The sequence below is a fragment of the Rosa chinensis genome, chromosome 7 (genome assembly GCF_002994745.2).
Source record: "Rosa chinensis cultivar Old Blush chromosome 7, RchiOBHm-V2, whole genome shotgun sequence".
NCBI lineage: Eukaryota > Viridiplantae > Streptophyta > Magnoliopsida > Rosales > Rosaceae > Rosa > Rosa chinensis.
In genome coordinates this window covers 26,522,971-26,593,828 of record NC_037094.1, presented here as the reverse complement: position 1 = coordinate 26,593,828, position 70,858 = coordinate 26,522,971, and the positions used below count along the sequence as shown (strand labels likewise).

Sequence of the window (70,858 nt, the reverse complement as noted above, 5' to 3'; positions counted from 1 at the left end):
ATCTTACAAATTCACAACTATGAATGATGCACATTGGCAACTACCACTATCCATGAAAAGTTAGAGTTAAACTATGTCCCATCAGCGGTCCACTGCTTGCAGATGCATTACTTCACATAAGTTTTCAAATAAACTTTCCCTGCATTTAATGGACATAATTCTTAACACTTCACTTATAAGAATGCTAAATCTCAACAATTATTATACTATATTAAATACTAATGAAGTAAGACGGATAGTCATGAAATCCAGAACAAATAGGGAAATAACTGTGACCTTCTTGGATGTAAGAGTTCTTCCATCTAAGTTACATGAAAAGTAGGCGTGCAAAGAAGGGACATGAAAGATATGTTGCAAGACACTACCTCTATGTTCTGCTTGCTGCAATATCCAGGTTGATAATGGGAAAGATTAAGGTTTTTGGAGGAGAGAAAACAGCTCTGTCATTCTTTTCCATGGCTTTATCTCACTGACATAATTTTTCAATTTCCCGGGTGTGTTGGCTCCTCTATTTTCTGTTAAGCTCACTTTTTTGGTATATAGGAATTTGAATGACAGAACTCCCCGAAATATTGTCCTTATTATCCCAGATAGTGTCGTGCTGATTTCTTCTATCTGCCGCTGTGATTCTCTGCCGTAGAGATGGCGAGTGAAGACATGACTGAAGATGTAGAGCCTAAATTCAAATTTGCTTGTAAATTCACTCTTGACAATTATTGGACAACCAGTTTCTCTGAGTTTTATCCCCCTCCTCTTTAATTTGGAAGTCTAAAGCACGTCTTAAGGTACACGTATTATTACTCATGGTAAGGTGAATACTGCTGACATGGTTTAGAGGAGAAAAAGTTCTATTTTTCTTTTGCCTAATTGCTCTTATGTCTGAGGCCAGAGCAGAGAGTGTGTATCCCCCTGTTTCTACATTGACCCATTGCTTTGGAGGAAAAGATGTTCTGTTTTTCTTTTGCCTCATTGGGTGTATGCCATGATGTGTACAGCCAGACCTGAACATGCAAATCATCTGTTTCTAAATTGCTTCATTGCTTTGGATCTATTGACAAGGCTGTTTCAGAGGGCTATGTTGCGCTGGAACACTCCAGTGCCATGTGCGGCTTTATGGATGGTGTTATGTGGAGTGTCTACAGAGTGGGAGAGAAGCTCTATCACTCATGGGCGAGTGTCTAGACATTTTGGGGACAATCCCATTTTTAGCAATTTCCTTCAAGTGAAATGCAGCTGTTATGTATTCTTAGCATTCATTTTTTCCTGGCTTGTTCAGTTTTAGCTTGTTAAGCTTAGTGGAAACCTTGTCCACTGTTCTGTATTCTGTCTTCTTCTAATGAAACAGTGTTCCATATAGATAAAATAAAATGAAACAGTGAAAGTCTAAATGATAAACCAGTCATTCTTTAGCCATTTAACTTTCAAAATGTTCTAACAAAGTAGCAAACGATGTATGAAGCAAGTATACTTTGAGACTCCTACTTTTGTTATTAAAAGGAATGCAAGGAATACACATGACAAAGCATAACCAGGCCCAATTAGCCTCAGTATAATCAAATTATATGCCAACAACAATAAGTAAACATGAAAGTGGCAAGGATGACTAACCATTTTCATGAGCTATCATATTGTCAAGTCGAAAGAGCAAGCATTTGACAAGGCTGGGGATCAATGATCCAGATGTCACTAAAACATGAATACGCTTTGTAGCAGAAGAGTCATTTATCCCATCAGCAGCCACAATGGATGTGCTTCCATTCCCGACAGAACACTCTTCTAAGAAGACGCGTGCTATATTAGCATAGGAAGAAATTCATTAGTCAGTAACTACTGAAAACTGTGTAAGCATGAAAAACAAAAGCTCAAGGCAAAATGTACAGCCTTAAAAAAAAATTATTATTTTTTAAAGAAACAGATTTTATTGCAAAGAAGATGAATACAAACACAGTGGACAAAGAGTCCAGCAAAACAGAGATGCAGCAAAAACTCAAAAAGAAAGCAACATCCAAAGACCCCTGACAAAACTCCCAAAAGAGAAAACAGAATGTACTCGTATAAACTACTGCTCTCCAACCCCTTAAAATACAAGAGAAGGTATAAACTTTATAAGCCTCAGAAATCAAAGCACCAAGAGCCACCCAAAATCTTACCCTCTCCCAGAGATCCTCAACCCCTACCCCTTTATAGACTTCAAAAATTCTTCTATTTCTTTCCATCCACAACACCCAAAAAACTGCAAGGACACAACAACCCCACAGTACAGCCTTGGAATTATCACAAGGGGTTAAGAGTTGCATATAAAATCTAGCATCATAAAGGTGAAGGAATACAAGCTAATATAAATGGTTGAGTATTTCATCATGGAGATGATGCCTTGGAAAAGATGGAGGCATCTCCATTATTGTCTGGCAAATGTATGGGCAATAGCTATGGGTAGAAACATGCTATTTTACACAGTACATAGCGGGCACCACCGATGTCTTCCGTGCCCTCAACCCATCATCAGACTGCCTTCTTCTTTTGGCGGTCAAAAATAGCTACCTTAAAATAATGTATCGTAAGCAATCTAATAGTCCCAGCTCGCATATCCTGCTTTCCTGAAAACAGGTGACATCCTCTTGACTTTCCTAGGCCATCCAGTTATAGGCATTATTCTTTCAGATGCTTGCCATTGACATGTATATGGGAAATCAAGTGTTGGACAGACATATTGAACCTGTTAACCAGCACCATTACATTCCTTAGGGGTCTCTTATCCCACTAATGATCTCATGAAAGACCATAAAATCAATTTATTTGAATGCTCAGTTCTGTAAGAACAAGTGTTCTACCATCATTTTCATAAGTTTTTCATGTGTTTTTGGATGTCACCTCATGAAAACAATTTTTTCTTTAATCTGACCTATTCTATCCTAATGTCTCCTCATGAAAACATTTTTTAGGTTCCCACAACAAAAAATTTCTAATCAGAAAACATAATTCCACATAAAGCAGAAAAGGTACACTAACAGAGGAAATTCATTTTTCATGTTGATCCATTGCAATGATGCAATCACTGTGGCCTTAAGTGGAATAATCCCAAAGAGTGCTTATATGAAAACTAAATAGGTTGTACACTATTAGTATGACTTTAACTGGACTTGTAAGCAATTGTGTTCAGAATTTTCAATTGTAAAAGTATTTCCAAATCTTCTGCATTTTGTTTTGTTTTTTTTTTTTTTTTTTGTATGCGCTTAGTAAAACAAAAGTGGCAAAATAAGACCCACCCGCCAAACACTAATGTCAGCTTGCTCAAAGGAAGATAGGACAGTATCAATGGTTATACAAGATCTACTGATGTAAGTCATGTAACAAAGATGCACTTGCTATAGAATCAGATTGCTCTGTCTTCAAATCTTAATGGTATTTATTCATATTTGCAATCTAGAAGACTGGAAAGGAGGAGGAACTCAAAGCACTAAACTGAATCTTACAGGCTGGATGAGCAGTGATAACCAAAAGAAGCAAAGAGAACAAACACTAGAAGCTGCACTGTCATGAAAAAAATACCTGACGTGAGCCATCTATCTGTATATTTATCAGTAATATCATACAATTCATCCAAGTCTTTTGTCGTCTCTTGATTAAGAAGACTCTGCAAACCCTGACATAATATAGAAAGTTTGAGGTTTTGTTCAGATAGCTCTAACATCAAAACATCCAAAAAGCTTTGGAGAAACCTATTCTTAAGCAGAAAACAACAGCATACTACTTCTATATACAATATATTACACACAGATGTCAAAATGTAAGTTCAAGCTAAGTTTACCCACATCTAAAGGAACTGATAGTTGTTTTGTAAGTGCAAGGTAGCTAATCCATGAGGAGCCTACCCTGCAGAGCCAATTTCTTTTAGACAGGGATTAGGCTTATTTGCATGAAAAACAATCCTGTTCTTAAATCCCAACGTATTAAGGATCCCAAAATGAGAATATGAGTGGAATGTGGAGCACTTCTATCAAACATTAATTTCCCTGAGAACTTAGAATATAGAAAGGGGAATAAAATAAATAAAAAAAGGATTACGCTACTCTATGTTATTTCTTCATTCCTTGAGTATCTGAAAGAGAATGACATGGATACCATCCATAAGAACCATACTAATCACAAACAAGCTTAATTACTTTGCAGAGATGATAGAAAATCCATCATGATTAATGCAAACGCACATGCAATTTTCTTATCTCCAATGAATTGTTTAGGAAGAGGAAAGTTGGAGCTTAAGACCCTATATTGAATACTCCTTTTGTTGTTTTATAACAACTTTAGGGGAGTTCCTTCCTCTTTTGCATAAATAGATGACACCAATTGTATTTCATAACATAACAAAATAATATGCATTGCACATTGCATGTCTATCATGGTCAGAGCAGTGCAAAGGTGAATATACTCAACCATCCTTTGCTGAAACAAAAATAGTTTCATTTCTATTCTTCAAAAACATACCATGAATATAAGAACAGTCATAAGACTTCAAGACAGTAGCCAATGCATACACCAACTTCTAGGTAATAGCAGGACAGAAATCAGAACAAAATTTCTTCTCCAAATAGTGAAATAGGACACATTTCGATACCTGTTTGTATCTATGGGCTATGACTCTGTGCCTATATGCCAGTTTTCTTTTGTCATCATCATCATAAGAAGGACCAAATTCATCTTTGCTGAAATCATATTCAGAAAGATTCCGCCCATCATCATATTGGCGCAAGACATCAAGATAGGGTTTATTGTGGTTCTCAATCTGCACCAGCCATACCAAAATTCAAAATCTAAACTACCATCGAGCACATTTTTGAGATACGTATAACCATATCCTTGTAAGTGAAGGTCTACACACACCTGCTCATAGAAGAAATGATCATCACAGAGAGATAGAATTTGCTTCTCCCATTTCTTTCCAATTTCTACACCCTCTTGTACATTCTTCACCCCATTAAAACCCTCTGCGTACGTTCCGGTCAACAGAGACTTGAGCAGTATCAGAGTCTCATCCATGTCCCATATATAAACATCTAGTTTCTGATCCCTGCTGCTTTCAGCAACCCCTTTTGCATTCTCACCCATTATCCTGCCCGATTTCGGTGTCAACTCAAAGCCGCTGACCTGGAGAGTTCAAACACTCATACACTTTGTAACTCTGAACCACATTACTCAACACAATAACATCAATTATCAAAAGCCTTACTTCATCTGCTACAAAGCTACTTGCTTTTCAAACAAACTACAGAACATGAATTGATTTCATTGAGCAAAAACATCAAGGACTGAAAATGGGAATTGAGCAATCAAAATGGGGAACAGAAATAGCAACCCAGTTGTAAATTTGATTGCTTTATATATTCAGAATCAGCCTACAGTGTATCAAACAGCTTCAAATTAATGGTGAAATGCACAAAAGATTCAACCTTTAGATGATTCTTACCTTGGGGGATTGTAGAAGAGATTGACGACGAAGTACTATTCACAGTGAAGACGCAGGCTCTGCTTCTAGGAGCCCAGATTTAACCTTGACGACGAGACTATATATGAGTCTGACCCACGAGGTTTTAAATATTCAAAAGGTTTTTTTATTTTATTTTATTAATTATTTCCCATTTTTACTTCTTTTGTTTTTGTTTTTTGACAATACATTTTTACTTTTATTTTATTTTTGTTGAAAATGAGAATTTAATTTTATTTTTGTTGAAAATGAGAATTTAAGAGCTTACTGGTGGAGGATCTTTTGGTGTGGCGGCGGTTTGGGTGTTTTGATCAGAGTACGAAACTACAAATGTTGAGGAGATTTAAAATGTTGCAGTTGTCATATTTGGATCTTCGGGCATGATTTTGGTTGGTTGCCTAGGTTGTTCGTAGTTTGTATTAAATGTAATTGATCTGTACGACGACAGTCAGTTTTGGATGTTAGCGGTGTTGAAGGCAAAAAAGATTCAGAGTTAGGTATCATCACTAGTGTGAGTCGCACATAACCAAAATTGATTTTTAACCAAATAGTAAACATTGACTTTGAGCTAAGAATAATGACTATCTTTGGTGGTCATTGTCTTTGAGATCGAGTAAATTACCAATTCACCAGCTTCCTCCTTGGATAGATAGTGTCATGGTACGGCCCCAAAAAAGATTAAACTGAATGAAAAGGAGGAAGGTGTCATGAGAGCCCTAGTTTGACTAGAATTTTCCTACACATAAAGCCGGGCTAGACAACCTCTTATGTGGGGGATTTTTTATTGGCAAAGTTTTTTTTCGAGAAAAATTGGCGACAACCCCTAGTCCTAGGCTCGTAGTAGTTTTTTTTTTTTTTTTTTTTGATGAAGAGAAATTTATTAAACAACAAAGCCTCTAGGGCGATCAGAGTTTACAAGGTCAAACAGTAAGGCTTTCGTAGCCTAAGGTGAAACTCTGTCATTCTAAGAGGTATACAAATTGGTAACTTGACCTAGGTTGGCTAAAGCATCAACAACAAAATTAGCTCCCCTCAAAACATGTTTGAAAGCAATGGAACTAAAATTGGCAGCAATACTTCTAATGTCTTGGACAATTTTAATCAGCCTCCACGATGGACTAATAACCCCATTAACTACGTCAATAACAAGTTTGGAGTCACCTTCTACTTCCACCTTCTGAATACCTTTCTTTTTTGCATGGATGAGACTGTTGCGGAGCGCAATCGCCTCAGCAATAGGGACAATAGTATTTCCAGTAGGAATGGAGGCTGCGTAAAGAGGCTTACTGAAATGGTTTCTAATGATAAAGCCCCCAGCAGCCGAATCTCAATGGACAGAGCCATCAAAGTTTATTTTAACATGATCATGTTTTGGTGGTTCCCATCTAATCGTAGTTGGTGCGACAACCCTCTTGCTTTTGCTAGATTGCACATTAGCATCTATGAAACTTTTAATGGTGACCGCGGAGGCTGCGACAACAGAAGAGGGATGTTAAGCAATCCCTCTGAAGATATGATCATTTCTTGCTTTCTAGACCTGCCAACAAATGGTAATCAATTTTGCAAACAGATCAGAATGATAAGGTTTTTTGATAAAGAGATCCCAGAAAACTGAGATGTAACCTTAGGGAAGAGAACACCTAACAGCAAAGTTTTAACAGCTCTTCCTTCATCACATGTATAGTACATGTTTGGATACTTGTACACGGATTATACTTGAAATAGAAAGGCTCTTAAGTAATCAGAGATCCAATTGAACTTCATTGCAGGAGAAGATTTCATAACCACTATGGCAAAGAATCCCAAGTTATCTTTGTAGTTATTTTGATTCGTTCTTTTGAAGGGTAGAAACATACCGTATCTGAAGGCATTGATTCACTTTCAAGTAACCTTATTTCAGCGGGGGCAAGATCTACTATTGTGTCATGCACTTAGGTCTAGTTTGACACAACTTATGTTGCGCAAAAAAACTACTTAACTTATGAGTTAAGTAGCAAAGGTGTTTGGTGAAATATAACAAAAGCAACTTATTTCAAAAGTTGCACCATTAAGGCCCAATTTGGCCCAGCTAGGATTATGGATTATCAGCTTTTTTTTATTAAGTTAAGTTGGTTGATGCGTTTGGTGAAGTAAGAAACTGTAGCTTATTTCTCAAGTTCATAACTTCCAATGCAGATTATAGAAGTTGGTTAGAAGCAGCTGCCAATAGAAGCAGCAAGTGGAATTTTAAAATACCGAAAGAGTCCTCATCTGCTCATAATCTCATATGTTGTGCCTTTCCCAGTTCCTCTATTCCCTCTATCTCACCAAACACTCAACAACTTAAGTTCACAGCTGATTATTCTAAAACCATATCAGAAGTCACTTTTTTTATAATCACAGCTACACAAAACTTGACCTAAGTTATTGCTTATTGAAATTAGTAAACAATAGTTTTCATAAGCTAAAAGCTACAACTGCTTTTGAATTATCTCCGCTCTCCCAAACTGGGCTTTAGGTGAAGGATTAGTTGCGCTTCACGGTGGAGATGACAAAAACAACTAATGTGTAAAAGTTTAGAAAGTATGCTAGAGTCTCAAAAGATGGATAGACGAAGAATATTCATGGACAAGGAGGAAGTCATAAGATTTGGGTCATAAACTTGTTAATGTATGGACAAAGAAAACTCGACGCATATGGAAAGCAAATCGGAACCCCAGATGACTAACATGATGACAAAATGTGGAGATGCGCTTACAATATAAAGGTATATTAGTGATTAAGTCAATTTATCATTTACTAAAGACTCCATTTAAAATTTTCCTGCCCCAACCAAGTATATACCTTTTTTGGTTTTTTTTGTCTTTTTTTAATTTTTAATTTTTTATTCAAGTAAATCTCTATTTGTGTGTCTGGCCCAAACTCTAGGTTACTTGACCTAGTGGTAATAGGGTTTTAATTAGAGAGAATCTCGGAGAATATCTTAGAGATATCCATTCATTGTATGATTACCTTTCCTTGTACAATTCAAACTCTATGCCTTGTAATTCTCTATATAAAGAGGCTCATATTATCGATGAGAACACACAACAATTTTCTCTCAATCTCTGATTTCCTAAAACACGTTATCAACACGAAGCCCTAACCCTGAAACAAATAGCCAAACCCTGATTCAAGAAGCTAAAAACCTTGAATCCGAATACAAAACCTTGAAGCCTTTTCTGCCTCCACCTCACACGTTGAAGCACTCGATCCCAGGATTCCAGAACCGGCGGCACCACCCGAAGAACTGGCTAGAAACCTACCGAACCGGCCACCGGAAGCTCCATACAACTCGCAGCAAATATTCCACTGTTTCACCATCTTCCGGACCTCCAATTTCCACAAAATTTTGGTAGCAGAAGGCTTTTGATCTAAATATTCAGGAACCAGAATAAAAAGTCCAAAAACCTGCCTAAAATTTGTTGAACCGGTCGCCTGATCATCCAGCATAAAAGAAAAGAAAAAGAAAAGAAGAAGAAAGAAGCAGCCTAGCCCAAAAGGAAGAAGTCAAAGCCCAGCCCACTGACATCAGCCTGCCAAGTCAGCAGCCGCCACGTCAGCATCTACACCCACTGTCACTTCATCAGCCAGACCCCATCGCCACATCAGCAACCGGACCCCACTGCCACATAAGCATCCAGTCAACCACTTTTCCGACGACTTTTCCGGCCAATTTCAGGCGACTTTTCCGGCTAATTCCGACCACTTTTCATACCATTTTATGGCTATTTTTTTCGGCGACTTATTTCGAGGTTTTTTTTTTTCTAAAAGTTCCCGTTTTTTAGAGTTTTTACATTTAATTTCTCTTCTTTTTCAGCGACTTGCAATCTCCCTTCTTCGCGACTTGCAATCTCCCTTCTTCTACCCCCCTTTCTTCATCATAGAGGAGACCAAATTAAGCCGAACTGTGGGGCTTCGTGCTCACTCCAAGCTTAGAGCTTGTTGAGATCTCCAAACTTAGAGTTTGTAGATAATTTATGATCGACCACTTACGTCATTGTTTCGATCTAATCCAATATCCCTTGGAATCGAATTTCTTGGAAGCGACTACGCTCGGAAATTCCTAATTTCTTAGAAGCGATTACGCTCAGAAATTTTATATGTTTTCATGGTAGCCTATTTCGCTCCGAAACTAACCCTAATTTCTTGTTCTCTTTCAGGATGAGTAACCTGAACAAATTGGACTTTGCTCTATTGGGAACAACTGGCTCTGGATATCACAGGTGGGTTCGTGATGTCTGCCAGCATCTCAAGGCCGATAGAATTCTGGATATGATTCTCGAGCCTAGCCAAGACATGCTAACTGTTGAGCAAACTCAAGCTTTGGAAACAAATAGAGCAGCCTTAGAGGCAAATAAGGCGAAATCCATCATCTTAATGACTCGTCATATGGATGATTCGCTCCAGTATGAGTGTATGAATGAAGAAGACCCCAGAAGGATGTGGGTCTCACTCGTAGAAAGATTTGGCAACGTCTGTGACTCCATGCTTCCTGACCTAGACGTGAGATGGCATAGCCTCCGCTTCTGTGATTTCAAGTCAGTTCTTGACTACAACTCGGAAGCACTTCGCATTAAATCCTTAATGGAATTCTGTGGTAAAGAAATCACAAATGTGTTGTTGATTGAGAAGACTCTCTCTACCTTCCCCGTCTCTACATTGATGGTTGTTAAGAACTATCGAATCAATGTTACTACAAGACGGATCACAAGGTTTCATGAGCTCATTGGAGCTATGAATGTCGCTGAAAAGCATGACAACATCCTTGTGAAGAACTATAATTCGAGATCCGTGGGAACAAAGCATATTTCGGAATCCAATTATAGTCACGCCCCAAAGAGAGGGCACCAAGAGCGAAACCATAATCTTAGGGATACATTTGGACGTTCTGGTCCATATAATTGCTCTACTTGGGAAGGTAACCGCCAAAATAGGTGAACACGGAACCGAAGAGGTCAACTTGGAAAGAGATAGGGAGGCAACGCCTCTGGCCACGTTGGTTGCACCACCAACACTAAGAGCCATCTAAATGACGCTTTCAAATCGCCTCAATCAATGGAGTTTGAGCAAAGAGATGTATGTTCTTGATGTGGAGTGTCTGATCGTTGGACACACATTTGTAGAGCTCGTGAAGAAATTGTCACCGCCTACAAAGCATATTGTGAAGCAAGAGAAGCTCACTATGTGGAACAAGAAAATCAAGAAGATGATCTAGAGTGAAAGGTTGAAGATCACAAATTTGGCTAGGATCAGTAGATCACCAATTCTGTTTAAGTCTTTATTTTTCCAAGAGATGTAATAGGCAATTGCCATATATTTTTTGTAGTAAATGCCAATGGTTTAGTTTTTCTTCAAAGTAGGCTCACCCAGTAAGTGTGATGTCTAGGAATGTTCTGAGATTAGTGATACTTAAGCGAGCATTGCTCCACCAACATCTCTCTACTCACCTGGTCACATTTATTTTGGAATTACCGAATGAAGTTAGACGACTACCATTGTTTTGCATTAGCTAGCATTTTGGATTAGATTTTCTTTGGTCAAAGAGACAATGATGTAACTCCGTTGGCTTATGAATAAAATTTCGAGTTCTTCTCATCATGACTCAATTTTGATTATAAGCATATTACTTTTGTGACTACAATGGTTGGGTCATCAATATTAATTCAAGGACATGGAATAGCCCAAGTTCCCCCTGCCAAATGGCACCTTGATTACTGTAGCAAAAACTCTCTACGCTCTTAGGGAAAATAGCACCTATGAATTGCCAACGGATTCCATGCGAAAACGCATGTAGAGAACGGAAATGAGTTCCTTTGCAATACCTTTAATGATTGCGAACAAATGCGCATCTTAGAGAAGTTTATGTGTCTTTCTAGTGGACTTTATGTCACTATTCGAGCTATTAAATCCAATAAAGTTATGAGAGAAGATCTCTTGGATTTAGACACATATTGGCTTTGTCACGACATGATAGGTCATCCTGGTAATGATATGATGATCCGTTTACTAAAGACTTCACATAGACATCTTTTTTATCGAGCGAAATGAAGCATGAATCAAAAGTTGATCTCTGGACTAAGTGTGACCGACGCTGCTGCCTAGGGCACCGCCTCCGTTTACCACCAGCCTAAGGCTGGCACAGTCCCTATTCATGACACCATGGATAGCATCCATCATGGTGATGGCGCCCCATGTGATGTTGCAATCACCAACTTGCTTCAAAAGCCTCTCGCTCGTTTTACAAAAGCCGTTCATTAGGAAAATTAGGACTGAGACAGTCCTATGCAAAGGATATGAAAATACTCATTTTGTTCTTATATAGAATCAATGGGGATTCTGTGGACTGATTCAACCAACTTGCGGACGTTTAAATATCTCATGATGTTGGTTATCACATTCCCATGAACACACCCAAATGGTCTCGCGGAAACGACTACAATGGTAGCCTGGACATTGGTAATGCGCACCAATATCCTTATATCCGCTTGGGGTGATGTAATATCGCATGCAACTATGCTAATTCGTCTACGACCTACCGCCACTCAATGTATATTTGCGTTACAGCTAGTGATTGGGTACAAGTATTTTGCACTTACGCTCATTTGAGTGAGCCCTTTATGTGCCCATTGTGCCGCCGCAGAGCTCTATGATGGGTCTTTACAGACGAATGGGCAACTCAGTTGGATTTAAGACTTCAACAATCATCCGCCACTTCATGCCCTTGCTAGGCGATCTCCTTACTGCTAGATTTGCATATGCCACTTTGATGAGACAGTCTTCCCATCGTTAGGGGGAGATAAGAACACAGATGTTCAGCAGGAACGACATGAATTGTCGAGGTCTGTCCCCACTATGTCTCATTCAGATCCCTACCAAAGTGACGAGATCACACAAATATGCTGCAAACATGCCTGTAAGGAAGGACGTCCCTACGAGAGGACGTAGCGCCACCCTACACGGAGGTAGGCATGACGCCAATGCCAAAGAGAGTGGCTCTCTGGCGTTACAGGCCATGGTCCCAGCTAGGATGCGTGGGAGGCCCATGAGTTATTAGGATACTTTGGCACATTTCAATTCTTTGATCATCAAGACTCAAAATCTGTCTCATGAGAATCTTCCGAGTTAGGGTTATCGTTGGGGGACGCCTCAACGTTAGAACATATTCCTGAGAATATAGAGCTTTATGAAAATTACACTAGTGTACATGAGATGTGGGATAGAAAGTCCATCATAATTGTTGATGTAGTTGCGCATTTCGCTGTGCATGAGTTTGATGAGTCTGATGATATCGAACCACGCTTTGTTGATGAATAAATGCCAACGTAGAGAGATTTGGCCTAAATGGAAAGATGCGATCCATGTTAAGATGTATTCTCTAACGAAGAGGAAGGTTTTCGAGCTAGTGATGTCAACACCTCCTAACATGAAACTTGTTGACTAATGGGACTTCGTTAGAAAGCGTAGTGAGAAAAAGAGATGGTAATCTCTCCTTATGGCGCAAAGCTTCTTATAAAACGCCCTGGAATCGACTACGATGAGACATATTCTCTCGTAATAGATGTTATTGCACTCCACTACCCTGTCAGTTTAGTAGTTTCCGAATAACTGAACATGTAGCTTACAAATGTGGTCACTACGTATCTCTATAGGGATCTAGATACGGAATATACATGAAGGTTCGTGGTAAACTTCATTTACCCAAGTCAAGTTGCACTAGACCACGGAGTGCGTTTACAAAGAGGTTGAAATGCTCACTAAAGTGACTACTTGATTGGGAAGGGATATGCCCGCATGTTTCCATAACAAGTTTCAGATTCTATCGCGGTTCATGTTTGACATGATCTTCATTGGAAGCCCTTAAAGAGTTAAGGGAAATCGCTGAACACTTAAAATCCGAGTTTGAGATGAAGAATTTTGGGAGAACGCGATTATGTCTCGGTTTGGAACTTGAGCATCGTGTTGATAGATGCTTAGGCATTTTGACAAGGTCAAGCCTTCAAGCACCCCCATGATCGTTCGTAGTCTTGATCCTGCAAAGGATCCTCTTCGTCTGAAGGATGATGACGAAGATGTGCTAGAGACAGCAGTGTCTTACATGAGTACAATAGGTGCATTATTGTACTTACCCCAATGCACAAGACTGGACATCTCATATGTTGTGAACTTGTTAGCTAGGTATAGTTATGCGCCAACGCGACGCTATTTGATTGATGTAAAAGATATCTTTCGATACTTGAGATGTAAGATTGATATGGGCTTGTTCTATCCCTACAGAGAGATGATGGATTCAGACCCATCACACATCAGGAACGCCACCAAAACTGGCCTGCTTCCACTATCCTCATCCCAAAACGACATAAGTGTTTTGGAAGGTTTTGCTGATGTTGGGTATCTCTCTAACCCATGCAAAGGTCATTCCCAAACTGGTTAAGTGTTCACCATGGGAAAAGACTGTGATATCTTGGAGGTCTACAGAACAGACCTTAGTCGCTATATCTTCGAATAATGCAGAGATTCTTGCTCTTCACGAAGTGGTTTGTGAATGTATATGGATTGGATCCATAATTACGAATGTTCGAACAATTGTGGTTTGAAGTCTACCACAGATGAGCCTACGAGCATTTAGGATAATGTTGCTTGCTTTGAACAAATGTTGTAAATGCTACATCAAAAGCGACAACACTAAGTATAATCAGCAATAACAAATTCTCCTCAAAATCAAAGTGAACTAGGTTCGATCTGAGGACAGTATGGCAGACTTGCTCACTAAGTTATTGCCTAAATTCAACTTTCGAGAAACATGTTTGTAGCATCGTATGGGAAGTTATCCGAACACCAATGACCGTAATCATTAGGGGGAGATGCAGACATCAGGGGGAGGTGTCTACATGTATGGTCTCGAAACGTGAATGGTGTGTTGTGCTCTTTTTCCCCTTCGACCGAGGTTATTTTGTCCCACTGGGTTTTTGTTACTCGGCAAGGTTTTTAATGAGGCAACGAGAGGAGCATCACGTTTGGGCGACACAAGGGGGAGTGTTCAAGTAAATCCCTATTTGTATGTCTGGCCCAAACTCTAGGTTACTTGACCTAGTGGTAATAGGGTTTCAATTAGAGAGAATCTCGGAGAATATCTTAGAGATATCCATTCATTATATGATTACATTTCCTTGTACAATTCAGACTCTATGTCTTGTAATCCTTTATATAAAGAGGCCCCTATTATCAATGAGAACACACAACAATTTTATCTCAATTTCTGATTCCCTAAAACTTTTTTTATTTATTATTATTATTATTATTTTACACAATGTGAGGGTATCTCAAAGGTTTCGTAGACACAAAGACTAATCCATCGGCGCATGTGTACTGCTTCAATTGTGCATCACACAACAGTGCCTGACCACTTTGACAACTTCGTGTGTCGAACACGGCTATAGAATTATCAAGCAGGACGCTCAACCACTAAGTTACTTACAGTGAGTATATACATATGAAAGTAATGAAACATCATTTAAAGAAAAGAAAAAAACTGAAAAGTCAAATATATTCGATTAAATGAAAAAGAAAGTCAAAGTAATGATATGGAAAGTTAATAAAAAAAATTACGTTATCTTACGATAAAATAAATTAAATTTAAAAACTGATAACGAAAATGGCATAATAATAATGAAGTAGAAGAAGCTCTAATAGGAAATGAGCAAAATTTTAGTTGCCTTGTTTTACACAACAACTAAACAAGAGGGGGGGTTAACCTTTGCCCACAGAATCACATTCACATCTTGAGAGAAGTTTCAAAAACTCGCCCATCAAACTTTTCCTGCAAGCCACACTGTGGAAAACCTCCATAGAAGCCATGGGTGTAAAACCCAAGGAAAACCCACCATCCCCAGCCTTCATAGAAACAGTGGAAGAGATCATGAAAATCTACAAGTCACTGCCACCAAGGCCTTCCATTGAAGAGGTTGAAGCAGCCATGTCTGTGCTCAAAACAGTCGACACTGAAGAAGAACAGAGACTTGAGGAGATATCAAAGCAGGTGGTCCCCAAAGATGTCCCTGAAGAACTCTTCACTGTTTTGCAGCAGGTGAGGAGGACCATGGTCCTGTTTCAGAGCCATGAACAGAGGAGAGAGGCTTCTGAGGTGGTTGAGTTTGACAAGATGTTTCAGACTTTTGATGGCCTTATTCAGAGGACTTCTGCGCTGGTTTCTGGTGACACCCAGGAGGAGAATCATGTTGCTTTTGGGTACCCAGTTGGGGAAATTGTGAGTGAGCCTGGGATTAGTGATGACAGTCTTGTGGGGATGAAGAAGAAGAAGAAGAAGGAAGATGAAGAGTTGAAGATAGATGGTTTCAAGGGTTTGGTGAAGGGTTCTTCCACTATTTCTTCAGGTTAGCCATCAAATTTTCATATTTAACTTATGAGTATTGTTTAGAAAATTATCCATATGTGAGGGTCATGAAGAAATTACTTGACCCATTTTAGTGCTGATCAAGGAAGTTTATTTTAGGATTTTAATGAATTTTGGATTTGCATGAGTAAATATGCTTGGAGCTTGAGTTGTTTGACTTTTGATCAGGAGAATCGTTATTTTGAGATATGATCGAACACCAAATGGGTTATGTATTGGTCTTTTGTTGTTCTCTGGATAGTCTGTCTTGTAAGAACTGTTCATTATTTTCAGCTTGCTTCATTCTTGAAACTAAAATTAGAAACAGGTATCTCTTGTGTAGTTGTGTTTGTCTTTTTGGCTCTTTCATATCAGGAAGTTCTGTTTTCTATATCTGTTTGCATTCACAAGTTATAGACTATTTAACACTCTGTATCAGGAAAATGTAGATGGATTGCTAGCATGATGATTTTTTTTTATTGATTTGTAGGAGAGTCTGAGAAATTAAGTCTAATGAAGGTTGCAGCTATAATAGAAAACACTGCTAAAAGTGGAGAATTAGTTCTTGATCTTAGAGGCAAATTAGTAGATCAAGTGGAGTGGCTTCCAGTATCACTTGGGAAATTATCAGATGTCACTGAATTGGACTTGTCCGAAAACCGAATCATGGCCATTCCGCCCACCATTAGTGGCCTTAAAGCCTTAACAAAGCTTGACCTCCACTCAAACCAACTCATAAACCTTCCAGACTCATTTGGTGAGTTGAGTAATCTCACGGATCTTGATCTCCATGCAAACAGATTTAAATCGCTTCCTGCTTCATTCGGAAACTTGATCAACCTCATGAATCTTGATTTGAGTTCAAATAGCTTCACCCGTTTGCCTGATGTAATTGGGAAGCTGATCAGCTTGAAGACATTGACTGCTGAAACAAATGATCTTGAGGAACTGCCTTTCACAATCGGATCCTGCACATCACTCGCTGAGCTGCATTTGAATTTCAATCAGCTAAGAGCTCTGCCCGAGGCAATTGGAAAGCTCGTAAACTTGGAGATCCTCACAGTTCACTACAACAGAATCAAAGGGTTGCCAACAACAATTGGGAATCTTAGCAGTTTGAAGGAGCTTGATGTTAGCTTCAACGAACTCGAATCCATACCCGAGAACTTGTGTTTTGCAGTGCGCCTCGAAAAACTGAATGTGTCAAACAACTTTGCTGACTTGACAGCTTTGCCGCGGTCAATTGGAAATCTTGAGATGCTTGAAGAGTTGGATATCAGTGATGATCAAATTAGGCACTTACCACTCTCTTTCAGGTTCTTGTCAAAACTGAAGGTTTTCCGTGCCGATGAAACACCTTTGGAAGTTCCCCCAAGACATGTTATCCAGTTGGGTCCTCAGGTAATGCATGCCAACACTGCTTCCACTTTGGCTTTTCATTTATGTATGTTGCTTTCGATAATTTCTAGGGTACTGATTCAGCTTCTTTCTTCACAGGCAGTTGTAAAGTACATGGAAGATTATGTTGCCAAGATGGATGCTGCATTTCAACCATTGAAGAAGAAGAAGAAGGGTTTTTGGTTTTGGTTTTGCTCAAAACTCTGCTCCACCAAGAACTAGTATACGTATATTTATCTGAAAGCTTTCTTTAATTATTTCAACAAATCATGCCATGAAAATGGCTTATTGTCCATATTCATTCAGAAACCGTCTTTTATTCAGATACTTTGCAACTTGGTACCTGCAGTGCTTTTGTATAATCCAAGTGAGTTGAGAGATATGCAAACTCGTGTTCTTTTGTGATAGTTTTTGTTAATACAAATGGGAAATGAACTACGCAAATGTCTAAAGTACGTGGGTTGAAATTATATGGACAAACAGCCAAATCTTATCATAATCACCATCATCATATGTCGAAATCCAAAAGGGTAGCATCAGAAATTTAAAGCAAGATATTACTGGCACTGTTTTTCAAACAGAAAATAAATTCCTACCTTATCCCTAAGATGTTCGGATTTGTCTAGCATGTCACTTCTAATTTGATATGAGAAATCACCAAGATTTCGTGATCCACTGTTGAACTTATTCCAAGTCGATGAGCATTCTCAATATTTAATATTATGCCTTGAAGAGAAGTCTTCGTAATAAAATTGACATTTGGCGATAAACTCATACTTGTTTGGAGATATTGTCAGAATTCAAAAATAATTAAAGTGTGTTGCTCAGTGTGAATTAAAAAAAAAAAAAAAAGGCATATTGTAGCATTGGCTGATAGTTGACTTCCATGAAACAGCTCTTAAAAGGGTCATTATCTTAATCTAATTTTCTAAAACTGTGGGATCAAATCTGTGTCAGCAATAAGCAGTAAGCTGATTTGTAGCTCTAGACTTTAGTGTTCGATCCAATTAAGAATGTTAGTGAGACAATTAGTTTAATGGCTTTCAAACCAGAATCAGATGGATCTTTTGGAGTAGATTGCAAGGGAGGGCTTTGATTCCTCAGTTGGACTAGGCAGGCTCCAAAGCCCTGGCCAGATCATAATGATATGCGATCGATCTTATCTTTAATTTGTTGCCAATAACTTACATGGACATTTTCAAAATCTAATTTTAAAACCTGTATACAATCTTAGCTTTTTCAGAAAAAGTCAGTAACTTTGACAGCTTCTACTCTCATAGTTAGTACCATTGTGTGATTGTGACAAATTACTTTCAAATAGGAAATTACTGTTTATCGTATAACTGTAGAAAGGTTTCCGACACCAATTAGAATGGACTTCCATGATATTCGACCGCAATTGTCCAACTACTGTTTGTTTCTTTTTGAACTTGTATTGTCAAGTGACCATTGAATAAAAATGAGCAGGAATCGATAGTATATATCGTTTGGTTGCCTGAAAGGAAATTGGTTCCTTAGTCTTTTTCATGAGCATGGGAAAGTAAATTTCCCACTAGTTTCCCTACCAATGTTTGAAAACACTGGGAAAGTAATCGGAAAATGTATTTTACTTTCCTTTCCGATGTTTGGTTTGTGCATGAATAGGAAAGTAAGTAAAATCAACTTTCCAATAATATCCTTATTATCAAAAAATAAATTATTCAAGATTAAAAAGTTTCTTGGATAATTTAGTAATAACAACCATTAAAATAATTAAATAATTTTTACAATAAGCAATTAATATGCAGAGAAAGTATGAGGGAAAATGAATGTCACTATGGGAGGATTCATTTCCCCCTCTATTAACTTTCCTTAGAGGCTTGGATATGCCAAACACAAGAAAGGATAAACTTTCCATTCCTAACCTTTCCATTCCGCGAATCAGACTAGGCCTAAGTGTGGGCAGTGATTGAAAAACAAATCATAGAACCAATTGTTATTGTGACTGACCTCCCTCGGATATTTAAAGAATGAGAGTTTGCTGTAATTGGGAGGGGTCCAAATTTGCTTGGAAATATCTCAAAAAGAAGATTAAAAAATAAAAGCATTGATACAATAATGATAAGGAGTTGGTAGTAGAAATGAATAGGGTTGGGCTCGGTTCGGATTGGGCCGGCTTGGGCCTGAAACTGCAACCGACCCTTTTTTTTCCAATTAGGCCTTTTTCCCAACAGCAACCTATTTCTAAAGGTTTTGGGCAGCATTTTCGATGCAACCGTTTTTTCTGTTTGGGCCGGTTCAGTGTTGGCCTCCACCGAATGTTAAAAATGGGTGGAAAAAAAAATTAAGTATAGATGACATTAAACCTGTATATAACTGAAATCCATTAATCCAAGTACCAAATTGTAAATTGAAATGGCAAAATGCAAGCTACAAAATAGCCAAACTAACAAATGTTCAAAATGCCAAAATGCAATATGCCAAACAGCCAAAGTACCAACTTGAACTTCAAAATTCAAATGATCAAATGCAATATGCCAAAGTACCTAGTTAAAATGACTGAAATCCAAGGGTCTGAAATATATTACAAAATCATTTTCAAAGTCTCAATTGAAACCAAATTAAACAAATAAAAATGTTCAAGTTCAACAAACCAACAAATCTAAAAAAATAAAAAAAATACACAAGGAACAAGCAAGCTGCACTGCTGCAGCAGGTCCAAACAAGTGAACAGCAGCAGCCCAAGTCCATCTACTTCACCCTTTGAGCTTTCATTCCTTCGAGTCACTAACAGCAACCCCTCTATCTAGCCATCAAAGATCCAAATGTAGAAACAAATTCATCAAGTGATCAAACAGATTCAAAACATCAAACACTAGTAAGGCAGAAATTACAAACATTTTCAAAATAGATTCAAAAGCTTAAAGCTTAAAGCTTGACAAACAGATTCAAAACAGTCCCATAAAATGAACGCTAGAGCACACAAGCAACATATCAAAGTCATTAAACTGATTCAAAACAGTAAAGTCTAAAACAATAAAGTTTGGATCAAATTGAAAACAGAAATATCCATTACCAAGTTCAAGTTTTTCCAACTCCTCATACAGCTCATCTCATCTTTAGTTGGATCTTTGTATGCATCGAATCTGGATCCTCTCAGCCAATCACTCAACCATCTTAGGGGTGAGTGAAGCTCGGCAAGGGTCCACAACTTTCTTTCCTAGGCTAAATGCAGCTTCGGAAGCCACCGTTGTAGCAGGTACTGCAAAGACATCTTTGGCAATCTTCGAAAGAATAGGAAACCTTGAAGCATTCTCCTTCCACCAGTTTAAGGCAACGAATTTTTTATTGGAAAGGTCTTCGACAGCATCTAGAAGATATTTGTCAATCTCATTCTTGATCATGACTACATCCTTCTTTTGCCTCAACAACTTGAACTGATGAAGGTTCGCTACATGGCTATCCTCATCAACTTACACGAATGCAGACTCAATCCTTGGCAAAGTGACACATCTTGAAGCTGCTGCAGTCTTTGGATCAGAATCTGGACAGCAAACAATAACAATGGAATTAGTGTACTAGCAATTTAAAAAACAAGTTAAAATGACTGAAAAAATAAACAAAACAACAAAGTTAATATGTTACCTGCATATTCATCAAAGAGCTTGCTCAATATATTCTTCACTTCTTGAATCATTAATGCAACTAATCCTTCATCAAATTGCAGCCTTGGGAAGAAGAACTCAAGATACAACAGTTTATATCTTGGATCAAGAATTACAGCAATTAGCAGAATCTTGTTTAAATCTTCAAGCTGCAGCCAATACTTGTCGAACTTCCTTTTCATCGAAGTGCCAATGCTAACAAGAAGAGGATCATCGCTGCAAATGCATTTCTCCAGCTCACCAATAATAGTGCACATCCAAAGGAGAGGTTCATTGGTGGTTAAATGCTTAATGACACTAAACTTCAAGGTGGCTTCATACATTTTTTTTAGAAACTTAACAAGCCTTGCTACCTTATCCCAATCGGCAGCTCTAGGAGGCCCTTCCCTCTTGTTTCCACCTGACTCTCTCCTGGAAATACCCCTCAAACTATTGATTTTCATCCTCAAGACTAGCAAATGCCTTCTTATACTTCACAACAATATCCAACATAAAGTATGTTGAATTCCATCGTGTGTACACATCCAAAGGAACAATTCCTCCCTTGTGCTCAATCTTTTCCTAAGCTGCACACTTCCTAAACTTGTCAAGCCTTGCTGGTGAAGACCTAATATACTTCACACAATTTCGTATGCCAACAATCAAGGAGTCTAGCTCCTCCATTCCATCCCTCATAATGAGGTTCAGAATATGGCAGCAGCAATGCAAATGCAGAAACAATCCTCCCAACACCAACTGATCCCAATTTTTTATCATCTCCTTCATGTAATCTAAAGCCACCTGATTTGGACTTGCATTAACAACAACTATTGTAAAAACCTTATCAATCCCCCACTTAATCAAACAAGATTCAACCAGCTTGCCTATTGTTTTACCCTTGTGATTTGGAATCATACAAAAATTTATAATTTTCTTGTGCAGCTTCCAAGTCTTATCTACAAATTGAGTAGTCAACACCATATAATTAATGTTTTGGATACTTGTCCAAGTATTCATTGTGAGTGAAAACCTTTGCTGAATAACAGCTAAAACCCCCCTAATCCTATCCCTCTCAGCCTCATAAAGCTTCCAAATATCTCTAGCTATTGTTCTCCTAGAAGGTGGCTTAAATTGAGGTTGAGTCACCTTCATGAAATCTTTAAACCCTTCATTCTCAACAAAAGAAAATGACCGTTCTTCACAACCACAATTTTCGCACAAGCTAGCCTAGAAGTCGTCTTATCATAAGCAACATCGATTAGTTTACCTCCACTTTCAGCCGAATCAAAGGTCAAGTACTTCTGCTTCTTATTCAGGGCATAAATTGGTGATTTCCTACACTGGTAAAGCACGTGTGTCCTCATTGATGTTGTGTCATTGCTTCTCGAGACGCTTGCATAGGTTTGGGGGCAGTACTTGCACCTTGAATGCGCTAGCTTCATGTAACTCCCATCCAGATTTTTTAACTTCTTGAAATGCTGCCACACAATTGAGCTGTTATTCCTCTTACTTGATCCTTCTTGATCTTCAGGAGGTGGTGGAAGTGGTGGTACACCTGCTTGAACAACTACAGCTGTAGGACTCGGTGTGGGGGTCATCCCAATGCTAGAGTCTGCAGTTCCAACTAGTGTAGAAGTCAAAGTTGAGGAAATCCCCTTCATAACCTACAAATAGCCATGAAAAACAATGAAACACAAGTCGAAGTTCCAATTTCCAGAAAATAATCGAACACTCGAACATATCACAGCAATAGTCGAACCAAAATGGTACCCATTTTGCAAAACACCAATTTATATCAAGAAGTGACAAATCAGAACCAAAATGATATCAGCTAAACATCAACAAATCAAAAATCAACAAAATTCTCCAACAAAACCCACCAAGCAGTTATAAACATCTTGATTCAATTTAAAAAAATGAAAAAACGATAAACAACAATCATATACTGATATACCAGTGGAGAAGAGAAGATGCTAAGTGAGAGGAGATGCTCACCTGAGTCGTGAGAGCCTGAAAGGAGATGCCGTTTAGGGTTTTGGACTCGGCATCGGCGTCGTTTAGGGTTAATCGAAGGAGAGGAGAGAAAATGCAAAATAGATCGAATGCGGCCAAGTTGAATAGAGGTTAGTCTCTTAGGGTTTCTGCCAGATCGAGTGCGGCCAAGCCTAGGTAAGCTTGGTTTAGGGCCAATCAGAAATTGACAAGTATTAAAATTAAATAAAAAATATAATTAAATTAATTTTGGGTCAGTTGGTTTTAATCCTGTCGGTTCGACTCCTGGATCCGAAGTGAAGTGGTTCAGTTCGGTGAGTGCTCAGAACGGCGCCGTTTTAGCTGCTTGCGTTCCGGTTAGGTCGGTAACCGAATTTCCGGTCCTATATGCCCAGTCCTAGAAATGAATGCGTGTATGTTGAGGGCAACAATTATGGACCTTTACAAACTCATTAAAGATAGATCAAATGCTGAGCTTGTAGGAAGCTCGCAGGCCTGCCTCAATCAGTGAAACTTTCCATCAGGCTGCTTATCCTTCATGAAAGTTGCGGTATCCTCAAAAGGCTGGTCGTCCTTGAGGAGAGGAGCAATGTCCAAGCGAGGCTCCCCATCCTTGAGGAGTGGGCGATGTCCACGTGAGCTGTGTTCTTAATGGCTTGAGCTAAATCTTGAAAGGGCGAAGTCAGTTCTTGAAGAGATAAAACCTGGGTATAAGCTTGATTTGGAACCAACAATTGGTATAATTTCTAAAGAAACCCTGGGTGGAGCATCCCTTCCATCTTAGTCTGTCTAAGCATGATTTCAGAGTTGAATTTGAAGAGCAAATGTTGAGACAAAGAGCTCTGATGTTGTATTTCCACAAACTTACGCCTCATAATTAGTTGAATCAAATCTTCTGCCAATTCTGGTGTTCTCATTTTTTATTGTAAAAAAGCTCACTCGATCTTTCTAAACATAGAACTATCAATTTTGACACTACTTAAAACTCATATGAAGTAAAGTAGGTTAAACCCGCGTGATTAAAAGAATGGGTTATTTGCATTGTAGACCACCAATACCTATAATTCACGGGTCAATTCACCAACACAAAATGAATCTACTAAAGTGATTGGCTTGGATTTTATGTAACCCCACGTACATAACCCATAAATAGACAATGATTTTAATGTAGTTAAGTTACAAACTATTATTCAAGATTTTTTTACATTCTTATTCAGTTTAGTCAAATAGTGAATCCGTTATACTCATAGAAATAAAATCGGTACATAAGGGCATCTCCAACCCTTTAGTCAAAAGCTAAAGTCATTTGGAAAATTTGACATCCCTAGTGTCATTACTATTCATTCATATTTTGCATCTCCAACTCTCTTTAGTCAAAAGTCATAGCCATTTCATAATTTTAATTATTTTAGATAATAATCTTATATAATATATCGTCGTTTAAAATTTTTTAAGAAATTTTTATTTTATTTTTTCATGTTTTTCTCGTTTAAAACTACATTACTCTATTATTAGCCGTTAAATTTAATTCATCGTATTTTTCTGACTGTCAGATTAGAAATTAAGTAGTTATATATTTATTTTTTAATTTTTGGTATCAATTAATCTTGGCCTTCCATTTTGAATCGAATTCATGAGGAGTAAATCAGAGCCGCTCATTTTGAATAGTGGAAGGTGGGGCCCAGCCTTCTTTCCCTAAGCCATTTTGGCTTTCTACCTTCATTCCTTAGTCATTTTGACTCAAGGTATGACTCAAAAGCCATTTTGACACCCTTTTGATTTGGGTTGGAGATGGTGAAAAAAAAACTCCTTAGTCATTTTAGCTTTTGACTCCATTGTTGGAGATGCCCTAACAAAACTCCAAATTTCCACAACATACTTATCAGTACCCGAACTGTGAAGCCATGTATCTCACCTATCATGTCCCTCCCCTCCTTAGGCTAGCATCGGGCTCCAAAACGCACTCATCAACCCTAGTGTAAAGCTATGATCTCACCCACCACGTAAAAAAAATTTGAGGCAGACGATCAAATGACCATAATACCCTCACTGGCATGTCCTGGCCTTCGGCATTTTGGGCCACGTAATACGTTATGACCGGCCCAAAACCCGGCGGCCCTACCGAGTGGTGTTGTGGGTCCTCTAACACTCAACACCTAACAAAAAACAAAGAAAGAAAGAAGCTCTTGCATGCCCCCTCCCTCCTCCTCTCCTCTTGTTCTTCTTCCTCTTCATCACTTTCACCAACTCTCTCAGACTCCACCGCCACCACCACCACCACCAACCGCCGACGATCGTCGCCGATTCCATGTGAGTACCTTCTCCGATTCCTCATACCTCTAATTTTTCATTTCCCAAAACACCCTCCATCTCCGTCTCTCTCTCTTTTGTTTTCACCATTTTTGATTTCTGCATCTTCTCCGTGACAGCTAGCTGTTTATATATATCTATACATATACACAGAGAGGCAGAGAGAGACACAAGAATGGGTTGCACTGTGAGAGAGAAGCACGTCCGAACGAATCGGAGGATCCGATCCGTGAAAACCGATTTCGAGCATTGCTGCTACGTCGAGAGAGCCTCAATCGCGAAATCGGTGCTCGAATCGGGCCTCAAACCCTTCAATACTCAAAACCCTAATTCGGCCCAGAGGCCCAATTCCGACGAGACCGGCTGGGGCTACTGCACTGAGGACCAATTGGAGGAGCTTCTGTTGAAGAATCTCGAGTTTCTCTACAATGAGGCGATTTCCAAGCTAGTTGCGTTGGGTTACGACGACGACCTCGCCCTCAAAGCCATTTTGAGAAATGGGCACTGCTACGGCGGCATGGATGTCTTGACTAACATCATGCACAACTCGTTGGCTTATTTGAATACTAGTTCCGGGAGTGGTGATGGGAATTCCGAGGATTCGGAGCCGGTTTTTGCTGATTTGAGGCAGTTGGAGGAGTATTCGCTGGCCGGGATGGTGTGTATGTTGCAGCAGGTTAGGCCGAGGTTGAGTAAAGGTGATGCCATGTGGTGTTTGCTAATGAGTGATCTTCATGTGGGGAGGGCGAGTACTATGGAGATTCCGGTGCTTCCTAGCGCGGGGAATGAGGGTAGTGCTGCTGCAGCTAGTAATGTGGAGAGTGGGGGCAATGGGAGCCATTCGGTTGGTGTCATGGCCCCGGCGCTTTGTAGGTTTCATGGCGGGTGGGGTTTTGGCAATGGGGGGAGTTCGGAGTTTCCTGTTCATGGGTTTTTGTCGTATGGTGCTGAGCTGACTTTACAGAGGGATATTGAGTGTCCCAAGAGGTTTAATCTTTCGCCTTCAATGAAGTCGTTGTTGAAGAGGAATGTAGCGATGTTTGCAGCTGGTTTTCGAGCAAACTCCAAACAGTTACATTCGCAACCGCAGGCTTCCCTCAGCAGTTTGACGAGTGGGGATGCGCTGGTTGCATTGGGGGCTGAAGTTGCAGTCCAGCAATCTGAAGAGTCACAGAAGTCAAAGAACCAGGAGGTGGTTAATTCGGTGTTGAGTAAATTTCGTGATTTGAATCTTGATGAGAATTTGGAACTTGTAGGGGAAGATCAAAAGAATGAGGTGATAGTAACTTTACTTCATCAGGTTAAAGAGCTTGAGAAGCAAGTGAAGGAGCGCAAGGAGTGGGCCCACCAGAAGGCTATGCAAGCTGCAAAAAAGCTTAGTCATGATCTGACAGAGCTTAAAATGCTGAGGATGGAAAGAGAGGAGACTCAAAGGTTGAAGAAAGGGAAACAAACTCTTGAGGACACGACCATGAAGAGGCTCTCCGAGATGGAAAATGCTCTAAGAAAGGCTAGTGGTCAAGTGGACCGGGCAAATGCAGCTGTTAGAAGACTTGAAAATGAGAATGCAGAAATTAGAGCAGAGATGGAGGCTTCTAAACTGAGTGCGTCAGAGTCAGTCAACACCTGTTTAGAGGTTGCAAAGAGGGAGAAAAAGTGCCTGAAGAGGCTTTTGGCCTGGGAGAAGCAAAAAGGTAAGTTGCAGGAAGAGATTGGAGAGGAGAAACAGAAGATTTCAGAATGGCAACAACAGTTAGCTCGTATCAAGCAGGATCAGAAAGAAGCTGAGGTTTGTTAAGTTTATTTGCCTTCACTTTGCACTATACATTTATATTGTTAAATAGGTTCATGTTCATGTGATTTTTGATTCACAGGCGTTTATGTGTTTCTTTACATAGATAATGTTGTGTGATTCATATCAAGAACTCTTTGATTAGGACTAAATTTATGTTTTAAATAAATCAGAATATATGGTGAAGGAACCACTTAAAAAAAAATTGAAACTTAACGGAGTCTCACAGTTAATAGAAAAGTGAAACATCGTATATGATTCTGAACAAGCACTTAATTGTACAATGTATAAGCTAGAGCCTAGAGGTTCCTTCTGAAGATAGATTCCTTTTGATGAGAACCAAAGGGGATCACATTGTTCAGGATACACCACAATATGGTTCAATGATCCAAACGAACTAAGTTTAGTATCTCTATCTGAGACATCCCTCTAAAAATCAGCAAAATCAGAAATTGTTTGACCATTTAGTTATCATAATTCATAAATACATGATTACCACCATGCATTTAGTTGGAGTAGTGCATGTCTAATTTGTGGACATAGTTAGGTACGTAAACAGTTTCAGATTTAGTTACCCTCGTAAGGATAATCCTTGAATGTGGAAGCCAACTTTTTTATGGTTTGGATCATTTGCAATGAGGGTTGGGCCCCACATGCATTCCCTTTTGTTACTCATCAAAAGGGATCATTTCTTAGGAATGACCATCTCCTATGCTATAACTTCTTGTCTTCTGAAAAATTAGGATTAGAAAGTTTGGTCTAGATTAGTGGAGAAGTCAAGAATTATAGGATGGTTATCTGTTTGATTTTTTCTCTTTTTCGTAGGTGTGCTACTTCAGTACTTTCAGGTCAGTCTGGAGTGAATGATATAGAGATTGATTAGTGAAGTACTAAAGTATAGTTCTGTGACTGTTAAAAACTGGATATATCATGTAATACAATCATTGCTTACTTGGTTCCTAGGTATTCTTCTCAAAACTTGATTGCTGTGTTGAGTATTGTTCCCTCAAAATATTATTATAATAAACCGTGTACCGTATTCTAGCTACAGGCTGGCTTGCTTATGGCTCATTGCTTACTTGGTTCCTTGGTATTAGTCTCAAAACTTGGTTGCTGGGTTGATTATTGTTTCCTTGAAGATTATTATAAAAGACCGTGTACTGTATTCTAGCTAGAGGCTGGCTTGCTTATGGAGTTATGGCTCATTTTAAATGTCAGCTTCGGTATTGGGGTCTTAATTTTTTGTGAATTTTTACTTGGGATTGCTTTATAATCACCAAAACTCTTATTGTTGCCTATCTGTAGGTGTGGAACTGATTGGAAGTTCTTTCTATCTTTTCTTTGTTTAATGTTCTGAAGTCTTCTTATAGTCAGCTTCAGTTCTGCATCAAAACGACCAAAGTCAATGTCATATGGCTGAGCCAGCAATGCTGGTGACCATGCTTTCAGATGTTACAAATTCCTCGGCCTTTATCGATATCATCCTTTTTAGTCAGACCAACACTAATTGGATAGAGGATGTGACAAATACTGGACGTTACCTGTAGGTTTTTATTTTATTTTATTTTTTTTCAAACTTTATAAGAGAGCATGCTTTTGCTCACTTCTTTTTTTTCTATTATTTTTTTATTTCTTTTTTCTTTTCAGTGGGGTGGGGAGCTTACATAAGGTTCCAGCACAATTATAGTTAGCATCCCCAGTGCCGATTTGAGAGAATATGAAACATATGATGCAAGCAGGAGAAGATGTTCGGTTCAAAAAAAAAAAGTAGGAGAAGATGTCTAATGATTCATAAATAAAAACGGAGATGATATCTAATATTCATAAATAAAAAGTAGAATGTTAAAACAGTTTTTTTTGTAGTTCTTTCTTAGTTTTAGTTCTATGCATTCTTCTTCTTTTCTCGCCTCCTTTTCTCAGACTCTTCCTTCTTCGTCACATGTTCTTCCCTTCTATTTTTTTCTAACAAATTAGAAAACAAAATGTTAGCTGGCCCTGCACTCTACCTGGCCAGATGTTGCTTACCAGAAGTTTGCATTTAAGCAATCTGTTGAATACACTAAGCACTAGTTGGCCCTGGGCTGCCATTCCCATTCTCTATACTGGGAATGATCAGATTACCTCTCATCTCATGTGTCAATTTGAAACTATCCTCTATGTTCTAAAAATGCTAATTATGGCTCCTATCAAAATACTGATTCTGTGTCCCATTTCAATGGAATAAGGACATTCCTGCCAAACCCATTCCAAGAAACCAACATAGTTTGTTACCTCGGACTCGCTGGCTTATTTATTTATTTTGTTATCATTTAATATTTTTCCGATTCTTGCACTAGCATGGCCGTTACATTTTGGACCCAAAAGCTTAGTCTAAGATTTTGCTCGAGGCGCGCCATTACTGTTCTTGCTGCTCATGGGAGTGCTCAAGTCACCGATTAATATTTCCAAGATGTTGTAAAACCCCTTATTTTTCCTTTACCGCATTATTAAATATGTTTTAACACTGCAGTAGTAATTGAGCCTCGTATTCTCCATAACACATACCAATGCTCCATTTTGTTGTCAATCCTTTTGTTACAGGTGAAATGGAAGCAAGAGGTGAAGGCTAAGGAGGCAGCCTTGACACAAGTGGACGAGGAAAGAGTTGCCAAGGAAACAGCTGAGGCTGGTAATAAACGAAAGCTTGAGGCTTTGCGCCTCAAGATAGAAATAGATTTCCAACGTCACAAGGATGATCTCCAAAGACTTGAGCAAGAACTCTCACGTCTAAAATCATCTGCGCAGTCTACCGAATTGCCTCTTCCATCAAATGCTTTGCCAAGAGGAATCTCTGGTGGTGCAAAACCTCAAGGAGAAACAATTGCCAAGCTGCTTCGTGAATTAGATAACCTGGAGAATTCTGCAGAGAAAGAAGTCAGCTGCGATAGAGAATGCATGATATGCATGAAAGATGAAGTGTCTGTTGTTTTCCTGCCCTGTGCTCATCAAGTTCTCTGCGCTAATTGCAATGATGATTATGGCAAGAAAGGTAGAGCTACTTGCCCATGTTGCCGAGCTCCAATTGAACATAGAATTCGTGTTTTTGGTGCAAGTTCTTAGTTCACTTGGAAAGGGGTCTGTCTTCCCTGAGTTGAGACTTTTTCAGGTATACCAAATAATTTACAGTTTCTTATTTCCTTGTTCATTTACGAACTTGCTGAGCACATCAGCAAAATAGATATGTAGTTAAATAAAATGAAAGCTTGTTTGCAGCTTGTGCCTTTTCAATTTGGAATGAAAGGAACTTTTGTTTCTAGGAGTTGCCATTGTCTTTGTTACAGAAATTAGCTTATGGTTCTCCATACACTTACCTAGTTACATTACGAACATCAGTAGTTAGTTACTTTACACGTGCATGTATGTAAAGGAAAATGAATGATGCTTATGATGGCTGTCTGTCAAAGTGGTGCTGAATTATATTGTAGGGGCAGGGCACTATGAGATTCACTGGAATATAGGTTGCAGAACAGTCATGTTCGACATGTGGTGAAATATCTATTAACTTTTCTTTAATAAGAGATGGCAGTGCATTCTAATTTCTAGTAATAAACTCTCTTGAAAGAAGAGGACCCTCAGTTCTGAACTGGGATGCTGAACTAAGTGTATTGTTTTGTGTTTGTTGCTCTGTGATGTAAGTCTGGCCATTGTTATAGATTTACCTATACTAGTACACCAGAGAATCCCCATTCCATTTTAATGAACTTCGCAATGCCACTCATTGAAGTAAAAAAGTAATTGGAAACGTGTTGAAATGAGAGACTTCTCTTTCGACTAAAGCCCTAGCTGACCTCGGAAACTTTTACCTTCCCTAACCTTCCTATCTCTCAACCTCTCTTCTCCTCCTCCTGTTCTAATTCTCACTCTACCCAAATCCAAATTAACCGCGCTCTCCCTTATGGCTTTGTCGAAGATGTGGTCTCTTAACTGGCGGTGGCTCTCGCCATGCATGATGGGGGGAGGCTATACCGATACTGTTCCGAACAAGGGGGGAGGACGCGGATCTTTTTCTGGTGATTAGCCTTGCTTCCTCGGACCCAACAGTGACCGTGTCGCAACACTTCATTGCGGCGGGGTGAGCCAATTTTGGTAACCTTCTTTAAAGGTCACGATTCGAGAACAGGAACAGGTGTTATATGTGCCGTTTCAAGCATCTCACTCCTACAAGCAGAAGGTCCTCACTACGTGACCATGGTTTACAAGAGGGCAATGATGGTGATTGGTGATTATGACGGCCTCAGCGATGTGATGGATGTTCCGTTCAATCGCTTGCCTATTTGGGTCGAGATCCATGGATTGCTGCTCGCTTACACTGCGACGATATGTGCGCAAAAGCTGGGATCTTTTTGGCCGATCAGTTCCTCCACGTGGACAAGCATCACTTGGAGTGGGTGCTGATGGATCTAGAGATTCTAGTCAAACAACATTTTGGTCCTTAAAAACTGATTCGGCTGACTCTTCAGCCAAGAAGAAAAAGTGGCCTCTTCGACCAAAGTTAAACTCACGAGTGCTTTCCTGGTGTAATATGCTGGATGAGGAAACCCATTGTGAGGTTTTGATGTAGTTATGGTAATCACACAATCAAGTTCGACTCATTAATGGCGCGCGTTTTTTTTAAGTTTGCTCTATATTTTATTAGTTTTTTGTGTTTCTCGAGCGGCCAAACATATACAAGTGTAGTACTATGTATGAGTGTGTTAACTATGTATGAGTGTGTTAGAGCATCTCCCACCGTAGGCTATAATCCCATTTATAGTATAAAACATCCTTCCACGGTAAGCTATTTCCTATGGATTAAGAAAAAAATTTGGCCTTCTCAAATTTGCTAAGTCAAATTTGGGCTCAGATTTGGTAAGCCAAATGGTGGGTCCTGCTGACTTTATTTTTTTGTTTATTTAAGAACATGAATTTTACATTTAAGAAAAATCTTTTTTCCTATATACATGGATTATTTATAATGTTACTAAATATTAAAATTACATCATTGTAAATATCTTGTTGAGATAATGAGAACTTTAATATGAGCCTAATATTTGATACGTTTAGAATTTTTAAAATAAATGTGTAATCATTAATTTTATGATATACTTATTTTCATTTAACTAAAACGACTAGTTTTATTGATAGCCTTGTCAAAACCATACTCGAAAATATATTCTGAGCTGGGAATTATAGTCATTTTCAAATTACAGCCGTTGGATGTGATGATATTTGATTTTTGGCTTACGGAATTTGGCCTACGGTGGCAGTACTGCTTTTTGTTGGTAGGACAAAAAAACATATTAGAGGGAATATTCTGTTTTTGGTAGGCTAAAATCATTTGACTTTTAGCCTACCATGGGAGATGCTCTTAGTCCAAAAAAAAAAAAAAAATGTATGAGTGTATGACAGTGTGAAAAACTTACTTTGATGGCCGCCAAGTTCCTTTGTATGGCTATCACATTATCAATGAAACTAGCGTTTCTACTAAAAGAAAATCACATGTTGAAAGGGATAGAGGAATGGGGTCACATGAAAATACAGATCTCTAAAGCCTGGCTAGCTAGCTAACCATCCTGGGATTTTCGTTTATGAATATACATACAATATGCAGCCATCAGGTGTAAACCCACACAAGTTCGATCCTCGCTACCAACAATCTCTCATTTGGTGGGCAATCTAGAAAATGTCCTGCATAATTCCATACCAATGGGCTGGGCTGGGACACTGGCCAGTTTCGTAAGTCCTGTTGGGTTGAGGTCGTAGGTTTGCCCTGACCCTGATAGTGTAGGGAAGCCTCCCTCTTACCTAAACTTTTCTTATCCAAAAAAGAAAAAAAAAAGAGAATGAAGATCCCCGGCATAAAGGCGACAAGCACCCTTTGCCACATTATGATATCAGCACTTCCTGAATCTCCTCCCTGCTTCTCTGAAAATCAAATGATCAAGAAACTGAAAACTTGATTATAAATATCATTACTTCGTCGAAGCTCAAAAATTCTAAAGCATACATCGCCTTGTAGTAGTAATCTAATGCTTGGCAAGCACTACAAGACTTGTGAGTACCTTCCATGTTGAAATCTCAAGTTCTCAACTGATGGTGGTTTTACGAAATTTGAAAAATTCCCAGCCAGTTGATACAAGATGGGCTTCAATTGCATGCTGCTACTTGTTGGTTTTCCATGTTTATATTGAAATATTTGCTAAGCATATTAATTATTTCTTGGGAGGAAGAGAATCACAGGGGCATGCAATGAGTATCAGAATGAATATACACATGCACATGAGGAGTGGGGACTAATGCAATGGCTGTGCATGTTAATTACTGAGAGTATGAGAGAGCATGCATTGAGAATTATTAATGAAATATCAAGATGCAGCTCCATAAAAGAGTCAAATCCATAGATCCATTTCCTGTATCGTAACTATCATCTATCACAAGGTGAATGCAGAATGTGCCTGAGATCTCAATTAAGAACCACACATAATTTTTTATTTTTTTTAGTTTGATGATCCTTCACAAAGTGAATGCAGATAGAGCATGATTTTTTGGTTTTTTTTTTTTTTTTTGACAACTTGCCTCAAACAAACTACAGCACCCGGGAAAACATGCCAAGCTGGCGTGCAGGATTCACATCTCTGTGACATAGTCGGAAACTAAGTTATTTTGGTTAAAATTTTAAAGAAAACTAAGAAATTAGTTACGGAAGGTTCGTATGGACAGTGAGAGAAGGTGCCAAGTGGTGAAACCTCTGCTTCATGTATTGAGAAAAAGTTGAGAATGCACGAGAGGTGTTGACATACACACAAGAAAAATCAAGCTAGCTCCCAGCTGTTTTGAGTACAACAGCTCTGCATATGAAGCATCATTGCATATGCAAACGAGTTGCTTCCATCAATTCATAATGTTAGGTTAACAATATACTCAATCAAAACTAGCTTTACTTCCTTTTGGAGCAAGTTTTCGATATTTCAAGTCATTACTGAATTGGTTGGCTCTCTGTGTGTAGCAAGTCATACAATCCGTGATCTTGAACAGTACGTGCTGCTGCTGCTAGCTGCACCTTTTAATGCTGTCATCTATACCTTTGTTAATTTCCCTTTTCTGTACGTGGTCTCTGGTCAACTCCCTCGCCGTGCACGGTTGACCCGAAAGCCTAATTTTTCTTGCATGTTAACATCGGTAATTAGTCTGGTCCCATAAGATCTACTACCAGTTGCTTGGAGGAAAACAAATTATGTTTGTTTGTTAGAAACGGCTAAACAGTTTTTGGTTCACTTGGATGGAAGTCGAGACGGTACTTAATGCATTTTTTTCTTCTTCCAATTTAGCTGTGTAAACCTTGCTGGGAATTTTGCTTCGAGTAGGCTCCACCTATAGCATCTTTGAGTTAGTCACCTTGACCATTCGCGGGACTCCACCTTGAATAAGCCAAACCTGGCATGGCTTACTATCAATATTGTCTCTACTTGTTCACATTTGGCAAGGAGAGGTGTGAATTTTTATTTTTAGAGGTCTAAGTTTTATTCCATATGTTGTTGCGTTTCTTAACCATGTCAGATTTTTTCACATATTGGCTTTACATCGAGCCCCACAACCCCAGCACTCGTTATACAAGTCATCTGTATGTACTTATAATACATTCCATCATCTGGATGCTAGATTGATTAAATGGAGTTAGATTGCAAGCGTTGTTAAACATGAGGACTAAAATCACAAAATTTCCAATACAATGACTAAATTGAAATCCGAATAAAATTAGGGATAAGTGAATCACTTTTTTTCTGTACCATTTCTAGCCATTTATTGTGTAAACTGACAACCAAACCGAACCAAGAATTAGAAAACAAGTTCTAATTGATCTTTGATTAAAGTAGTAAATACTAAATACCACCTACCCTGCCTCCTCCTATCACGTGTTCACTTGTAGATTATGGTAACCTCTATTCATGGTCTAGGAAGTAGGAAGTAAATATGACAGTTCTAGCGAAATCAGTTTTCTTCACTGTATTGACTCTTGGCACTTACGAAAGCACACCCTCGATCAATTTGTGTTCACTTTTACACATGTGAGGGTAGCAAGTGAGGACTCACCATTATTTCTCACTTTCTAGATCTCCTCCCTATAAAGCAACACTAACTTATTTCACACAAACTTGGAGTTCTCTGCTCAGTGCCACAAAGACTCCCCAGCCAGCCACCCAAACACATTAATAATCACCATCCCATATTATTCATACTTCTGTACAGAATTTCTACAACCATTCTACTTTGTTTTTCCTTCTCATATTTTTTTTGGGGATTTTCCTAGCTCTATGTTTCCCAAAGTTCATGCAGGCATGGATATGGAAATGAACAGCAACATGGATTGTGGGAAAAGCAAAGGCATCATTGGAGAGAAGAGTATGCGAATTCTTGTTGACAAGATGAAAAAATACCCGGTTTCGATTTGGAGGACCATGTGGAAAGTGGGAAGAGATGATCCAAGAAGAGCGATCCATGCTGTGAAAGTTGGTCTGGCTTTGACACTGGTCTCATTGTTGTATCTGTTGCAGCCACTCTTCACTGGGATTGGACAGAATGCCATTTGGGCTGTCATGACTGTTGTTGTTGTGCTGGAGTTCACTGCAGGTTAGTTAATAATTATTTTTTCTAAACTGAGCATAAATTGTTTATTTGAAACATATGATCATGAACATAGCCAATATATGATCACTGAAGGTTTTCCTGTTGTTTGAAAATATGTAGGGGCAACTTTATGCAAAGGACTCAACAGAGGATTGGGGACACTGTTAGCTGGATCTTTGGCATTTTTCATTGAGTATATTGCAACTGAATCTGGTCACATATTTCGAGCAGTTTTCATTGGAGCTGCAGTTTTCCTGATAGGTAAGCTGATGTTAGTTAGTAACATTTCCTAATGCTAAATAAAAACCAACTAAGACTTTCAATGTAATTTCAAATATGATCATTTGCATTATTTTTTGATTTGGCTACAGGAGCTGCAGCAACATACATCAGGTTCATTCCTTATATTAGGAAGAACTATGATTATGGAGTTGTCATATTTCTCTTGACCTTCAATCTGATAACTGTGTCAAGCTACCGTGTTGACAATGTCATGAAAATCGCTCATGATCGCTTCTTCACCATCGCTATAGGCTGTGGTGTCTGCCTCCTTATGAGTCTTCTGGTATTTCCAAATTGGTCAGGAGAAGAGCTACATAGTTCCACTGTCTTCAAGCTTGAAGGCCTAGCTAGATCTATTGAAGGTATAATTGCTTATTATATATTATAATATCACTACATAATTTTATGTCAATATATAACTAGTGCACAAAGTAATTAGTAATTTATGAATTTGTAGCTTGTGTGAATGAGTACTTCAGTGAACAAGATCAAATAGAAGCAAACGAAGACAAATCAACTAAGGATCCGATATATGAAGGTTATAAGGCTGTTTTGGACTCAAAATCTTTTGATGAAACCATGGTAGGTACTTTAGTTTGTTTGAAGTCATTGGTTTCATCAATTTTGTTATATGAAACTTCATCTTTTTGGTGATATGAGCAGGCCTTACATGCAAGTTGGGAACCAAGGCACTCAAGGCACTGTTACAGATTTCCATGGCAGCAATATGTCAAATTGGGAAATGTTCTTCGCCATTTCGGGTACACTATTGTAGCTCTACATGGATGTCTACGAACTGAAATTCAGGTAAGTACACAAACCTATCCATTTAGGACTTAAACAAACTTACTGCAACTAGAATAATATATATATATATATATATATATATATATATATATATTTGTGGTATGTATATGGTAATGCCCCAAAAATGATTCTTAAACTCCTGTACTGGTTAGTGTTTTTTGTTGGTTAATTATTGACTTAATAATTATATGCTAGAAAACACAATAATTAGTTCATAATGAACATGAATATCCTTGATTATCACTTTTATTTGTATAGAAATAAGCCTCCACATGCTGCTTGCTGTGACCGTGACAGATCACAGATATTGGAAAATAGTTTCACATGCAGCTACAAAAAAGGGAATCTCATTTAGGCTTATTTCATTTTTTTGTTAAAGCTAGAGAAGTGAACTAAGGCACGGGTGGAGAGGGCCGAGAACTTATATCTTGTCATGTAACTTCTAGTTCTACAATTACCTATGTGAAATCTATATTTTCAACAGTCATATTCAATATAAATAAGAGGTTAAATTTCTTTTGCAGACCCCAAGATCTGTTAGAGGTCTATTCAAGGACCCCTGCATTAGGCTTGCAGGAGAAGTATCAAAAGGACTACAGGAACTGGCCAACAGCGTTAGGAATCGTCGCCATTGCTCCCCCGAAATACTCTCTGATCATCTCCATGAAGCCTTACAAGACCTCAACACCGCCATAAAGTCACAACCGAGACTTTTCCTAGGCGCAAACAGCAACCAGGCTACCAACATGCTTGCTTTAGCAGCTGCACACGCCACATCCCAAAAGCACGCAAAGTACTCGTCAGGGGGAGGAGGAGTTTCTTTGTCAAGTGTGAAAACCGACAGCTCTGCATTGATGGAATGGAAATCCAAGAGGGAGTCTTCCGAGAGGAAGTTCCTGCGGCCACAGTTGAGCAAAATCGCAATAACTAGCCTCGAGTTCTCAGAAGCACTTCCTTTTGCTGCCTTTGCTGCTTTGCTGGTGGAGACAGTGGCAAAGCTTGACAATGTGATTGAGGAAGTTGAAGAACTGGGAAGGATTGCATGCTTCAAAGAGTATGAACATGGTGATGAGAATATTGTTGTTACTAGTGACAAGCCACAAATAATTGATGTAACTCAAAACCAATTGCCTTCCCATGGTGTTGATTAATAGCAAAATATTAGGCTGCAGGAGTATCCTCATATTGGCAGTGGCTGGCTTATTGTTGAAGTTATGAAACTATTACACACATTTTAGGTGTCTTTAATTTGTAGCAGAGTATATGTTTCATTCATACTAGATGATAATTGAGACCAAATGATAGAAATAAAGCTATTTGTGAAATGTTACAAAGGGATTTTGCTTCTAGAAAAAATTGTTAATGTTGAAGGAAGTCGACATCGTGTGTGCCTCTTCAAACTTGGGTTTTGTCATTAAGTTGTAATAGGAGAAGGTTCTAGATTACCTAGTTAATTCGGATTCTATTACCTTTTATGTAATCTGTAATTCCCTATTTAAAGGGCCCCTATTATCAATGAAAAGACACAATTCTCTACAACACGTTATCAGCACGAGTTCTAACCCTAGCCGAAAAAAAAAAAGAAAAAAAAACCCTAATCCGCCGCAGCTTTCAAGCCTTAGCCGCAAGCTCCCTTGCAGCCTCATGCCGAGCCTGCAGCCTCCTGCCTAAAGCTCCCTTGCAGCACCTGCGGCAAAGCCCCGCAGCCCCTGCAGCAAGTCCTTGCCTGCTGCCTGCAATCCGCACCCCTGCGCTCCTGCCAGCCAACGCTGCCCTTGCAGCACATCTACTGCCTAGCAGCCCTCCGCCCTGCAGCTTCCTACTGCACAGCCCGCGCACCAACCAGCCAACACTGCAACCTGCCTACCGCGCTGCTCCTTACTCGCTGCTACCGCTGCTATTTACTGCTGCCCTAACACGCCTACTCCAACACGCGCGTGTTCTCAAGCCCAAATCATCACGTAAGTTTTTGTAATTAAAGTTGCTGCTTTCTTGTATTTTAAATTCCTTTTATTTTCTACAGAATTTTGGAATATATGAACATGATTTTGAGTATTTAATAAGCGGAATTGTGGGGATTCATGCTTAACTAACTAAGAGCGTTCGTATGACCTAAGAGTGTTCATAATAAACGAACTAAGAGTGTTCATAATTCTCGGACTAAGAGCGTCCGTAAGCATCAAATTGTGACCATATTAAAACATTATTATTTGGTCTAATCCAAAAGATTCTTGGAAATTGATTTCTTGGTAGCATAGCTCGGAAATCTTATTATTTTAGTTTTCGTGGAAGTTTAGCTCCGAAACTAATATATCTTCTCTTCTTATTTTCAGGATGTCGAATGAACCTAGACTCGACTTTCCCATGCTTGACTCAACATGCTCGGATTACCATAGCTGGGTAACCGATATTGAGAACCATCTCACTTCAAAGGGAATATTACCCGTAATCCAGGCACTTAACCCGGATCTTGTGTTCGTACGAACACCTACAAAGCATGCTCAAGCAGTTATCCTGATGCGACGTCATATGGACAAAGCACTCAGATTGGAGTATATGTCGATCAAGGATGCAAGAGAGCTATGGGTAGCGCTAGAAGAGCGCTTTGACAATGTTCAAGATTCCTTCCTCCCTGACTTGAAGGTTCAATGGAACAATCTGCGCTTTGCTGACTTCAAGTCTGTTGCTGAAAATAATTTAGAAGCTCTTCGCCTACAATCCATGTTGAGATTTTGTGGACAACCTGTCACAGAGAAAGAGCTAATTAAGAAAACTCTCTCCTCCTTCCCTGTTTTAGCCATTGTGGTATCAAAGCAATATCGCACTGAGGTCAATGCTGGATGGATCACGAGGTTTCATCAGCCTATCAATATCATATCTGTAGCTGAGAAACATGATAACATACTCATGAGGAATTATAATTCAAGGCCCATTGGAACTAAGAGCGTTCATGAGGCAAATTATAATGCACCCAAAGAGAGGGCGCAAGGAGCGGAGCCCTAAGAATAAGGGACATGAGGGACGTATGGGTCCATATAACATCCCTAACCAGGAAGGAAACCGCAAGTTTGGTGCGGATACACATGGTGGTAATGCCACACGTGGGAGAGGGGGTCGTGGTATCCCTGGCCGTGGTGGTGGTGCCATGGGTCGTGGTGGTGGCACCAACCCCCCTAGGGAACGCCCACAACGTGCACCTCAATTGAAGGGAGGCAACCACAATGATATGTGTCATCGATGTGGATCAAGTGAGCATTAGTTCAAGCAATGCCAGGCAAGCGAGCAACTAGCTGCAAGATACAGGGCATACAAGGACCTGAGGAAGCAAGAAGTATACCTTGTAGAAGAAGAAGAAAATGGTGGAGACGTTAATCTCACCATAGAGGACTTCAAAGCTGAAGATGAAGTGCACAAGGATGCCGCAGACTTTGATTAGATTAGTCCTTTTATTTTCCAAGAATTTTTGTAATGGCAATATGCCTTAGTCAATAAATGACAATTGTATTAACTCTTTCTTATGTGGCACACCCAATAAAATATGATGTCTAGGAAAGTAATTAAGATTATTGGTACTTAAGAGAGCCTCGCTCCACTAACATCTCTCTCTACTTTCCTGGTCATATTTGATTGGAGTTACCAAATGGACTGAGTGACTACAATTTGTTTAAGTTTGATTTTCTTTATTTTGGATTAGACTTTTGGGACCTTTGATGTAATCATTGGCTATTTTTATTAATAAAGTATCGTATTATTATTCAATGTCATAGACATGTTTTAATTCCGAACTTTATTACTTTTCAGTATGTTTCTTGGAGAGTTGGAATGCCTTGTTGATAGTGGCATCACACATACTATATTGCGACACAGGCAATTATTTCTATGGATGATGCGTAGTCGATCTTCAGTGACTACGATGGCTGGACCATCACAATTGATTCATGGTCGAGGACCAGTTCAATTTATGTTGCCAAATGGCACAAGTATTAATGTCACCGAAGCTCTATATGCTCCTAGGGCTGGAAGAACCCTATTGAGTTTTAAAGATATAAGAGCCAATGGTTTTCATGTGGAAACACATTGTGAGAATGGACAAGAGTTCCTTTGCATCACCTCTAATGACTACAGACATAAACGAGTATTAGAGAAATTTATGTGTCGCTCTAGTGGGTTGTATGCAACCACTATTCGAATTATTGAATCCAACCATGTCATGAGAGATGACTTATGGGATTTTGACACATATAGGCTTTGGCATGACCGTTTGGGACATCCAGGTGGTGATATGATGATCCGTATATTAAAGACTTCACACGGACATCCATTTTTCAAAACGAAAAGAAGTCAGAACCGAAATTCGGTCCAAGGTAGGGCTGGCGCCGCCTACCCCCTGCGGCCCAAGAGTGGTATTGACGCCCCTAATTCCCCCTTGGTTCCTTTTTCTACTTCTAAAGTCAATTGTGACTTCGTGGCTCAACCGGATTCTTCCCTGTTTGCTTCTAAAGCCCATCTTTCATTTTGCAAAGCCTGTTCTTTAGCAAAATTAGGATCGTGACCATCCTATGCAAAGGACACTAAGGAAAATATTCCATTCTTACAAAGGATCCAAGGTGATATTTGTGGACCTATTCAACCAACTTACGGACCATTTAGATATTTTATGGTGTTGGTTGATGCATCGACACACTGGTCACATGTCATGCTTTTGTCCACAAGAAATGCTGCATTTGCTAAACTCCTAGCACAAATCATTAAATTAAGGGCTAGGGCTCACAACCCTGATCATCCTATTAAGTCAATTCATCTTGACAATGCTGAAGAGTTTACATCAAAAACGTTTGATGACTATTGCATGTCCATTGGGATTGAGGTTGAACACCCTGTTCCTCACGCTCACACCCAAAATGGTCTCGCAGAAGTTGCCATTAAGAGACTTCAAATGGTTGCTAGAGCATTGGTTATGCGCACCAATCTCCCTGTTTCTGCTTGGGGCTATGCAATATTGCATGCAACTGTGCTCATTCGTCTGAGGCCTACTGCCACTCAACCCCTTTCTGCATCCCAGATGGTTACTGGATATGAGCCTGATGTCTCACACTTACGCATATTTGGGTGTGCAGTTTATGTGCTAATTGCACTGCCACAGTGCACCAAAATGGGTCATCAAAGACGATTAGGCATTTATGTTAGATATGACTCTCCAACCATTATCCGCTACTTAGAACCCTTGACAGGCGATCAATTCACCGCTAGATTTGCGGATTGTCACTTTGATGAGACAGTCTTCCCGTCGTTAGGGGAAGATAAGAACAATAATGTTCAACAGGAACGACAGGAATTGTAGTGGTCTGTCCCCACTTTGTCTCATCTTGATCCTCAAACTGCACAGTTCGAAATTGAAGTGTGGAGAATTCTCGATCTTCAGAACGTAGCAGACTCTATGCCTAATGCGTTTTCTGATATCGCTAAAGTGACAAGATCACATATACCTGCTGCAAACATGCCTGCAAGGATTGATGTCCCTAAAAATCATGGACTGTGCGCCACCACTAATGGTGATGGCAATGTGGCTCAGGCCTGGCTCCCAGCAAGGAAACGTGGGAGGCCCAAAGGTTCGATGGATTCTCGCCCAAGAAAGAAAGCGAGTGTGGCACAAAAAGATCCATTAATCATCGACATAAATAACCCGTCTCATGAAGATATTATGTGACGTCCCGAACCAGAATTCACCGGTTTACTAGTCACTTGGACGGTGAACGTTCTTTACTTTCACTTTTACTATCGTTTTAGTGCTTTTAGTGACCCTAAAAGTTGGCTTTTTGTTCGGGTCAAAATTTGAGAAAATGTTCTTCATGAAAGTTATAGATGACTTTAGACCGAGTCCGTGGACATGTGGTACGTAAAAATCGGAGTTCGTATGCGAAAGTTATAAGCGAAAAGGTAAAGTTACTGTTCATAGTAAGTTTCTATAAAAGGTGGAAACTACTGTGGTAAGTTTCCATTTTTGGAAACTTACCGAGTTTTATCTCTCCTCTCCCCCGATCCTTTCCTCTTCGGCCCGATTTTTCCTCCACCGATTTCTTCCTCCTCCGGCCACCCCACGACGGAATCCAGGCACAGGCAAGTTCGCCTCCTCCTCCTTGTCACACCTGCGGTGGTGTTTTTCGATGACTCGGCCGGAGGAGCTCGGATTTGAGCCGTGAATCTCACTTTAGCAATTTGGAAGTTTCGTCGATTTCCGGCGATTCTGACCGTCTCCGGCCACCAAACCGGGGTTGAAGGTGCGATTTTTGCCAAGGATCATTTTCCCCCTAGCCTTGAGCCACGATTTCTAGTGTAGAGGGAGAATCGATCAAAACCCGATCCTAGGGTTCTTGGATTTTCTGGGTTTTCTTCACCGACCAATTTCGAGCACTTAAAGGTAAAATTGGAATGTGTTGTAGTTGAGAAACTTGTTGGGTCTGTTGTGATGTTGCTGCTGCCAAAATTTGGTGGCCATCGGATGTGGTGGCCGCCGCCACGTGGGCCCCACGCGCCGCCACTGTAGGTGGCGCGTGGAGGCACGTAGGGCAGTTTTCTAACTTCGATTTTTAGCCTATTAAATCCTATAATTGATGTAGAGCTCGTAAATGTGAATTTGGTTGGAATTGAAGAAAAGTTGTGTTGATAATGAAATTTCCGGAATTTAGAATTCCATTACTGATTTACAAGAATCCGACCGTCGGATATCTCACGGTTCTGCCTTGGAACCTTTAAATTAACGAATTGGTATTAGTGGTATAATTTGGGTTGAATCCGAGAAGAAGTGAAGATATGATTATGAGGATTTGATTTTAGGAATCGTATTTAATTGCCGAATCGATATTCACGAATTATAATTGTGTACAGGGCGATATACCGAGTTATTACTCGATGAAGGAACTCGTATGCGTGATCGCCAAAATTGTACTGTGAGTGGACATTTATTTTAAATTAATTGTGCATGCAGTATATTAATATTTTCCGATTGAGATTTAGTTTATTATTTGAATTATTGAGTTTTATGGTTTTATGATTTGAGCTTTATGAATTACGAGGTTAGTATTGAAATTCCTTCCCGAATGGCTTTTAGTAGATTTTCGAGATAGTTATTTATGAGTTATTGAGTTGGGAAATGATTTTCGGGAAGTGACTGATTAAGAAAATATTATGAGAATTATTGATTTCGAATATCGGTTTTTATGAGGATTCACGAGTACGAATGTTTCATCGAATATTTGAGCATGATTGAATTATCGAGATTTATTGAGTTTTGAGCTCTGCACTTATCAGCCTTGAAGTTAGATTGAGATTTCTTTCCGAAAACATTTATTGATTTACAGAGTATTTGATTTATGCTTTCGAGGATTTATGGAGATATTGAGGTTTGAGTTAGCGAGTTAATCATGAGTTATGCTTTCGATGAATTATTAATGATTTATTGAAGTAATATCGAGTTTCTTTCCGAAAGCAAGTAATTGAAAGAGGTTGTTTCCAGTTTATTGAGGAGGCTATCAGTTAGCGCATGCACGCATTACCTAGTTGGCAGTCCCTTCTAGGTAATAGTCTGGTTGGCAGTCCATTCCAGACTACATCCCGGTTGGCAGTCCCTTCCGATGCGTCACCTGATTGGCAGTCCCTTCTAGATGACATGAGGTAGTTAGTTGGCAGTCCCTTCTAACTACCTATGGTTAGTTGGCAATCTCTTCTATCCACCGCCTCCTATTCCGGTTGGCAGTCCCTTCCGATGCGTCATCTGGGTGGCAGTCCCTCCCAGATGGCATGAGATGACTAGACAGCAGTCCTTTCTAGTCATCAAACGAACCTCTTGAAAAAGGATGTTTTAAAAAGGATTGAGGATGAGATCTTAAGAGATTGCAATAAAGATGATGATTTAAAGTATTTCCAAGATTGTTACTGCATGCGAGGTTTTAGAGAATAACTTGGGAAAGCATTAAGTTTTACTTATTCATTCGAAATTACTTATTTTTCGTCCACTCACTCTAACGATTTTTAAATGTTTTCCCTTGGGCCCTTTGGTTTTAAATGCCCAGTTTGCAGGCCAGTTTAGCTTGAGGTCGAGCGTACTTAGGGTTGAGACAGACTTGGGGTTGAGACATAGCTGTCATAGCTTCCGCATTATAAAAGTATTGGTCCTTTATCTTGTATTATATTCTCTTGTACGCCTGTACATTAGATTGCTCTGATAACCTATGAGATTAATATTCTTCAGTTCAAAATTGTTTTTGAAATGGGAGATGTTGTGATATAGGGAGCAGGGTGGCTCTAGTGAGAAGAATAAGGGTGGATTATTTTAGAAGTGTAAATGTTTTTCTACAGGTTTTTTGGGTAGTCCACTTTTAGAGGGAGTTCTGCCAAATTTTTGGTAGAATTTCTTCTGAGGTGGGCCCCGCATGGCCACTTTGGATTGAATCCGGGGTGGGTCCTGTCTTATTCTGGATTATGGTTATGTCCAAGAGACATCATTGGGGGACGCTCCAATGTTAGAACCAATTCCGGAGAATAAGGAGATCTCCATGAATTACACTAGTGTACATGAGACGTTGAATCGAGATTCTATTATCCTTGATGATGTGTTTGCATATTCTATTGCTCAATGAATTATAGAACACGATGATATCGAACCTCACTCCGTTGAAGAATGTCAACGAAGAGCATATTTGCCTAAATAGAAAAATGCGATCTAGGTTGAATTGGATTAACTAACAAAGAGGTAGGTATTTGGGCCTATAACGCTGACACCCCCAAATATAAAGCCTGTTGGCCATAAATGGATCTTTGTTAGAAAGTGTAATGAGAAAAATGAGGTTGTTAGATACAAAGCCCGCCTTGTGGGGCAAGGTTTCTCACAATGCCCTGGAATCGACTACGAGGAGACATATTCTCCCGTAATGGACGTTATAACGTTCCACTACCTTGTCAGTTTGGTGGTTTCTGAAAAAACTTGACATGCAGCTTATGGATGTGGTTACAACATATCTCTATGGTGATCTAGATTCAGAGATATATATGAAGGTTCCAGATGGACTTCAATTACCCAAATCAAGTGCCTCTAAACCACGGAGCGCGTTTTCAATAAGATTGAAACTCTCACTATATGGATTGAAACAATCCGGACGGATGTGGTATAACCGTCTAAGTGACTACTTGATTGGGAAGGGATATGTCAACAATGAAATATGCCCATGCGTGTTTATAAAAAGGACAAGTTCCGGATTTACAATTGTAGCAATTTATGTTGATGACATGAACCTAATTGGAACTCTAAATGAGTTAAAGGAAACTGCTAAATACTTGTAATCCGAATTTCAGATGAAAGATCTTGGGAAAACACGGTTTTGTCTCGGACTAGAACTCGAGCACCGTAGTGATGGAATCATGGTCCATCAATCAGCATATACTCAAAAATTACTAAGGCGCTTTAATGAAGATAAATAAAAGCCTATGAGTACTCCCATGATCGACCGTAGTTTTGAGCCCGGAAAAGACCCGTTTTGTCCAAGGGATGAGGACGAAGACTTATTAGAGGCTGAAGTGCCCTATCTATGTGCAATAGGCACATTATTGTACTTAGCTCAATACACAAGACCGGACATCTCGTTCGCAGTAAACTTATTAGCTCGACATAGTTCTGCGCCAACACGCCGCCATTGGATTGGTATAAAGACAATCTTTCGATACTTGAGAGGTACGATTGATATGGGCTTGTTTTATCCCTACAGAGAGAGAAGAAATAACGGAAGTGTGGGATCGGACTCCACAAGGCAAAATGCCACCTTCCGTGCTCCTCCTCCCCTCCATCAAAATGACAACGATGTCTTGATGGGTTTTGCTGATGCAGGGTATCTCTCTGACCCTCACAAAGGTCGCTCCCAAAAGGGTTATGTCTTTACCATGGGAAGCACAGCGATATCTTGGAGGTCTACAAAGCAGACCCTTGTTGCTACTTCCTCAAATCATGCAGAGATTATTGCTCTACATGAAGCCATGCGAGAATGCATATGGCTAAGGTCTGTAGTTAGACACATTCGAGGAACTTGTGGTTTGAAGTCTACCACAGATGAACCTACATGCATTTATGAAGATAATGCAGCTTGTATTGAACAAATGAAATTAGGTTTCATCAAGGGCAACAACACCAAGCATATATCACCTAAGTTCTTTTACAATCAGCAACAGCAAGCACTTCTAAATATTGAAGTGAACCAAATTCGATCAGAGGATAATGTAGCGGACTTATTTACTAAGTCGTTACTATAATTCACCTTCGAGAAACATGTGAAGAGCATCGGATTGAGAAAGTTATCTGAACTCCCATGATTGTAACAATCAGGGGGAGATATTGACATCAGGGGAAGACATGATGTCTACATGTTCGATCTCGAAGAATGAAGGACATGTTGTGCTCTTTTTGTCCTTCGACCAAGGTTATTTTTATCCCACAGAGTTTTTGTTACCTGGCAAGGTTTTTAACTAGGCAACAATCAAAACGTCATCACCAAGTTTGAGCGGCCCAAGGGGGAGTGTTGAAGGAAGTCGACATCGTGTGTGCCTCTTCAAACTAGGGTTTTGTCATTAAGTTGTAATAGGAGAAAGTTCTAGATTACCTAGTTAATTTGGATTCTATTACCTTTTATGTAATCTGTAATTCCCTATTTAAAGGCCCCCCCTATTATCAACTAAAAGACACAATTCTCTACAACAGTTAATTCCAAAACCCTAAAAGTAAAATGATTTTTAGAAAGTTTCTTTTTTGAAAAATTAAATGGAAACAAAATTGAAAAATAAAAAAATCCTAAAAGTAAAATGATTTTTAGAAAGTTTCTTTTTAACAAATTAAATGGAAACAAAAATATTCTAGAAAGTTTATATGTAAAAAATTTAAAATGGAATAAAATTTGAAAAATGAAAAACGTACTCTAAAAGTAAAATGAATTTTAGAAAGTTTCTTTTTAACAAATTAAATGGAAACAAAAATTGGAAAATTCTTTTTAACATATTAAATAGAAACAAAAATTGAAAATGAAAAGAATTTTAAAAGGGCCCAACCGGGTTCGAACCGGTGACCTCTTGATCTGCAGTCAAATGCTCTACCACTGAGCTATGGACCCATTGTTGATTAGTCACTCACACAAAATTTATTAAAATAATGAGTTCATGCAAAGGATATGATATTTCAAAAAATAGGCCCCTCAGGAATAAAACCAGAAATGACTTGGCAGAATTATAATTCTGGATGAGCTAGAAGGCTTAACATGGCATCATAAAGCCAAAATTGAGTTTAACCCAGTATGATTTGATCAATAAGGGCCTGACACATGTCAATTTTAAAGGGTAGAGAAGTATAAGGAGATAAGATGCTGCAGAGCTTTGGCCAATATTTGTGAGGATTCTAGTGAATGGGAATGTTGGGTGTGGATTAATTTAGTGAAGTGAAGTGATCCTGCTGCACATGGCTTGTTACTTCTCAAACACTCTCTCTTCTGGTTCTGGATGGACGAGAAGCCCTTATAGCTTGTTTGGGTGGAATATAGGCAAGCCAAAACTTGATGAAGATCCAAGGCCACAGATCAAGTACCATGATACTACTGATCTTCCATTTCCACCTTCTCTTCTGGACAAAACATTCTTAAGAGGTATATTACTTCTCTCTCTCTCTCTCTCTCTCTCTCTCTCTCTCTCTCTCTCTTTCTCTCACATTTGATTTCTGTCCTTCATAGTTGCAATGCACATGCATCACTAATTATATGTCTGATATATATTATTTCACTTACATAATGAAAACCCATAATTTTGAACAACTATGCAAATACAAGCACAGAATGTTGGTTTTATTGTAGATCATGTCATTACGAGAGGCTTAAAATATGAAAACAGATCTAATCAGAGAGTGTTCCATTTTGTGCATTGTCTTATTACTATGTATTATAGCAGAAAATGGTATGCTAAATCACACCAAGTCACTAACACAAAACATAATCCTGACTTAATTAGCTGTTCTTGATCTCATTCAATTGGATAGCAAACTTTGCCACAAAAAGAACACTTCACTAAATAAGGAGATTTCTATATCGCAAACTCGATCTCACAACATGTAAAATACTCTTAAACCGGATCTTACGAGTTAACTCTAGGCTAGGGTATAGTTTATAATCTCAAGAAAGAGACAACTAAACACAATTATACTGAACAAAACATCTATTCTCTTCAAACATTGTTTGAATGATTTTGAGCAGGTAGGGAACTCAAATGTTGCTATAAGGCCACCATTGATGGATTTAGTGCAGCTGATTTCCATAACTGTTGTGACTTCAAGGGGCCATGTGCCATAGTTGGCTACACGAACAAGTCCTTCAAGTTTGGTGCATTCAACCCTGAAGGCTATAGAAGCACAGATGATTACTATGACAGTTTTGATCCATTCCTATTCTACTGGGCAGATAATGAGAAAACTGATGACCCAATTGTTCTGCCTAAAGTAGGAGGCAGTGGTGCAGCCCTTTTTGATTATGCTCGGGGTGGGCCACAATTTGGGGCCGATGGGCTGCTCATTGGCCCACCTCTAGCGCCGGTTATGGGTGGGTTTGCTGGCCCGGATACTAATTCCGGTATTGGTGATTTAAGGCAAGCCAAATCTAGACTAGGATTGTCATATGCAAAGAGAAAAGATGGAAAGGAGTCACTTTTTGGGGATGAGAATAGAGCAACCCTTGAAGAAGTAGAAGTCTATTGTAGTCCACAAATTGCAAGCTTGTACTAAACCGACACTCAATAGTTGCATCATATATAAACCATTTTAATTCATCACAAATTGTGCAGATGAGACTGTTTCTGATGCAGCTACTTCCTCATTTTCATTTTCAACCAACATAAGGGAGTCTTCTCTTTATTCCTTTGCTTGGCAAAGGAGAAGTATATGTGGCTTGTAGCTCTAGTGGCAGAGAGTATTTACCCCAAATTTAAGGTCAGATTTCTTACATTCCCCTCTTAAAAGATGAGGCGGCGAGTTTATTCCATACTTTAAAGTTTAAACCAAGCAATGGATGCTGAGAGTGAGGTAGTAGGGGGGGTGGGAGAATCTGTTTTAGAAAACAATGGTGGGGGACAGGATAAAAAAGAGCAAATATAGGCCTTTTAGGATAGTATTCCTAAAGCCACAATCTCTTTTTGAAGATGCTTAACAAAGTTTTGAAGGGGCAAGGAACAATTGGAAAACTTCAGAAGAGAGAAATGCACATTTCTTGGAAACTCAATGGGCTGGGTGGCACCTTTTATGGCCTTTCCATGGCATTCTACGCTTATTAAATCTCTTGTGCGAACCTAAAGTCATTGTTTGTATCTTTTGAATGTTCACACCATGAAGAGTGAGTTTCATTTGAAAATTTTAAATTTGTGGTTCTCTAAAAGCACCTCAAACTGGGCTTTAACTTCATTCCCATATCAAAAGTTGCACCAACTACCAAATTAGGAGCAAAACACAAGCTCTCATCAGTAGGTGCTGTAAATTTTGTCCTAATAAATACATTATATTATCTGGTGTTCTTGTTAGCTCGGAATACATTGTTGATCCGTTCCTCAATAGCTTAAGCTTTTGGTGATCAGTTATTGTCTCAATTTTCATGCATCCTAACATAGTTTTCTCTCCAAGTGTATCATACCACAGTAGTTGAAACTGATAATCACCAAATCAAAGTACAAAGTTCAGCTTGATTTCAACAGTTCATATTATCAAAACTCAAGGACATAACTTTTACTAAAGTTTGCTTTCAGAAATCACAACCAAAAATGAGATGTTCTTGATATAAACAACAGATCTAAAAGTACAGTTATCTAGCAAACTTGAACATACTGTCGAGAGTGTATCATTTTCTGGTTGAATCCTGCAGCCTCTGAGTTTATTGATTTCCAACAACTCAAATATTTATAAATATGTTCAACTTCAAAAATCAAAATTGATCAGATCCCTCAACTCCAGTCCCCGTCTGTACAGCACCAGAATAATTTACTGCCTGTTCTTCATAGCTTTGTTTGATTGCTAGCCACACAGAAAAGCAATTCTCAGTTGTAGCTTTAAGACAGATAAGGTGGTGGCAATTGATCACTGGGGTCCCTAACTCTTGGAGCTTTCCATGTACTAGCAGATATGCTGTAAAATCAAAGTTGCAATGTAATTTTGATTGGAAGTGGCCAAATTAAAACTATTAACTGCAATAGGATGTGAATCTTCAATAAGATGATTATAAACCCACCAAAACCCAAGTGATCCCCACCAATTAGTCCATTGATTGCACAAAACATACCAACAAAAAGTTTAAAGAATGTGGGTGAAAGTAACTGCACAATGGGATGGCTTATCAACACTTGAAAAGTAGTCTTTGTCACTAGCTTTAAATCTCAAGAGAATATTAAATTTGGAAACTTCAATAATTTGAATAAGCATTAGGGATTGAAGATGGAAACTTTAACTTTGGTGAATGAAAGTTGAAACACAAAGTACTGTCCTCAGTTCACATTCACAACTACTTTTCTCTTTTTCTCTCTTTTCAGTCTCTACCTTGCATACTTACAAACATTATATTCTTTAACTTGGGAATAATACAAAACGGTAACCAATCATTAGAAGCCAAGGAATAAAGTATCTAACAGTGGCTGTTTACTGCTGCAATAAGTGGAATCAATACATAAAGATTATCAAGCATAGAAAATTACACTGTATATATATATATATATATATATATATATATATATATATATATAAAATTAACCACAAGGTAGCTTACATTCAAGAAGCTCACTTTGGAAAACAGTACAGCTACTATAAACCAACTCCAGGGGAAACCGATAAAAGTGATTATCACCCGGGGGATACTAACTGACGATATTTAAAGAAACCATGAATATCATAAGTGGCTTCTGAAACAACTCCAAACAATGCAGACAGTACTATTACAGTGAATGCAAACCACTCCTTAAGTCCTTATAGAAGAAGACGACTGATTATTTTTACTACCAAGAACCAACATTAAAAGGCGTTGTCTTGGAAACCCCTACATCACAATTATGTTGTCTTCCTGCAGCAATAGACGTCCAAGCTCCCGTAAACTCCCATCTGCGCTCACTTGCCTGCAAATTAGAGCTTGGCCATTCCATGTTTCAGATACCGCATTGAAAAAAAGATCAACAATGTTCTTCTTTCCTTTTCAGAAGTGATTTGGATATCTCACTGTACTAGTCTGGTCAAAACCTTCAAATTGCAATCCCTCATTTCCACAATAACCCATGTAGTCTGTGTGTCCTGAGAAAGGTGACATGCTGGCCATTTGATTCATATCTTCTGCCATTTGGAAGTCTCCAAAATTTGAGTATGATGAACTAGGCGAAATCTCAGTGTGTTCATATGACTGCCATGGTGACATTGTGCTTGGAAACTCGTACTGGGGGAAGTAATTAGCCACAGCTCCTTGTAACTGTGGGTAGTCCTGCACAAAAGCCCAAGAGAAATGTTCGAGAAAGATGTTAACATTATGAACATCAAGTCCTTGAAATTTCTCATCAACTTTTCTCATATCAATACCTTTGAAGAATCAAGAATTAAGTCAGGTGAGATCCAGAAGTCTGCAGGATTGGTGCCTCTTGGAGCTGGCTCAAACTCTGCCATTGGAGAGACTTCATATGGAGAAGTAGTATGGCTTGAATGGCGACTCTCGTCATGCTGGTAGTTCACTTGAGATGACATTCCAGCAGAGATGCTCAAGGTCTCATTCGAGTTTCTTGTTGAGGTCAAATCCCCATTGCTCGAAGTACTTCCAGTCGTCTTAGCCTTGGGTTCTCCATTGGAATCATTTGCCTTCTGTGTATGCTCTTTCTTTTTAACAACACGGCACAAAGCAAAAACTCCCTGTAAAGATGACCGAAATGCCAAATGTAAGTATGTAAAGTTCTCCAACATACCATTTCAGTACTAAACCATAACCATATAAGACTAGATGTACCTGATGACCTGGTGACCCCTGAGCAAAATCATCATTGAGGCGGTACTCATGCATAATCCACTCTGTTCGATCACCTAAAGGAGCACGTCCACGATAGAAAACAAGGGTCTTGCGGTATCCAGTAACACTAGATTGGCAGACAACCTTGCGGTCTTTTCCGGTGGCTTTCCAGTAGCCAGCTTTAGTAGCTCGATTTGTTCTTGAGCCATTCGGGTACTTTCGATCCCTTGGACAGAAGAAGAACCATTCCATATCTCGCCTGGGGAGAAACGATTTCTCTGCAATGAATAAGACAAACTAACATGTATCAGATGCCACACCCTTTTTGATCCACCAACATTTAGTCATGGCATATTATTGTCGAAAAGCATATTGGAATTTGAAAAGAAACAAACTTTCACTTTCATGTAATTTATATATGTTATGAGGGCATATCTAAAGCCATTTAGCTTGGCTTTTGGAAGAAAAGAAGACCACATCATGCGCAGTCAGAAAAGAACAAAAAAGAAGCTCACTTAAACAAAAATGAAAAACTAGCTTTATGCTCTTCTGTTCAGATTGGTATGCAAGCCATCTCTAACTAAACCCATTATATTTTCTACCCTTTTCTCTTAGAAGGTCACCCAACTCCTAGAATTCTATGTCATTAAAAATAATAACAGTCATATTCCTATCATAGAAAAGCTCATTGGAATTCATCAAATCCTAAAGAAAGAACAAAAACCAGACAACAGTACTGCTAGTAATAGTTACTACTGAACCGAGTTAAAAAGATTGATATAACAATTACCTGGCAGCTCCCAGGGGTCAAATTTGTACAAATCGATGACAGGAATTACTTCGAGCTCAAATTCAAGCCCCTCCAATTTTCTACTAAGATAGTATCCCACTAATTCCTCATCAGTTGGGTGGAATCTAAAACCTGGTGGTAGTGATGCCCCACCCATAACTCACAAATATCCGAAATTTTCGAAACAAAATAATAGTTATAATATATAGCAGAGAGGTGCAGCTTAGGGATGAATGCTCGTTAAGTGCCCGTACAGTATCTATTAAAAATTTGGAAAATCCAAAAATAAAAGCTTTTGTCAAGAAGAGATTTCTTGTCAGGAATTGAGTAAAACCTCCACAGAATGCACCCTTTGGATGGCAGAATCATTGTCTTTGGAAACTCTTTCCTTATAACCAATGTGCCAGCCCCAACAACCCCCCCTCACAAGTTTTTTTCAGCAATTCCCAAAATAAGATGGAAAGGAATCAAATTTAAGCCTCCGAGTCAATACCCAGAAGCTGATATAGCTCAAATGTCACAACTTGAATATGAAATAACTCAAATCAGTGAAAAATAGAAGAGCTTTGTCTAAAGAAAACTGGTCAGAACTTCCAAAATTGGAACCTATAGCAAGACCCTGAAGTAAAAACCATCCAAAACTTGTCGAAAATCGAAGTGGTTGGCGGTTGGAAAAGAATGTGAGCCAGAAAGAGGTAGAGGTAGCACAAGAGTCAGTGTCAAAGAAGCAAAAGGGGGGAGGAGAGGAAGGAGCAGAGAAAGAAAGGAAGTAAGAGGGAGTGAAGGAGTGGCATATGTCATGAGTATATATAGGATCCTGGGGGAACCAACAGTCCAAAAATATACACAAGACACCGAAAGTTTCCAAGATTGCTTGTATGACGCATACACAAAATTCCAATGTAGGGGGGAGAATGGCCCACCTCTCCCACATAACTTGAACTCAGTTCACACTATAACCCTGCACTACAGTTATTCTTCCCGCCATGACCGTTGCTTGGTGGCTTCAGCTATATATTTACCAAACCAGTGTGCATCACATTGTCACTAATCAGAAAACGTTTAACCATTTGTACAATCACCGGGACCCTTTTGTTAGACAATCCTTGACGAGGGACCTAAGCCATTGACAATTCAAATCACTAAACTACATTGCGGAGCGATCAGACTGAGGCAGTTCACCGTCCTCCATGCCAGCAAGAAGCAAGCAGACAATACACCATTTGTAATGGTATCATATTTCTACACTTTTTTTTTTTTGTCACCACCAGAACTCTCATTCTCATCCTCCAGATTCAGTACTACAGTCCTACTCATGCCCCATCCTACTAACCGTCCAACTCTTCAGATGATGCTATGCCATCTTTTCTTGTGGTATAGTCCATCTTTACTTTATCATCACATAGACCATGTTTGACGGTTTATAAGCGAAGGTTCAAGATTATGATCCATCTATATCTTTTTCTGGTTTTAGATGTGAACTACTTTACATCAGCATCAGTCTTTTCATGTGCAATATTTTGCAAGTGGCCTATTCTTTAATAAGAAAATTGTACAAAAACTGATATAGTGAATGCCTCTAACCTCATCAGGATCTGAAAAGAATTGTATCACCTCTCATTTTTGTAAATCCTCTAGACGAGTAAAGCTTTTCTACCTCATATCCTGTGGAAATGAGACCAGAACAGAAACCACTGAGTAAGTAAGCAAAGGGATAGTAGACAATATACACTGTATATCAGGATGGTTCAAATGCCGATTCTATGATTACGCAGACACCGTAGTGTGAGATCCAGCCGAATACAAGAAAAAGAAAGAGAAAAACCAGAACGAAATGACAATTCATCTTAGTCCACTGGATACTGAAATTGGAAAATTGAATGTATTGTCATTGAACTGGGAAAAGAAAACCAAACAATAACAAATCACAATTGAAACCGAAAGCATGTATTTCTCTATTATATAGAAGTGTAAACGGGGAATTCTAAGGTGACAAAGAGCCAGCACAAAAGAACAGGGACGGTGGGGCAAAACAAGCTTGAACATGTATTGCAAGAACACATGATTTTCATCATTTTCTGTAAATGGAAGTATTTGGTGCCTCTTTTCGTTCCACATATTCTTTCCGCACTTCCTTTGTAATTAACAAATGCTCACACAGTCAGAAAGCCACCCATCCAGCTGCACTTGTTGAAGGATATTTCCTCTGCAAATGATAAAGACATATATATGATCTCACTTGCATATAAGGGTTATCCAAATGACCAAAAATAATAAATAGCAAGGGCTCTCCCAAAAGAGACTCAGCAAATGTCCATAAACCACACTTATTTTTGAATTACTTCCTGTGGGGAACAAGTGTACCAGCAAACATAAAAACACGAGACTCGTACAAGTTTATTGGAATAGAGACTCACTGAAACAATAACAAAGACATTGCTAGAATCAAGCTTTCTGATTGAAATCAGGTTCTATATATTTGACCCGCTTGACAATAAGCTGACAGCTACTTGGCTTGCATTTCTTGCAATGTAATTTAGAACTCATTTTTTTAAGGAAATCAGGAATTAAAATTCTGAGTTCATCAAAATGCAACAGGTTCCAATTAGACAACAACACTATCGAATGTTGAAACATTCATGGCATGCATATACCATGTAGGCAAAAGCTTAAAGCCAGTCGAGAACACACTTCCAGATTACCATTTGTACATATATTAGATGATTCAAATGCGATAACCTGATAAATAACATGTGACGACAACAAAATTGCTGCATAAATATAAAAAATCAACACTGAAGGACCTTGTGGAAGTTCATTGTATATTAATCAGCTATGACAAATTTATAGCTGATGATATATCAAAACTCATGGACATTTCATGACAATTTTAAACCTACTCAACCAAGACACATTTGCTTATATAACAACATGTTTATAAGTTCCAAATGCAACCAAATCAGAGCAAAAAGATTTGCTAAACTGCTAGATTCAGAAAGAACACTGAGATTTACATTTCCATATCTCAATGTGAAAAAAATGAGATGAAAGGTTGGAATTATGCCTTTGGTTATCTTGGGGTACTTGACACCACCAGAGATGCTTCTAGCAGCAACTGGACCATGGGGAGGTGGTGGCAGAGGGGACTTGATTTTTCCAGCCCTGGGGGCTCAATGGTTTAGGCTTTGCGGACCCAGATAGCCCAGCAGCTGACAACATTCCAGTCTCACTAGTAGGCTTCGGCTTGACATTTATCCTGATAGTTTCACCTTCCTACAGATCCCAAGGAGACTAATGAATTGATTGAAAGTGGTCAAAAATCAAATCAGAGTTTTAAGATTTTACCTTCAATCTATCATTCACAGCTGGGTGAATATCAAGCACCATCTCCACTGAGGTCTTGCGCTGGCCTGGTTAAAACAAAGCAAGCTGCAAAGAGCTCACTGGAGCTTGGATCCTCCAATCGGATCTCACACTGTTCCTTGCACGACACAACACGCAATCTTCCTGACCATATCCTGTCAGACTGGAGCCACTCACCGGACTTGTCACCACCCGACGTTGACCGTGGTGGAATTTTATAGACCGAGACCTCATGGACTACTAGGAGTGTGTGCTCAAAGGCCTCCTCCTCTTCCTCGAAATACATTGTTTTAGGATCGAAATGGGGACAAAGTTCCGAGCTTTATCAGATTCTGTAAGGCAATATAGGTACTTAGTTGTGGAAAAGTTCCTAATTAAGGTGGGAAAGTTCCTAACGTTGAAAGTTCTATTAGGCAACGTGGATAATAATAGGGCGCGGCTAGTTCTTTAATTCAATTTTTGGTACTTGGGAATCAAGCATAAATATGTAGAAATGGTGCTGAGCACTGAACTAATTAAGGTGTAGGAAAAAACAAAGTTCTTTGATTCCAATCACAAACAAATTGATTGACCACAAAAATGAAGCTATCCATTATCAGATAAGTTCTAGACATTTCAAATCTTTCACTAACTACAAAATAATCATGTTATCAGGAGATAATTTCTTCACAGATAAAGGTAAAATCTTCACACCCAGTTAAACCTCATTTCAGATTACCAAACCAAGAAGCAAACAAACCCAATCAGAACTTCTGATTGGGTTTGTTTGCTTCTTGGTTTGGTAATCTGAAATGAGGTTTAACTGGGTGTGAAGATTAGGTAGAGTTCTGATCTTGTCTTTGATTTTGAGAATATATTACTTTCAAGTAGAACAACTCTAGGAATCTCATTGAAAAACCCACAAACATAAACTAAGAAAAAGACCAAAGGGTTCATACCTGTTGAACTGGTTTGCTTTAGATGGCTCCCTTTCTGCAATTCTGTCAAAATTGGGAAGAAGCTACCTGAGAAACCTCCAGAAATTTTTTTTTTTTTTGATGGACTGTTTTTTAGAATGACAGGTGTTGCAAATGTCATTAGTCCACGCGTAGCGGTCATCATGGGCCCGGGTAGGTAGGCTGGCCCTACCCTAAATTTTAGGGCTTAGGGTTAGGCCGGACAGAGTCTAGTAAAAGTCAACAAAATTTAGGGTCGGGCCGGAGCTTAATTATGTTAACCTTTACCCGCTCGAAATACCCAAGCCACTAGGGCTGGGTCGGGCCGGCTTTCCGAATAGGGCCGAAATGGGCCTAAGAGGGACTTAATTTGTTTAACAAAAAGAAATATATTATTTTTATTTTTTTATCTCAAAATGTGGTTCAATTGTTATATAGGTAATACAAGACTCATTGTTTTTTGTTGATCATATTTAATATAAATATATATATATATTGGAATTAACTTATAAGTTATAACATTTATAAATATTAGTTAAGATGGTTATATTCAATTAACTATCTCCCAAAATTAATTGTTGTTTAACAAAGGAAACAAAAATTAAAGAAAATAAAGCTTAGGAAATCAATTACAAAAAAGAGATAAGTTGTATGTTATAGACTAAAGAGAAACATATTTTAAAAATAGAAAAGTATTAGGGCTTAAAGGGCCGGGCCGTAAGGTAGGGTCGGGCTTCATTTGCATGACCCTTACCCTACCCTATTTGAGAAAGGGTAGGGCCGGCCAGACCTAATGCAAGGGCCGGGTAGGGCTTTGGCCCTATGGGCCGGGCGGGTTTAGGGGTGAAGGGCTAAATGATGAAGCCTATCCACGCGAATAGTAAAGGCTCTCTATGAGGAATTAAGGAGGGTCCCACCAGTGAATATATATTTTGTCTTGATGTGATCGTATTGACAACCAGATGTGGTGGTTTGATGGTGGTTTCAGCCTAATTCACGTGGCAGCTTCATTGTTAAACGTACATATAGTGACGGTTGGGGACGGTTTAGTTGAGCATCCTAAGTTTGCAGGTGTATAAACGGAAAGTTTTAGACCTCGTGAGTGTAATCATATCCAATGAATTAAAAAGCGCGCCTGAAGCTTAGAAAGCGCGAGGCACAGAGGAAAATGTCTTCATTTTGCAGCTGAGGCGCATAGGCTCTCAAGGCGCTGCTGAAGGCGGCAAAAGCTTGGAAAGGGCGTTACAAGGCGTTCTAGGCAAACACTTGGGAACTTTTTTGTTTTTTGTTTTTTAACACCAAAACGACGTCGTTTTGGTGTTTTCAGAAACCAAATTCATTTAGGTCGTGTTTGTAGACAAACCAAGCAGAAATTACTCAAACTAGCGTCCTCCCCGACTCCTTCACTCTTAAAGCCGCCAATCCCAATACCTTGCTCGAAAATTTGATCAAATTATAAAGAGCCCATAAGTTTTCTCAAGAATTTGGTTTTAAAGGAGGCTATTTGCATAATTGGAGCAAGAAAGAAATTCGATATGAAGAGAGTTGGACATTTGTATTTTGATTTGAAGACAAGGAGTATAAAGTATGAATTTTCTCTCAACTTTCGATGTTTTCTTTGGATGGTTTCATTTCAATGTTTGATTTGTATTTCGTAATGTATTTTTTCGTTTTCAATGTTTGAGAAGTTATTTGGGGGTAACTGGGTAAGCGAATTGGATTGTTAATTTATATGAGTTGTAGCTATATGCATCTTGATTCATAAATTTCCAATACTATAAGACCAAATCTACCATCTAGCTTCAGTCAGTTGGATATTTTATCACCTGCAAATCTACCATCTATTGGATTCGCACAATTTGGCTTTTACATGAAAAATAGAAAGACGTAAGTAAGAGAGATTTGGTCTTTGAACAGAGGACGTCTAAGACTATTTTAGTTGTGAGCTTTGTTAACTTCCAATAATGAACTATGAAATTGGGAGGCGATTAAATCGGATTCTTGATAGATATGTAACATGCTGGATCAATTTTCTTTCATCTGTATCTTTATCACATCATAGACTGACTATTGTTATCAACTAGATTATATGTAATGCATGATATTACTCCAACATTATTAGTTTTCTTTTTTGTCTATACCCTGTTTTTTTTTTTTTTTAGATTTCTTTGATGACATGTAGTTCTATTTATGATTTGCATTGTGTATTTAGTTGTCCTGCTCCCACTTTAAATTGATATAAGTTTTAAAATTGTGTAGTGTAGGCACAATGAGTTCTAGTACTTGCTTATTATGAAATGATGACAATTTATAATGTTCTTTTGGTTACAATAAATGTTCTATATATAAGACTAATGATTACATAAATGTAGCTCATTTATATGTAGGACTTACGCCTTATACCTCAAGGCGAACACCTCCCTGAGGCTCTCTCGGCAACGCCTCAGCCTTTTAAAACATTGATCATATCACTGATGTATCCTTAAGTTTAAGCTATTGGCTGTACTTGTACTGAAGATAACTTATGAAGCTATTTTATCTATCTATTTAATAATATATATTTATCTGTCTGTATGTATATCTATTTATATATCTCCACATGGAAGCACTCTTTTGGTGTCAAATGGCTTCACCAAAATATGATATGCCTATGCCTAAAATGGTCTCCTAAATTAAATGGAGTGTTTCTATTCATACATCTTTTTTCTTTTTTTTTTGAAAGAAGGACGACAAACTATATTAAGTGCAATTGAGGAGTACATGGAATGATGCATAAAACATCTAAAGAAAGCAAGAAAACATAACGAGATGCACAAACGCATCTATGATAAAGTAAAAATAACTCATAACTAGATGCAATCGCATCGAGAATGAGAGGTAACCATGTGACTTGATGCCATAAGGCATCACTGCACTGCATATGTCACTAAACCAGTGTAAATAGAAGAGTAACTGTAACTGTAGCCGATGATATAACCGCCTAGGAGAGGTGATTCGCTCAACCAGAGATCGAAAGCAACCAAGGGTGTCAGAAACTCGGATGTTGGCAGATGAACTCAAGAACCAGAACCAATACCGGAACAATATGAGCAACTGTTTCAGATCCAAGATCCAAATTAGGGTACGACCTTGGTCCCAAATGCGGATCCAAATCCAACTTTAAGTCAAAATTGAAACTGATGCAGTAAAAAGAGCCCAAGCCCAAGAAGCACTACTCTGCGCACCCAGGCAACTGGGCACCCAAGAGGAGTAAGCCTGTTTGGAAATACTTAGGCCACCCTGGCAACCGGGCACCCACCGATCACCGATCTGAGCAGCAGCAACATCATCCCCTCTTGAAACAACTCGTCGCTCCGCCAGAGAGCAATTTGGGAAGAGCAGTCGAGCGACTGACCTGGAAAAGCACGTCTCGAAATTGATCCGCAAACGATGCCAGAATTGCAACACCTCCAACCTTCGTCGGAGAAGACTCAGCTGTCGTGGCGCCGTCTCGCTCCATACGGGGTCACCCTCGCCCTTGACCACCTCGATGATGCAGCCGCCTAACAGCGGCATTAGTCGCCCACGTTTGGGTCGTAAACGACCCACTTCAAATATGGATCTGACCTGAAACTCCTCCCGGCAAAGCACAATAGGAAAAGATCTCCCACCGAAAGCCGATTGGATTGGCAAAACCAAGGCCGCGGTACAAGACTGCTCCTGCGGCGATCGCTCCGAGAAACTCAGAGGATGATGAGAGACGACCACAGCCGTACTTGATTGATACGACATCGAAGATGATGCCGAAATAGCCTGCCATTGAGAATGGAGGAAGGTGCAGAGTCGCGAGGCCTGGGGGCAGCGCTCTCTCAGCCCTAGCAGAGCTCTGCTAGGGTTCATTTTTTTGTAGTTTTGTACAATCTTCTATTCATACATCTTATATTGACATCTAGACCTTCTCTTATTTTTGATCATTTTAAAATCCTACTTTGCCCTCTTGAGATTAAAAATAAAAAATAAAAAATTATTGTCATACGTCTCTCATCCGTCTTCCTTCATCCCTGCATCTCTCTCTCGTCTAGTTTTTTTTTTTTTTTTCCGTCTCTGGTCTCTACCCTCCCCTCTCTATCTAACCTCTCTTTCATTTGATTCACTAAAATCAACAGCATAACAGAAGAACAAAAAAAAACAAGAACCCACACACACACACAAAAATAATATATTTAATCAAATAGATATTTCATTGCATTAAGCCTTGACGCACAAAGTTTCTAAAGGGCTGCCCAAACATAACTGCATGAGGCTCCAACAATCAAACGAGGAAGAGATCAATTGAGTACTTGAGTTTTACAGTGTAGGTCATTACATCAGTTAAAATATTATCACGTTCGTCTCAATTGGTGTCACCCTTGGCTGCAAAATTCTCAAATATTTGTCTTTGTCAAGCTGATGTATTTCTTTTGCAAAGCTTGGTTTGGGTATCATTTTCTTTGCCTGCTATTCGTTTTCACAAATGAGAGAAGATTGTGTAGAGAGAAAAGACGAAAGGGCAAAAGTGGGATATATATATATATATTTTTTTTTTTTTTAAGGATGTTTAATGGTAAAAAGAAATGGAAGAGGATCAAATACTATTAAGGAAGGTAGGAATAGAACCATAAAATTATCCAGCAGTTATTATAGAAAAAAAAAATTTAAACCATAAGTATGAAAAAGATTGAAGTGAGGGCAACTTCCTCTTTCTTCATTTCTTCGGTAACAAGACGCGCATTACACAGGCAAAAGTTTTTTTTTTTTTTTTGATCGGGACACAGGCAAAAGTTTTGGTGTCAAAATGTTTGCCAAATATGAGTTATCTATAATTTTCTTTGAAATAAAAATAAATAATGGTAAAGGGAAAACCAAAAATATAAATATAAAAAAATTGCACCAACTTCTTCAAGAAAAATTTCACGTTTTTTCTATTTTCAACAATAACAATGCATTGCATGGGTAGTAAGTTAGTATTACAACGCGTTAAATGGGGGTTAGTTTTTACTTGGGTAGAAAAACAAATGAAAGTTAACCTCTAATTAAATCAAACTAGGATGCCAAACACACCCTATATATGGGTGTGAGAGTGGGTAATTTTCGTTGATATGTAGTGGATTGATCATCTTTTTTAATTTTTTTCTACTAATTATTTTATTTTTGACATTTTTATCCTCGATCGTTTCCATCTTCTCGAAGGTTATTTGATATTTGACAGTTTACATCTTATCAAATGTTATTTGATATTTGACGGTTATTAGCATTAAATAATTTGATTATGGATCACTAAAGGCCTTCTCTTTACTATAGTATAGCGGTGACAACAAACCCAAGACTCCGAATGTACAATTTCAGCGTCATAAATTGTTGGCAAAGGCACCACCCAAGTTGATTAAAAAAAAAATCGTAAACATCCCAAGTCTTAGTGTTCTATCTTTTCTCTCTCTTTTAGTTGTTAGTCACGGTATGAAAAGTAATGCTAAGTGAATTACATCACATATATTTCACGTTATGTGACGGTTGATATAGCACAAAGATCAACCTATTAAAAGATTTCATTAAACAATGTGGTTATGTCACATCAACTAACACATAAAGTGATGAAATGCAGATAATACCCAAAAATATAGTTCAGCCGCATTATTTTAATATGAATGAGTATAATAAAGAAAACCATATTATCTATTTCAAATAACACATCATCAAATACACTATCAATCCCAATCATTGTCACTTGATGTATTGGATCATGAAAATCATTATTCGTTCTAATCAGTGTCAAGCTTAGCTACTAATTGCCACGAGCAAAATCTTGGCGACCAGTTGTGGCCTCCACAAAATGGTGGCCTAACCATTTCGTTACTGCGTTGTTCTTAATTGACCCGAAACTAAGGAGACTCGACGCAAAATTTGAAACTTTCTTTCATGTCTGCGTCGTGTTATAATGTCTAAGGTCTGCTACTTCTGTAGAATTGCATGCTTTGTTCCTAACCTTACACAGCGCCATGTAAACTCATGAGTAAATTCAAGACTCCTAACTTTAGAGGAGCCGGATCCAGTGTATAAACAGACAAAAGAAAATAATTAGTGGTTGAAATTAAAGCTCTTGATAAAATGAATTCATCCACATTTTTTGTATGTTCTGAGGTAGCTAGTTGAAGAACCTGTTTATGTATGTTTGAGCATATACCAGAATCTGTAGGGTTAGGTACTTCACGTCGGTAGCCCCTTCTGTGATGGAAGAATCCATCATTGAATTTTAGTCCAAGCTCCCTCCACGCAATCCTGAGTCGGACAGAAGCATTTTTTCCCTATTATATTCACGTGATGGTGTCATCTTCTTCCTTGGTCCACCGTCCAGAACTCCAGAAGGAAAGAGCAAGCAAGCAAAAGTGCGCCTACTCAGTTTCCAATTCGATCACTTTCTAGTGTTTGGTTTCTAGCTCTGAGTTTCCAACTTTTTGGAATGACAGCTAACACGCGCCTTTCGTAGTGGGGCTTAACAGTCTCTTTGAATTGGATGATTTCAAATATAGTCGAGCTAGATTAGGAGAATGTAATGTTCACTCAGTTATGCTTTGATTTGATTGAACTCCGTTGCTTTTGCATCATCAGACCCTAAACTACATTCCTTTGCTTTAAACAGATAGATGTCTATCAGAAACAGTTCCCACTAGCTAGATATAGAGAATTATAGACAGTGCTTTTTGGTTTTTACATTAGAAAAGGGGAAAAAGGGAGTCAGATTGATGTATGTCAATGGGCCATTGGAGCTTTTGGCTACTGTATTAGATTAGATTAGGAAGTTTCATAAAAAAAATCTTTGGAAATTTCATAGGAAATTATAGCTTTTCACACTAGGAGAAGAAAAGAACAGTGAGATCATCAAAATCTTTTTTTTTTTTTTTTTTTCCCGATCGATGATATCATCAAAATCTCTTTGCTGTATAATTCAAATAGCTTTTCGTACTGTTTGGGCCCATTGAAGTCAAAAGACAAAAATACAGACGTGCAGGAAAAGAAAAAATAATAGGGACTTAGTGAGATCATCAAAATCTTTTGTTTTTTCCTGATCGATGATATCATCAAAATCTCTTTGCTGTATAATTCAAACAAATAGCTTTTCATACTGTTTGGGCCCATTGAAGTCAAAAATACAGACATGCAGGAAAAGAAAAAATGTTGAAGCAGGTAAGGAAATACTAGGGCTGGCCATTTGGTTTGGTAAATACCGAACTGATTGAATACCGACTGAATATTTGAGGTTTGGTAAACTGAATCTTGGTAACCGAAATCGAAAAGACCAAAATCGAAAAATATCGAAAAAGTTAGTTTGATTTTGGTAAATACCGAATTTACCGAAATGCTAGTGTTATATATATATATATATATAATTATGTAGTCATTTATTTTAATATGTATGGATATGATACATTGATATGGAAGATATATTTAATTTGACAAAGTATGTATTTAGTTTTATAATCAAAGATTATTATCTGTTTGTGATATTTTGCTATCATATGATTTATTTTATTTGTCAGTTTTAATTTTAATAAACTACATTTCTTAATAAGATTTATAATTTTTTAGTTAATTGAAATTAAATCATATACATTTTATTTATATTTTAATTGATTTGGACGTTTATATCATTTTAAGTTATTGTGTTTCTAAGGGTAACAAAACTGCAATGATTTTTCTCCCCCAAATTTTCTACCCAGGTAAACGTATATTGATCCCTTGAGAGGTTAGGGGCGAACCTTGTCCTTGGTAGGATTTGTGATAGATTGACTACTGGTATTTTAGTTGTAAAGGTAATAACGCCATTACAATTGACCATGTGGATCGAGGTCAATACGAAGATGAAATCGGCTTATATTTTTACCAAAGGCGTATCTTATCCCATTCTTTATATCCACCGGTCAGTTATCCAATGTATTGATTTTTTAACTTGTTGGTTTTGATAGGTATACATTTCTACATAACCAATGAATATGGTAAACAACACTAGTAGACATATAAACATTTCGTGCGAGATGATAAATAAAAAAAGTATGATGGTAAATCTGACTTCATCCACGTATTCATAGCATAGTAATAGACATGATATGAAATAATCGGTCTCGTTTGTCGTCATTTCGGTCTCGGTCAATGCAGTCAATCTTCTTTTATAGTCATTTACCAAAATATCCTTTTCGCAAATTTGGCCGTAATAATTCTTTCTCAAATCCGATTTTTGTGCCCTTTGAAACCACAGGCTCATACAGACGAGCTCCATCTACCAATGTGAAAAGTTGCAACTCAAAATCTTGTTTCCGTGCGGTTACCCTTTAAGAACTCTAATTAATAACTATATGGACAAAAACGACTATTGTCATTGATCATATGGATTGAAGTCGAAATGAGGACAAAAATTATCAAATTTTTAACTATATGTTGAAAATATTTAATCATCAAATCCAATTAACGTTTTGCTAAAATTGCATTTTCCTCTGCAATATAATATTTTAAAGCTATACATTAATATATTTTTTTTTTTACATTTCTATATCTTTAAAACCCTTTGATAATTTATAATTTAGTACAGGCTGTACCTTTTTGTGAGTTGTTTTAATTTTGTTTAATAAGATAACAGTGATTAAATTTGTTATTTGTTTAATAAGATAATCCTTTTTTTCACTTCCCTATGCACATTGATTAAACTTGTTTAATAAGATAATCCTTCTCTTCACTTCCCTATGCACATTGATCACTGCGTCTCATATCTTCTTCCCCAATTATCTTCTATTTTTTTATTTTATTTATGCAATCCAAACACTCTTTCTACAAGAGAAACAGGGGAGGGTGAGAAAATTAGAGACAACTGGATCGCTGGTTCATTCAAAATCTGTTCTAGTTTGGGCTACCATCCAGTTATGAGACTCTAGATTTAAGAGTGTTATTCAGTTTCGGTAAAGTGGTATTGTTTCATTCTAATTTATATTTCAAAAATATATTTGTTGTAAAGTTTGGTAATACCGAAAACCGAAATACCAAATTTGGTAAAATTAATTAATAACCGAAAGTTTTGATTGGTAATTGGTAAGTCAATTTCAAAACCGAAAGCTTTGGTTTTGAAGTTGGTAATGCCCATAACCGATTCGAACCGACCGAGTGGCAGGCCTAGGAAATACTTATAGATCGAGAACTGTTTACTTGTTTAGAATATCATAGCTTTAGATGTACACGTACTTTTCTAATTCATTACTTATGAGAATTTTCAAATTAGTTTAGTTTACCTTTCTTTCTTTCTCTCTCTCTTCTTTTTATTTTCTTTTTATTAGAATTGTGTATCTTTCGTACGTGTGCACTACCGGCCAATTGGTAAAAACTAGTATGACGTTGCAACAAAGAAAAAAAAAAGGTGGTAAAAACTAGTCTTACATATCTATACAATTTGAAAGAGAAAAAAAAAACCAATTCTTAAGAAATATATCAATAAGTACTTCAAGTATCTAACGCTAACCTCTCCCAATAAAAAAAAAAAAAAAATAAGGACTTCAAATAGGAGAGAATATTCAGTCCACCGACGTTCACTTGCACCCACAGAATTAGACGGCTAGATAACATTAAGTATATTTTTTTGCTATTAAGAAAAAACTGTTGGTTCACTTGCACTGTATGTGCATAGAAGAATTTTCACTTCAATTACATTGTGAAATATGAAGACTAACCTTACATCGATCACCATATTATTTCAAAGAGATCACTTTTTTTTATGGGGTATCATGCAAATAGTACGTAGTGAAATTTTAGGTTTTGCATGCAAAGTTAACTTGACATTTTTTTTTATTAATAGAGAGTTGTCTGGGAAAGCCCCAATTCCCATTTACTAAAAATGAAAAGATATACGGTGAAACTATTGCCACCCTACCATTAATATTCTTAGTTCACCCGACGAACATGCGAATTATGGAAATATTATATCACCCAAGTATAAAATGACGAATAAGTACACTAATTTTCAAAATTCAAATATGTAAGGAAGGCTAAATACATAACTAATTAATTAAATATAAAGACTACTTAAATTCTCATTGTATAACATCATCTTCTCCACCCAAATATGATTCATTACTTTTTTTTTTTTTTTTGTTCCCTCCTCATCGTTAATTCGTTTTTCAGTTCACAAAATCATTAGTGTTAACTTCATCAAAATCTTCCTTTCAAAAAAACTTCATCAAAATCTTTGCAATACTCTTAGTGAACACCGAAAGTAAAGATTTAAAACACAAAAAAAAAAAATCATTCCCTTCTTTATTGCTCGCAGTTGAAATAGACGAATATTAAAATTAAAAGAGAAAGTTAAAACATAGAAGTAAATCAAATTATAATTTGTTTTTGAAGGGAAAATTTATTGCCAAAGAGCATTAGCTCTGATGGGATTTAAAAATCTTTATGCTTATAATTTTAGCAAGGTTGGAGATTTGTTTCAAATTATGATTTGTTAGGAAAATACAATATATTTTAATTTTTTATTGATATAAAATAAATGAGAGATTTTAATTATTATTATTTTTAATTGGTTATGTCATACAAAGATATTTCTGAAAAAAGAAATAGGTTAAATAAGTAAATTTAATGTGTAATGAGAAAGTATGGTGAACAAAAAAAAATGATAGGTTGACAGAAACCGCACCCAAAGAAATAAGTACAACTATTGCATAGTCCAGCCCTTCAAGATTACAGGGGAAATCAACTTGACGTATACATGTATACTGAACGTACTCTAGAATACAACAGTATCTAGCATTGTGCTCAAGGTTTGGACAATGTTCGAGGACATCAAGTTCAAGACATGCTCTTCGAGCCGCTTCTTGGCGTCTCGTCTTCCCACATTTGCAATGGTAAGCTTCTCCGGTGTCAGCTCATCCTCCTCCTGTACCGCCTCGTTGTACGTACTTCACAGCTAGGGTTAACATTTCCTTGACAGTTTGCTCATTTGTCTTTGAATGAGTATCAAAACGCGCAAGTGTCAGCCAATCTGCCCAATTCTTCTTATTAAGATTAAGCAACATCTTTTCCTCAAGTTCATTCTTCCTGTAGTTAATCGCTATGAATGGATGGCTTATTGAGAAGCCCTAGATTGGATGTGGTCTGCCTCGGTTCTTGATGAAACATCATAGTTTGGGGGTTGATAAGGCGGAACGCATCCATAACCACCTTGCCCTTGACACTTTGAATCGGATCCACCACCACAGCCACAGCACGTTTGTTCAAAGCCTCAAAGCTTTGCTGTGTATTCATGTCTACACCAGATAGCCAGCAACCAAATCCAGGGTGAGAATGGTACCTCCCAACAACCATCTCCGGTCGCCCGGCCTGCTTAAGCATGCCAAGCATATTGGTCTGGAATATATGATCCACAGCTTCAACACTAACACCGGAACCGTTCTACGGCATTGCAAAGACATCAACCACACGAACTGTGTAATCGTCCACGAACTCACCGAGCATCAACCCCATGACCTCCATAGGAACCCCGGCTCTTCCATGCTTGAGCATTTTGAGGAGGGCCAGTGAGGAGATGTACACCTGCTCGGAGGAATCGAGGGAGGGTGAATCGGGTCGTGGGTGGCCCAAAGCCCCTCCAAGCATCCTCTGAAGCCTCTCATCCATGTTTGACATTTGTCCCACTCCTTTTAAAAACCCTCTTAAATCAATTTGAAGTAGCTATGTAACGTTGAAGGCTATGGATATTAGACCACCTTCAAACTTAGAACTCGGGAACAATTGAAATTAATTATCGATTTTCTGATTTACTGAATGATTTCAAAATTTATGATTGGTGCTTATATAGACAACAATCAAGTCCTAAGTAAAATTTAATTATGAATCCTAACCATACATAGCAACAAAACAATCCAAAACAAAGAAGAAGAAAAACAAATCCTACACGAGAAAATGATCGAACTTTGTCCACAATTTACCAATGCATATATAATTTTCCTTACATTAGGGGAAAGCACCGAATTTTGTGTCTTCCCAGTTATTTCTCGGATATACACAATGGGTCGCAAATCAGCATATATAGTGGCTGGCGCTTTTAAAATTTCCAAGCACCCTTGCACGGATCTAATTGCTCTAGAAACTTCTTTTTCATCTGTTTAATTTACATCAAATGTACCCCTAATTGTGCCCTCAGGTTTTCAGCTTTTAGGCTTTTTTTGGGACTGTTTTAAATGCCTAAAAATGTTTTTGTCAAATTTAAAAAGTGCTTTTAAACTAAAAATTAATTGACAAGTGCTTCTCATAACTACTTTTGAGTGCTTCCAAAACTCCTCAATACACATTATATATATATATATATATATATATATATATATATATTGTAATCTTTTATATTTATGACTAATTTTCTTATTAATTCCAAAGCTATTCTAGCCCTCCCAAAAGTAATCCCAAACATAGCCGTAGCTTCTAGTTTAAATGTACATACCCTTTGAAAAAAAAAGTGTGTGTGTGTGTGTATATATATATAAGTTTTATACACACACACCCTTAATTACTTAATGCACACGCCTCTATTTTTCTATCATCGAACTTTCATATTTATCCCTCTTAATTAATAAATAAATAAAAATAAAAATAGAAGAATCCATAAAAATAAAATAAGAATTAAATATTTTATATATCTAAATATTAATTAAATATTTTCTTATATGTTAAATTTTCTTCTCGTCTTTGATAGTGATATAATCGGCCTCTCTTTAAGATCATGTGTGAATTTTAATGGCAGATGAAATAATTGTAGTCCATATGAAGAATTAGCAAGCAACCAAATTGGTTGAAACATATTAAAAAGAGGTTATAAAACCATCAAATATATTTTAGATACATGAATACATCATCATCAATCACTTCGATTGCAAAACAACACCATGGCTCATATTTTACCGATTTTACTATTGACCATGACTATATGGATTAGGGATGGCAATGGGGTGGGTT

General features: G+C 38.3%; 6 protein-coding genes, 1 non-coding gene and 2 pseudogenes across 9 annotated transcripts in view; 4 read left to right on the top strand and 5 right to left on the bottom strand.

The window, feature by feature from the left end:
- The window catches only part of LOC112180418 (eyes absent homolog), a 6,118-nt gene extending 496 nt beyond the window's left edge, over nucleotides 1–5,622 (bottom strand). Inside the window, exons 1-5 of the mRNA XM_024318969.2 lie at nucleotides 5,465–5,622; nucleotides 4,882–5,145; nucleotides 4,616–4,783; nucleotides 3,550–3,643; nucleotides 1,609–1,791 (exon numbers count right to left, since the gene is read on the bottom strand). Of these exons, the coding sequence (XP_024174737.1) occupies nucleotides 1,609–1,791; nucleotides 3,550–3,643; nucleotides 4,616–4,783; nucleotides 4,882–5,106 (670 nt within the window). The 5' untranslated portion in view covers nucleotides 5,107–5,145; nucleotides 5,465–5,622. The remainder of the gene's footprint in view (nucleotides 1–1,608; nucleotides 1,792–3,549; nucleotides 3,644–4,615; nucleotides 4,784–4,881; nucleotides 5,146–5,464) is intronic.
- A 9,593-nt stretch (nucleotides 5,623–15,215) lies between these two features.
- On the top strand, nucleotides 15,216–17,696 carry LOC112178836 (plant intracellular Ras-group-related LRR protein 5). Its single transcript, XM_024317071.2, has 3 exons — nucleotides 15,216–15,894; nucleotides 16,384–17,294; nucleotides 17,391–17,696. The coding sequence occupies exons 1-3, from the start codon at nucleotides 15,357–15,359 to the stop codon at nucleotides 17,511–17,513; spliced, it is 1,572 nt and encodes a 523-aa protein (XP_024172839.1). The 5' UTR covers nucleotides 15,216–15,356; the 3' UTR covers nucleotides 17,514–17,696.
- A 7,387-nt stretch (nucleotides 17,697–25,083) lies between these two features.
- LOC112176327 (MND1-interacting protein 1) lies at nucleotides 25,084–30,306 on the top strand. 2 transcript variants are annotated; one of them, XM_024314189.2, is made up of 3 exons: nucleotides 25,084–25,216; nucleotides 25,336–27,005; nucleotides 29,589–30,306. In XM_024314189.2, exons 2-3 carry the CDS (start codon nucleotides 25,392–25,394, stop codon nucleotides 30,105–30,107), a joined length of 2,133 nt encoding a protein of 710 aa, XP_024169957.1. In that variant the 5' UTR covers nucleotides 25,084–25,216; nucleotides 25,336–25,391; the 3' UTR covers nucleotides 30,108–30,306. The 2 variants fall into 2 exon arrangements, with proteins under 2 accessions (XP_024169957.1, XP_040366421.1); XM_040510487.1 differs by having other exon boundaries at nucleotides 25,087–27,005.
- Nucleotides 30,307–35,173: 4,867 nt separating this feature from the next.
- LOC112178736 (aluminum-activated malate transporter 12) lies at nucleotides 35,174–38,211 on the top strand. Its single transcript, XM_024316940.2, has 6 exons — nucleotides 35,174–35,654; nucleotides 35,772–35,912; nucleotides 36,023–36,295; nucleotides 36,391–36,515; nucleotides 36,597–36,740; nucleotides 37,265–38,211. The coding sequence occupies exons 1-6, from the start codon at nucleotides 35,339–35,341 to the stop codon at nucleotides 37,889–37,891; spliced, it is 1,626 nt and encodes a 541-aa protein (XP_024172708.1). The 5' UTR covers nucleotides 35,174–35,338; the 3' UTR covers nucleotides 37,892–38,211.
- A 9,604-nt stretch (nucleotides 38,212–47,815) lies between these two features.
- TRNAC-GCA lies at nucleotides 47,816–47,887 on the bottom strand. The gene has a single exon. It is a non-coding gene; the product is annotated as a tRNA-Cys (tRNA).
- Nucleotides 47,888–48,139: 252 nt separating this feature from the next.
- Nucleotides 48,140–49,691, top strand: LOC112178990. The gene is made up of 2 exons (XM_024317276.2): nucleotides 48,140–48,412; nucleotides 49,013–49,691. Exons 1-2 carry the CDS (start codon nucleotides 48,229–48,231, stop codon nucleotides 49,534–49,536), a joined length of 708 nt encoding a protein of 235 aa, XP_024173044.1. The 5' UTR covers nucleotides 48,140–48,228; the 3' UTR covers nucleotides 49,537–49,691.
- A 1,966-nt stretch (nucleotides 49,692–51,657) lies between these two features.
- LOC112178987 (NAC domain-containing protein 71) lies at nucleotides 51,658–57,959 on the bottom strand. Of its 2 annotated transcripts, none has more exons than XM_040511094.1 (5): nucleotides 57,860–57,959; nucleotides 53,559–55,764; nucleotides 52,769–53,046; nucleotides 52,351–52,674; nucleotides 51,658–52,255 (listed from the first exon to the last, which is right to left on the bottom strand). In XM_040511094.1, exons 2-5 carry the CDS (start codon nucleotides 53,713–53,715, stop codon nucleotides 51,977–51,979), a joined length of 1,038 nt encoding a protein of 345 aa, XP_040367028.1. In that variant the 5' UTR covers nucleotides 53,716–55,764; nucleotides 57,860–57,959; the 3' UTR covers nucleotides 51,658–51,976. The 2 variants fall into 2 exon arrangements, with proteins under 2 accessions (XP_040367028.1, XP_024173038.1); XM_024317270.2 differs by lacking the exon at nucleotides 57,860–57,959 and adding an exon at nucleotides 56,904–57,039.
- Nucleotides 55,771–57,243, bottom strand: LOC112177698 (annotated as a pseudogene).
- Nucleotides 57,960–68,636: 10,677 nt separating the features above from the next.
- LOC112175946 lies at nucleotides 68,637–69,535 on the bottom strand (annotated as a pseudogene).
- Between the last annotated feature and the right edge of the window lie 1,323 nt (nucleotides 69,536–70,858).

Bases quoted from the DNA above. Each gene is read 5' to 3' on its own strand.
- LOC112178836 (XM_024317071.2), top strand. From the start codon at position 15,357: ATGGGTGTAAAACCCAAGGAAAACCCACCATCCCCAGCCTTCATAGAA. The intron at 15,895-16,383 runs GTTAGCCATCAA...ATTGATTTGTAG, and splicing joins TTCTTCCACTATTTCTTCAG to GAGAGTCTGAGAAATTAAGT. The intron at 17,295-17,390 runs GTAATGCATGCC...CTTTCTTCACAG, and splicing joins TTATCCAGTTGGGTCCTCAG to GCAGTTGTAAAGTACATGGA.
- LOC112176327 (XM_024314189.2), top strand. From the start codon at position 25,392: ATGGGTTGCACTGTGAGAGAGAAGCACGTCCGAACGAATCGGAGGATC. The intron at 27,006-29,588 runs GTTTGTTAAGTT...CTTTTGTTACAG, and splicing joins AGGATCAGAAAGAAGCTGAG to GTGAAATGGAAGCAAGAGGT.
- LOC112178736 (XM_024316940.2), top strand. From the start codon at position 35,339: ATGTTTCCCAAAGTTCATGCAGGCATGGATATGGAAATGAACAGCAAC. The intron at 36,516-36,596 runs GTAGGTACTTTA...TGATATGAGCAG, and splicing joins AATCTTTTGATGAAACCATG to GCCTTACATGCAAGTTGGGA. The intron at 36,741-37,264 runs GTAAGTACACAA...TTTCTTTTGCAG, and splicing joins GTCTACGAACTGAAATTCAG to ACCCCAAGATCTGTTAGAGG.
- LOC112178990 (XM_024317276.2), top strand. From the start codon at position 48,229: ATGGCTTGTTACTTCTCAAACACTCTCTCTTCTGGTTCTGGATGGACG. The intron at 48,413-49,012 runs GTATATTACTTC...GATTTTGAGCAG, and splicing joins GGACAAAACATTCTTAAGAG to GTAGGGAACTCAAATGTTGC.
- LOC112178987 (XM_040511094.1), bottom strand. From the start codon at position 53,715: ATGGGTGGGGCATCACTACCACCAGGTTTTAGATTCCACCCAACTGAT. The intron at 53,047-53,558 runs GTAATTGTTATA...TATTCATTGCAG, and splicing joins TGACCCCTGGGAGCTGCCAG to AGAAATCGTTTCTCCCCAGG. The intron at 52,256-52,350 runs GTATTGATATGA...GCTTTTGTGCAG, and splicing joins TAATTCTTGATTCTTCAAAG to GACTACCCACAGTTACAAGG.